Below are 72,089 nucleotides of genomic sequence, written 5' to 3' on the forward strand. Positions count from 1 at the left end.
AGGTCCCCATCCCATTCCTTTGCTTGGTGCCAGGGAATTCTCTCCCTCCACTCCCTCCAACCCCACCCCCTACTCACACTCCTCCCCACCTCCCACTCCCATCTCTTCCTCTCTTTCTTGGTCTGCTATTCTTTTTCTTGCCCTCTTTGAGAGTGGAGGTGGGGAGGGTGGGCACTCCCCACCTCCTGAGGGACACCACCCCTCAGATTCTGTATTGTTTTTAGAGAAGGCAGCAGTGGGGGTTTGCTCTCTTAGCTTTCTTCTCCCTCCAGAGAGGGACGATGCTTTGACTTTATAGGTGAAATCCAAAGATTAAAAGAGGCTGAGAGCTGAGGCATCCTGACCACCACCTACAACCTAGAGCTCCAGCGTGGGAACCATAGCAACAGAAATCACCAGATGGAGGGTCTGAAGGCTGGGTGATTCAAAGGGAAGGAGACTTGGAATGGGGTAGGGCTTGAAAGCCAACTTCAAGTTCTCTGGTGATGATGACAAAGATGACATAGGACATTCTCTAACTCTGCTGAGATGGGGTCCTAGAGAGGACTCCTGATTGCAAACACCAGGAGGCATTGTGTGGGGTCCTTGGGGACTAAGAAGGATTCTCCCCCAGATATGTTTATGGAGAGAGACTCTCCTTTGCTTTGTGCCACAGGCTCTGCTGGTCAGTCCTTGGCGAAGGTAGGTGAGGGAAGATGTGTCTCCACAGGGTCCTGCCAGCCTGCATGTCTGCCTGGGTTCTTCAGTGATGCTCCTTATCCTGCTCTCTTCCCCTGATGAGGTACTAGATCCCAGCTGCAAGGCCCCCTGAGGAAAATTTAATCTAAACCCCTTAGTGTGCAGATGGTGAGACAAGGCCAGTGAGGTGAGGTGACTTGCCCAAGGTCATACGGACCCAGGGAAAACTTCTAGATTTCCTGACCCTCAGGGTTCCCCTTTGTTTTCATGACCCTCTGCTCTCTCCCTCATCCCTGGGATTCCTGAGACCACATGTCTTGGTGCCCTCATAACAGATGGCCTTGGCAGAGTTCACCTCTGCCTGAGCACCCCAAGTTGAGGGGACAGATCTAATAACCTGGCCAAAGGGCTGTGCTTGGCCCGCAGTGTTCCTGGACACCAGCTGTTGTGGAGAAGACTTGCTGCAGCCCAAGAACTTAATCACCTGTGCCCTTGGCAGCCCCCCTACTCCCCAGGGGAGGGCAACCAAAAGGGGCTCTGCTGAGTGGAGGGAGAGAAGGCCCTGGAGCCAGGATGGTGCCCCAGAAGCAGATGGCATATTTGGCTACTGTCCTCCTCCTCTTTCTCTCTACAGCCAGGGTCTCTCTGCTTCCCACCTGTACCATTTCTGTCCTGCAACGAATGCAGATGCAACTGTTTCTTCATTCTGCCCACCTCCTGCTCTCCCTCTCCCTCCTCACTTTCTTGGACACACCCCCCTACTCTGTTGCCATGCCCTTTGACCTGCAATTGGTCCTCCCCAAGGGCACAGCCACCCTCACCTCACATGCAATGTCTTTCCCACAACTACCTCCCCACAAATCACTTCCAGACTGGCCTCAGGTCCTAAACCCTCCCCCAGCTTTGGCTCTATTTTCATTAACTTGCCTGCCCCATCTCTGGTTCCATGGATTTCAAGGAGGGCCCATGGGATGTGCATGTGTGACCTGTGTGAGGACTCTCTGACCATCATGCTGTTGTTCCAGGATGCACAGCACCCTAGAGCCCAGGAAGGGGGTGGGAGGTGTGGGAGCCCTTCAATCCAAACCCCTCATTAGGAGAAGCACAAGGCATGCTCATGGAATGGACGTGACAGTTGGTGGGGACACAAGTCTGGCCAGCTGACCCTGTTGTTACCCCTTTCGTGGGCAGGGAGTGGGGCAGGTGGAAATTTCAGGAACCCCCTGTTTTTTGGACAACAGGAATATATTCCCTGCAGAGGGCCTCTAGCCACATAACCCCATGACTTGAACACACACACACACACACCCTGCAGGCTACAAGCCAGGCCTTCCTACCTCTTTACTCATGCTGTTTCCCCTCCTGCCTACGTGCTTTCCCGCTTCTCCTACCTGGGAAATTCTGCTCTAGCCCTTAACATCCAGCTGCAATGATGGGAACCTTTCTGGTTTCTCTCTGGCAGAGGTAGAGGCCCTCTCCACCATGTACTTTGTACACAGCATTATTCAAACCCTGAAGACAAGCAATTATTAATTAATGGATTTTTCCCTTTACCAAGCTATGAATTCCATGTGGGCATGGGATATGTATTACCTATCCTTGGATTCCTATCTGGGAAGCTCCATGTAGTTGATATCTACAGAAAACTTGCTGAATTGAACTGAAGCAGGTGTTTAGGAGGCAGGGTGGGATTGGTGGGGGCAGCAACTGGCAGTTTTCATCGCAAAGATGATGTCAGCCGGGAGGATCACAGCCTACTTCTAGAACTTTCCACCTGAAGACAGATTCCAGGGTACACCCTTCTCACCCCTCTGTGAACATCTGCACAGCCTGTAAATCCCTTCAGATGAGGTGGCCCTGTGTTCTCACCCTTGATACAGCTCTGCCACTGTTTTTACACTGCATCTCCTCAGCTAGTCTACAGGCTTCACTTGGTCAGGAATGGTGTTTGTTTTACATCTATCTGTTTTTGGCTCAGCACTGTGCATTTGGGAGACTCTCAGCAATTAGGAATCTGTGGGCTGAAAGTCCTGGGCCTTTGGGCTTCAAATGTAGCTGTCAGATTTCTGGTCTGATGTTAGGAATAATTTTTTATGAGAATTGTGTTTTGGGGAAATTCACCATGAAAATGCTTTGGAATTATTTATGTAGAGTTTCTTAAGAAGAAGACCCCTCTGCTACCCCTCTTCTCAGAGCAAGGGGAAAGTGGAGGCAGGAGGATGGGGAGGCAAAATGACTTTAAGGTACTATTCTTGACCTGCTCACGCTGTCAAGTGCAAGCAGGACGTCTTTCATATTACTTTATTTCCTCTGCTGTGAAGCATGTTGGAATGAGAAAGTTGTGTCACAAAGTTAACGTGGTCTTCCAGAAGAATAGCTATATGAACAGAGTACACATATACTCCTACTTACACACCTGTATATGTAGATACCAACAGCACTGGGAGATACAGTTGTGTGTGGAGGAGAGGCTTCCTGAAGTCCAAGGGAAATCAGCACATTGTGTGTGTGTGTGTGTGGGGGGGATGGGGTTTGCTGTAGTCAGTTTAACTTAATGCTCTCTGGCTTACAGCTGCAGAGAGCGATGAGGGGAGCATACATTCTAGATGGTGTGATGGCATGATGGTGATTGTGTTGCTGCTGGAACAAACTAGTTTGGGTTTGCAGAAGCAGGGGGATGACCCCTCTCCACTGAACCATGGAGCTGTGTTCCCCCAGGGCTTCATCATGGCAGCTGAGGTTGAAAGGGGTGAATAAGGTGCAGAAGGGGGCTTATCCAGGCCAGAGCACCAGGTTGCTTACAGCCACAATACTATATTGACTTTAAGCAGGAGCCTTGGAGAAACCAGCTGCAGCGCAGAAGAATGAGGCAGTTTATGGGAGCATAGTGAAGGAGGCTAGGCTTGAATGGGCTCTGTTTTCTATAAATTAGAAAAAGAGAAAGACGAGAAAGAGTATAATGGGAACTTTTTGAAGTTAGGGGTCTAGCTTAGTAAAGTTTCTTAAAAATCTCTGGACCTTTTCTCAACCTATCTTGAGGGTGGGCAACTATGTACTACTCATTTCTAGAACATCCACCCCCACCCCACCAACATATACACTCGGGGACTGTAGAGGGGCAGCATCCCTTAGAGGCAGGTCAGGGGAAGATGAAGGTGAGTCAGCCTTTGGTGCCCAGGCTCCCTTGGAGGCCAGCCAGACTTCACCTGGGCCAGGCAGGGAGGGTGGGAAGGTTGGGGGAGGGATATCCATATAGGGAATAAATAACTGCAAGGGAAGTGGATAGTGTTTAGGACTTGTCTTGCATTAGAGCAAGGTCTAAAGGGTGGAGCCGCAGAATGGAATGTGAGTGCTAGAGGAGCCTTAGAGGGATTTACAGAGTATGGGAGCTGAGAGCAGAAGGCACCACAAGCTCATACAGTGAAGGGGAAGAGACCACATCCTCTGCTGGTCCCTAGGGTTCCCACCGGTGCTCATCCACGATGGAACGAGCCATCCGCCATTCCCACCTCAGGGCCGATGTAGCTCTGTGCCCTTTAGACCCCAGAGGAGAGAGAGAGAGACCATGCACATGGCTCCTGGCTCTTCAAGTTGGAACTCTTTGGCCTTGGAAAATCACCCCCAGGGAGATGAAGAGGAGGAGCCATCTGTGACCTGCACCAGCCACCAGGTGTCACTGATGTGTCTGTCTTAGAGAGGAGGCCAATTTGAACATGTGGAAGAGGCCTCTGGGAAATTTCCAGGTGCCCCACCCCTTCTTGCAGGTTTCTTAGAAACCTCTCTGTGGGTGGAAAGGGTTAGGCCATCCACGCTGATAGAGAACAGATGTCAGGGTGGGGATGGTGGCTCCGCACCCTCCATAGTGGACACTGTGTTCCCCAGACTCCAGGCCTTCTGTTCAGAGTGGCCAAGGGGGCTGCAGGACCCATTTGCAACCTCATTGGCCCATTCCAGGGCTCTGACTCCCACCCCTCCCCCACTGACCGATTCCTAGATCCTGAGCCATTCTTCTCCTGGACTATTCCTCCCTGCTTTCCCTCTTGGACTAGAGGGGCCCATTTAGGAGAGTGTGAGCTGTGTTCACCTGGAGAAAGAGGGCCTAAGCTTCTCCCTGTGAAGAGTAAACCAGATGTAGGTCCTTGTGGGAATGCTGACCCTCTTTCCTCCCCAGCCATGTCCTTGTACTTTTTTTTTGAGAACACAGGCTGGCAGAGAGCCAGTGCTATGTCTGGTGCCAGCAAACAGGTGGTGGAGCAGCAGTTTTGCAAGACGGATCATCTTTGGCCAGCCTGAGTTTTTTGGCCCTGTGAGGTCAGAGCTGCCCACGAAGGAGGAGTCTTGTGCAGGACTTTGTAAGCCTCACCCCTTGGCCACCCCTGCTCATTTTCTTGGTTCACCAGGACTGAGGTCCAGATGTCAGTCCAGGTCCAGACTCACCCAGGAGTGATGGGGGAAGGCGGGGAGAGAAGGGACTGTGAAATCTTTAGACAGACATCTGTGCTTCTGGGGCCAGAAGTTTGGGCATATAATGGGTGTCTTTGGGCTGGGTGGACCCAGCCAAGGCCTGGGAAGTCTCACCCTAGAAGCTGCAGGTGCAGCAATGTGTAGCTTGTCCTACTTCAGCAAGGTGAGATAAGAAATGCAAAGCTGGGAGAAAGACAGGGAGACAGAGAAAACAAACGGGGAGCTCAGGTGCCTGGGCCGCCAGCATTCCAGTGTGATCAGAGGAGGCCCAGGGCAGAACAAGACCTAGATGACCACGGACTGCAGCAGGCGGAAGCACATCATGAGGTCCAGAGGGATTGGTGGCTTCAGGTAGTTCCCATCCAGCCTCAGGTAGCGGAGGTGTGGCACATTCTCCAGATCCGAGGAGAAGTCATGGAAGGTGACCAGGTTGTTGGGGCAAATCTGGGTCCCATTGATCTCTATGGAGAAAGAAGGGGAGAGGTGAGCTGGAGAGGAGGGTGGGGTCAGGACAGAGGGGGTGGGTGCATGCACAGGTGAGGAAGGAGAAGGTGGACAACAGAGAATGAGGACTCTAGAGTTCTTGCTGAAACTGGCTGACTTTAGGAATGTGTGACTGTGGATGAGTCCACCCTTACCTCCAGGCCCAGTTTATTCATAGTAAAATTAAGCTGGACTTGATCTACAATTGTTTTTGGAAATTTACTCTGAGGAGTCATGGAGGAAGTAAGCTTTGAGCTAAACATTCAAAATTAGGTGGGATTAAAGCAGGGGGAGACATAAGAGGGAGGGGTTCTGATAAAGGAACTTATCTGAATAAAGTTGTGAAGGCCAAAAAGGTCATGGAAGAATCTGGGAGCAGTAAACAGCCCAGTGTGATGGACTAGGGAGAATGAACTGGAAACTTAAGTTGTGGCCAAAACTCATGGTCAGCTTTCAAATATCTCACTAAGGAATGGGGATTTGATCTTCAGTCTGAGGAATGGTATTGAGCAAGACTGTCGTTTTGAGAAGGATGACAGAATATATGAACTATAGCATCCTGGAGTGTAAAATTTGGAAGGGGTCTATGATGAGTTTTATACTTCAGAAAGGTGAATCTAGCCGTAGTGTGGAGAAAGAGTGGGGTGAGGCAAGAGTTGAAGCTGGCAGGTGGATGTGAGATTTTCCGATGTCACCTGGATGTGAAGCATGTGGATGGACAGAAGATGGTCACAGTAACTGAAAGAGGGATGACAGGAAGAGGAAAGGTGGTCTGGGGAGAGCACAAGGCCATCGGAACCTGCTGAGCCTGTTGATTCTGACGTTATTACTGATTCTAGGCTTTCAATGGAAAATGAAGTTTCATTTTCTCCTTCACCTCTTGTTAGACGACATCAGATATATCATCTTCTAAGTGAATTTTTATTCTCCCTAAGCCTTGCCTCATTTATCATCCTTAGGGCCATTTTTCTTTTCTCTTCACCATTGGAGTTGCAGAAAGAGCTCAATATGGATGGATATTCTTGCAGCTTTTGTCACTTTGGATTGTCATCTGACCACCCTGATGCTCAGTTCCTAGATCTGTGACATGGTGAGAATGGGTGTGATTTTTCTGACTTCGCCCTCAGGAATCTGACTGTCCCCTAGCAGCCCATTCTTCCACAACCAGAGAGAAATTTACCATATATTAGGCAGCCTGTCTGTCTATATTTTTGGCCTATAAAGCACCCTAAGTGGTAGTGTATTACTTCACTTTACTCCCTGCAGGGTAAAATTAGACAGTTTTCCCTTTTCCTGAATTTGTTTCTCGCCAGATTTTTAAAAGCCCTCTCTGACTCTGTGTAATTATCCCAGATGAGTGAACAAGCCTGTTCTCCTGACACTTGTTTCAAGATTGTAGAAACTCAACAATCTCCCTCATCCTTTGGCTGGGAAACTAAGGATTTCTATTGTCGTAGGGGAGCTTCCCTCTCTGTGTATACCTTTTAGAGATGCTTCAAAGCTTAGGGGCAGAGATGGGGGGATGCTACATCTCACAGCTTCCAGATTCTGCAGCAGACAGTCCCAGGACATTTCCGAGTGGCCATTTAAATGTCACTGTTCTGCTTCTAGGAGAATGTCCAGGACTATATTCCATGTCTACCCTACCTATAGATCTAGAGGGCAAAGAATCGGGGGCTGATGAGAAGAGAGAGAGAAAGAGAAGCAAGTATCTGCCAAGCATGGTATTCTGGGCCCTGTATCATGTTAAATGATTAAATCCTCATATCAACTTTATAAGAGGTATTTCACCATTCTCATTTTACAGATGAGGGAACTCCTTAGAGAGGTCAAATATCTGTTCAAGGTCATACAGATAAGCAAGTGGTAAGGCCAAGGTTTGAAGTCCAGTGCTAAACAGGGTGCTTTTTGCACACCTCTACCCTGAGGCTCCTGAGAAAGGGCTGAGCTGGTAAATCCCCAGACTCCCTCCCTGGGGCCTGGCCCTGCCTGCCCCACTCACTCTCAATGCTATTGTTGTTGAGGTATAGGTGCTCCAGCTTGTTGCTAATGGCAGGCACATTGCTGATCTTGTTGTGTGACAGGTGGAGCACAAGCAGGTTGGAGATGTTAAAGGAGTTCTTGGGGAGCCCCCTGTCGGACAGCTTGTTATAGTTAAGGCGAATGAAGGCAAGGTTGGGAAAGGACTTGAAGTATCCACTAGGGATTGACTCTATCCTGTTGCTGTCCAGGTAGAGCTGGTGAATGGCTGTGGGGACCTTGGGTGGCATCTTTCTCAGGGTGTTGTGGGCCAAGTTGAGCTGCATGAGGCTCTTGAGGCCCTTAAACGTGTCCGCCTTGAGGACTTCATCATTCAGCTTGTTGTGTTGGAGATCCAGGAGCAGTAGGTGCTGCAGCTTGCTGAAGACGCCGGGAGGGATCTTGGAGATCTTGTTCTGGCTCAGCCTCAGCTGCTCCAAGTTTGGGGGCAGGGCGGAGGGCACCTCTTCCAGCTGGTTCTTTTCCATGTAGAGGAATGCCAGGCTGGGCAGTTGCTCCAGCACCTTCTGGTCTACCTTGCGAATTCGGTTGTTGTCCAGGTTGACCCATCTCAGGCCTGAGGCATTCTTGAAGGACTCCACTGGGAGCTCAGTTATGAAGTTGTTCTGGAGATAGAGGTAATGGATGCGGGGTGGGATGATGGGGACCTTTCTAAGGTTGCGGCTATCACAGTAGAGGGCAGATGGGAAATCATAGGGGCAGTAGCATTCCCGGGGACAGTCAGGAAAGATAGATGGAGGGCCTGGTGGGAGGGGCGGAGGCAGGTCTGTAGGCTCTGATGGCTCATGGGGCTGAGGAAAGCTGGGAGTGGGCCTGGGCCTAGGCCTGGGTCTGGGCCTGGGTCTTGGTCGTCTTGTTGGCTGGCCTTGGGTCACTGAGGCCAAGATGAGGAGAAGTGGGAGAATCAAGAAGAGGGATGGCCTCATGATCCGGGTGATGTGCCTGCAGGGAGAGAATAGAGGCTAATTAGCCTTCTGGGCCTCAGTATTTAGAAGGCCATGTCTTTGTAGTTAAAGTTGGCCAGGATGGGCTCCAGGTGAGCTGTGGGAGGAACTGTGGAAGCATTTCCTTGTTTGCCTGCATCTAGCAGGTGAGAAAGTAATGAGGGCTTGAGGGCCTGGATTCCCCGCCCAGAGGCCTAGCCACTCAGTGTGTTTCTCCTGCTCTGGAGAGCATGAGCCATCCTGGCAGAAAGCGCAGTGGTCTGTGAATCAGGGGTCCTGTAGCTTGCTCTCTAGCCCTCAGTCTCCCCATTTTCAGTATGAGAAAATCATTGCTTTCCTTATAGGAAGGATGTTAGGTATATGAACCATAGAGTCCTGGGGTTAAAATCTGGAAGTGTCCTTAGAGAGCCCATAGCTCGAGGGTTCTGAAACTGTGCCCCCATTTCTATGGAACTTCCCTGAAGGGAGGAGACCAAGGGGATGGCCCTGGGGCACCCCCAACTCACTCCTGTGACAACCTGAGCAGCTCTGTGTTTTTTAGTCTGATACACACACACACACACATCAGCACACACACACACATACACACACAGGGGTTTAATCAAAGCATTTGTTTGAAAAATGAAGTTGCATTGCTAAAAACTGGTTTGAAATCCACCAATGAAGCCCAGACAGTACTGTTTATAAAGTTTCAGCCCTGAAGGGAAGAAATGGTTTGCCAAAGCCAGGAAGCCATTTATAGCAGACCCAGGACAAAAGCCCAGGTCTCCTGCCTTCCAGGGTGGGGTTCGTAAAGATCTTGGAAAGGAAGGAAGTGCTGCAGACCAGTGTGTGTCCCCCTGCTTGCCCTTCACCCACTGCAGTCAGCTCAGTGAACACTGATCTCTGCCAGCAGGAGACACACCAAGAATTTTCCTCTGGTGTGGAGGCTTCTGAGAAAGTAAACAGGGGAGGATGGAAAGCTGGAGGGAAACCACTTTCACTTCTTGTGAGCCAGTATAGCTGCTCACATATCCATCCACTGGAGTTGGTGGTGTTAAGATATCAAGGAGAACTTCCTGCTAGCCTCAGGGACATAGTGGAATAGGTTGCTCAAGGATGTTTGGAGGTTGCCCTTCCCATTGGCTGCGGTGACCCCTTAGATGGAGCTATGTGGTTTGAGTTGAATTAAGCTGGGGAAATATCAATAGACTCAGGGTTGCAGACACAAAGTGGCAGCTCTCACAGGCTTCCCCCCTTGCCTGGCTGGGAAGGGTCTGGGGAAGGGGTTTCACATACCATCCTCTCCCCCGGGTCCCCATCCTTATGACACCCTCTGTGATCTCCAGGTAGGGTCGTCATTCCCACGTTGTTTCCACTGGCCCTTCTTGTTGCTTCTTCATGACTGTGGTGTCTGCCTGTCCCCCTTTTGGGATCTAGGACACCCTGAGGATACAGACTTCTTGGGGTTTTCTGAGATAGACAGGGCTAGAGTGTGTCCCCAGCTATATCTAGACCCTGTGGTCACCACCTCCGTTGCAGGCTACTCACTCTCTTTCCTTTAAGCCCACATCAACTTAGACTCCTCCCTGCATGAGTGACTGACTCAGTGCTGGCTTCTTGCTGGCTTTGCTCAAAGGAAGACAACAGAAGCCCCTCACCAGCTGTTTAGTCCTGGGCCAGGTTCTCAGGAGAGATGAATATGAAAAGAAACAGGAGAGAAGGCAGAGCTCAACTGTGGAGGGTAGGTGGGAGTATCCCACACTTTTCACAAATACACCCTTAACTCCCAGCCTGTACACACACCCACACCCACACCCACCTCCTGTACCATACACATAAGCAAACTTATGTTCGCATGGGCTCTGTGTGCATGCGTAAGCCCTTATATATAGTACACTGAGTATGGGAAGGAAAGAGTGAAGAAGAGAGGAAGGGAGAGAGGGAGGCAGGCAGACAGACATACTAGGAGGAAGGAGGGAAGAGACTGCCTGTAGCCTCTGTTGCCTTTCTACCTCCTTCTAAATTGGTGTTTTCCCAGGCTGACCTCCCAAAAGGGGTCCAGGAAGGCCATTTTCCTCAGGCCTCTTGTCACAAAGGAACTTGCATTTAGATTCTTGGCTTTATCTACAGTTGAGGCTGTAATAGTCTCAGGGATACACTGAAAGGATGGAAAGGTTAAGTCATTCATTGTAAAACTACACTTGGAGTCTTGTGGCCAGAACAACACAACTTGATGAACTTAATTAATATTTTATAAGCCCTATAATTTTCTTGAAATTAACACCATCATTTTGTATATAAATTTTAAGGAGGTAGTTAAAGCATTAGTACACAAAAAACAAACATTTTTAAAAGCTCCAATTTTTGTGACCCTGAATTTTTTGTTTTGGCATTTATTTATTTTCTTATTACTTAGAAGCCTGAAACAAGCAAACCCTGCCCCAAAGAGGCACCCCAATACTGGCTAGGGCTCCCTATTTCCTGGCATTTTCTCTGTCACCAAAGCATCTGCCAGGTGCTGGGCCCTGAAGCAGGGAAAACTTGTCCAGAGCTTCCAGCAAAAGCCCACTCTGTGAGGCACAGTGACTCAGGCCTTTGTGTGGGAGTGTTTCTGCAGCCCTGGTCCTCATTGTCAGAAGTGATAAGGTCACAGGTCAGTCACAGCTCTACCTGGCCAGCCAGCTTCCCTCTCCTTCTTTCAGAAATGAACGGAGGGCTTCCTCATCCCCATCACCCTCCCACACCCTTCAGGGACTTCTCTGACCTGCTCACCAGTCCTGGTCCTTTTGCATACCAAACCTCTGGGGGCTGGCCAAGCTTCCCCAGAGCAGATGGGAGGCTTCCTAGAAAAGCTCCATGGGCCTGTTCCATGGAGAGGCTGGATTTGCTAACTCCCTTCTCTCAGCCTGTGGCTGAACCATTCTGTGTGTGTGCGTGTGCACGCCCACGCTTCTTTCTTGAGAAAATAGCATTCATTTCTAAGCCTTTTCTCCTTGGGCAACGCCTCTTCCTGATGGAGTGTGGCTGTCCAGGGGGAGGACCTGACAGCCAGGCCCTAGCAATGCACTGTAATGTCCTAATCCCTGAAACCAGAATCTATGTGACAGACTGGAAGTCCCCGAACTCCATTGGGAGTCATAGAACTCCTCCTCAAAAACCCAATGTCACACTTTTTTATGCTTGTGCTTTCCAGAACCTTCTATTCAATCATAAGCTCTCTGGGGTGAGTCATAAGTGGGTGTGATTTTTAAATTTCTTATGCTTTTGCAAGCACACTTCCCCACCTCCAAACTTTTTGCTGGCTGTGCTCACTGCTCAATCACTTAATGCTGGTTTACCACCGACAATCACTGACCTCCTGCAGCCTTGTTTGCTAAAGGCTGCTACTTCATGGGAAGAGTCCGTGGGCAATTGCTTTACCCAACTCAAACTTCAATCTCTCCCTTAAGAACATTTCCTAAGAGAGTTTGAAATTCAAGTTTCAGTTCCTATATCGGAGATCTGGGCTTGAACCCTAACTGTGCCCTTCCGCCCCAGGCCTCAGGCTCTTCCTCTGTGTGAGGATCAAATGAGATCATGCACGTAAAGGCATATCATAGCACGCAACCTCCCTACAAATGGCAGAGGTTAGCTTATTCATTGATGTGATTATAAGGGAACAGATTCTCTAGAGAAACTCTTATTTAACAGTGAGCTACCCCTCATCTCTATCTAGCTCATAAATTCATTCATTTAAAATTTCAATACCCAGGGTTGGTGCAATGTTTAGGTTCAGGGCAGGGCTGAGTTGAGGTCCACATGGGTTTGTGAAGTTACTGGGACAAAGTTTAAGGGTAATTGACTTTGTATGGAGAGTCAGGAATCGGGGTTGCCTGGGAGTGAGTTTGGGTATGTTTCCTCAGGTTAAAGGATTACTACGCACAACTTATTGGCATTCTTCTTTCTTGTCAGATTCCCTGTCTCATTGTTACCCCTAAACTCCCATGGCTTAATGCAGACAGTGACCCTGCTGTGGAAAATGGGGCTGCCTCTGCCCCAGAGCCACACCCATGGACATTGGCATGACCCTCTTTCTCTATTCTTGACTTTCTGTTCTAAACTCAGACTTCTGAAAATCATCCTGTCCCCTACATCTCTTCCTGAAGCCCAGAAGGGAGCTAGAAGGCAGGAGAATCAGGCAATCTCTGCCCAGTTGTTAGCCGAAGAACAAGGCAGACCCGCCTAGGCTGCCTGAGACCCTTTCAAGGTCTGTAAGTGGGACCTGTGTGGTCCTGGGATAATGAGAGGGCTGATATGGGGACATGATGAATTCAACACACCACTGATGCAGCTGTTGCTTTCCTTGGGGGTGAAATAGTATAAAGGTGGACCTGACTGGGAAGGACCAGGAGAGCTTCACGGTGCAAACTAGACAGGGGAGTAGGGTTCTCAGCCTGTCCACCACTACCTAGTGACATGAACCTGCTCTCAGCCTGTTTCCTTACCTGTAAAAGGGGGATAAAAAATGGTCCCTATTCCTGTATTCCTTACCCAGTTGTTGTCAGAAGCAAGTGCGATAAGTAACTTTAAAATGGGCTGTGGATCAAAACGTGCTAAAAATAAATGTAACACTATGATGGAGAGACCATCTGCCTCCCCAGCGTCTACCACAAGGAAAAGTGTAAACAGAGTGAAGTTTTTCTGGCCTCAGGCCACTAGTGTAGAAGAGCAAGTTTTCCATTAGTGGGGATGAGATGGCTCTCCTCCTTGCCTCACCATCTCCTTCTTCCTGCCTCCATCCCTAAAAGAATCTGTCTGATGCCCTAGGTGCTTATACATCCGGGTCCCAAACTCACAACTCTTTAGCTTCTTCACTGGATGCTCTTGGGCAAATCTTTTACCTTAAGTAAGCTTCAGCTCCCTCATCTGTAAAATGAATACATTAATACTTTCTTATATTGATTTGAGGGTTAAATGAGTAAATGTGTATAAAGCCAGTGCTCAGTGAGTCTTAAGCTATTGTTGACATTATTTCAGAGTAACAGGGTCCCTTTCCCTCCAGCTTGCCCAGAGGGTGGTTCAGCCCTCCACCCAATGGTGGGGATCCTTGCTCATGGGTTGCCCCTCTCCTTTCACACAGAGCAAATTCTTCTCACTTGTGTCCTGTGAGACCACACTTGGGTCCCAGAACCAACTAATTGGAGACCATAGACCCCCAGCCACCTGCAACTGCTCACTCTGTCCTCCAATTCATTACCTGCCACCCCCTACCCTGCCTTCATGCCTTTCTGCAGTAGGTGAGGAGGTGCTGGTGAGGGAAAGCACAGAACTGGCCATGAGTCCCATTGTGACCTATGACTGTCCTTCCCAACCTTCCATAACTGGCTTTTTTGCCCCTTCCAGCCTTAAAATGCTCCCCTCAGATGCCCAGTAAATGGGGCTGCCCACTGGGCAGAGCTCAGTGTTCAGCCCATCTTCTGTGTGAGGCCATCAGAACAGACAGCTATTGGGCAGGAGGAAAGGGATCTGGAAGAGATGGAGAGAGGCCCAGCACAGTGCCTCAGGGGGCTCAGGGCAGGCAGATTAGCAGGTAACAAAAAGCCTTAGAGGAACCGAGAGGAAACAAAAGCCTTTTGGAGCTATCTTGGGGGAACTTTCTTTTTAGGATGCTCCCCGGTGATATGGCTGCAGGTGCTTGCAAGGAGAATGGAGGGAGAGAACTCACAGGAGATCTTTCCTGTTCCCTCAGCATCAACTCCCATTTGGGACACTCTGGAGCTGTTCTATCAGACAATCCTTGTTCAGGAAACACACAGCCGTTCTGCCCAGCTAGCACTGCCAGGAGCTCCGGGCTCTTCAGTCCTAGCACTGAAGAGTCTCCCGCAGGCCACCGATTCAGGTTCTCAAGTCCTGGCTGACCTTCTGTATTAAAACCATGACAGAACCCTGGGTCTCTATTCAGTAGGTCTGGAGCAAGGGGTCCAGACTTCTATATTTTTAGTAAGCACCCCCATTCCCTTCTCCCCTGCCCCCAAGTGATTGTAAAGATCACCCATACCTGGGGGCCCTGGTCTAGCCCACCCCTGCCTGCTTTGGGACAGCACTCTCTCTTGTTGACATGGACAAGGGTTACCCTGTTTGGAAACAAGCCCCACTTAGTTACTGTTCCAGTTTTCCCCTCCCTGACTCATTAAGAGACTCCTTAATTTTTTCTCTGCCATGAGGACTCCTTGGCAACCTGGGATAATTTTGAAATGGCTTTAAAGAGAAATCTTTTCTGACTGCCTGCCGAAAAGCAAATGAATACCGCCTGAGCTGGAGAGTAGGACCTCCAAGGCTTGGAAGCTGGGTTCTTTCTTCTCTTTCTTTCCAAAGACAGTGGTTTGGACCAGTGAGACAGAAATTCAGAGCTACTGGGAAGATACTATGCAGGCTGGAAAGCAACTATTTCTCCCTCCTACCCAATTAAGTTCTAAAGAACGAAGAAGTCCTTCCAAGTCCTGCTCTTGTTCACGTCCTCCCTGCTCTGCCTAGACTAAGCACACGTGATTTTCTTTGGCTCTGCCATCTCAGTGGGAAGACGCACTTTCTCTTTGCTCTTATGGCTGGCGAGGCTTGTGAGAGGGTGAGAGACCAGACGCAGTGTGTGTGGGTGTCTAGCTCTGCATGTCACATGCAGTCAGAAAGTTCAGGTGAATGGGCAGAAGCTTTTGTGCATGTGTATATTTGTGCCTATGTTGTAGAATGAAAGCCTCTGTGTAACGTGTATGTGCCTGTGACGGTGAGTGACAACATGTGAAAAGTGCAGAGAAAGGGGTTCTTGATTCCAGTTTCTATGGAAATACCCAATCTGTCAAAGTGTACTACACTTTTACACTCTGTAAAACTCTGTACCACAACAAACATCTGTACCAAGAAAGTTAAACTTTTGCAGCCAACAAACACGCAGGTAGAGCATGATGAAGAGAAGGAAGAGAAATAGGGTGCAGAAGCAATGAGGAGGACTAATTCGAACTCATTTGAAAGGAGACAAAGGTGGAAGGTAAGAAGGAAGAGACAGAGACTAGGTCAACCACTTAGGTTGGACAGAGCAGGACGACACTTGCTGGAGGGAGGAGGCTTCCTGGTGCATCTCCCCACTGGGCTTACCTGCATACACCTGCCTCTGCTCTCAGCTCTGGGTTAGTCCCCGGCAAGGCTCCCTCCTCTTCCTCCCCCACCCTTCGGTGGAGCTGTGGCAGCAGAGAGCCAGCTAGAAGTTCTGATCTCCCAGTGGTGCTAGTGTGCTTGTGTTTGCTTGACTTTTCGTCTACCAGATCCTATTGGGGTGGGGAGGTTATGTTAGGGGGAGGTACAGGCAGATCGTAGGGAGGGACGAGAGGAGGGAGGGAGGGGAGAAGAGAGGGAGGGAGCTTGGGAAAGGAGGAATGACAACAATAAAGTCTTTATTTGGCAGCCAAAGCTCCCAAAGACTTCATCCACACATCATGCCCACTAACAAACTCATTTTTAATAACATTTCCTGCTGCGCTGCTGCTGCTGCTGCTGCTGCTGCTGCTGCTGCTTCTGGGTACAGATTGTTTGACCCATGTTTGGAAAACAAGCCAAAATAACAGGAACGGCATGAAAAGCAAACTCTGTGTGGGCCAGAGCTGAAGGGCTGGGTCCACACTAGCCTGTTTCATCCTTCCTCCTAATAACTGCCTTGCTTCCTATTGCTCCCCTGGTGTTAAAGTCCCAAACTAATGAGGGGCGTGGGACACTTTCCCTGACAATCATTTCCCATGTCATTTTCTCTAGGAGGTTGCTAAAGAAGTACAGCCTCCTGTACAGTGAGCTGGCATGGGAGATAGCTTTGGTTTGGCTGCCAGAAGGGTACTCTGAGGACCAGAGAGGGAAAAATCTGGCCTGGAGTCACACAGCAAATGGACAATGTTAGCCTCTTCTTTCAGCTTCTCCATCTGTATCATGTTCAGGAGAGATTTAGGGGTTGTATGGTCATCACCCAAAGACGTGGAGAAATCCAAGTGTACCTGTCCATATCATCCCAGAAGACCCATTCAAGTCAGACTATTACCTCAAACAATTCTTCTCAATCAAAAATGGCAACACACTTGCAGTGAACTGGGCCCATCAAAATTTCCTGCCACCCCAATCAGAAACTTCAATGATACATTTTTTCTCTCACCAGTTCCATGGAGAGCTGAAGAGCCCAGTGAGGAAGAGCCCTGCCACCCCTCCCAATCTGGGGTAGAGGAAAGAACATTAAAATCAGGGCCAGCAGCCCTGAATTCTGCCATTTACAAGCTATCTGATCTTGGGCAAGTTCACTTAATCACATGGAGCCTCAGTTTCCTTATCTATGAAGTGGGGATAATATTGTACCTAACTCTCAGGGCTGGAAGATGAAATCATATGTGTGAGAGCACTTTATAAACTGAGAAGATATTAGGGTTAGGAGATGAGTATGGTGAATAGTAATCAGCCTAAGAAACAGAGTAAAAAACCCCCAACAACTTGTACCTTCTTTTCCCACCATGCTTCTACCAAAAAGCATGAACCTTCCTCACCTACTGGTGAGGTCTTGCTAGACATCAGTGCAACACTCTCTAGAGTCACAGGTGCCTTGAATGTGCCAAGCCCCTCATGCATTTTATTTTTCATCCCAATGGGACATGTTCCCCTCTGCAGACTGAGGATATCGGCCCTAGATTTGCTTCTTGCTCTTGGGTGGGTGGGTGGTAAGAAAAGTGAGCAAGAAAGAGTGATGTGCAGGGAGGATGGGCAAAGGGTGAGGGTAGAAGGGGTTAGACAAGATGCAGGGGGTATGACTTGAATCCATTTTTATGGAGTTCATCCAAATCCCCAGGGTCCATGATCATGAGCGTTGATGATGGCCGACTCCAAGCCCTTCCCAAGCCACTGTGTCTCCCTTCCTCCCTCTCTCAACCTTCTCTGTCCCAGGTCATTCGGAAAGAATTGCCATGAAGGACAAAGAGAGCGGGGTGGGGTGGGGGGGCTATTAGGGAGTGTCTAGAGCATGCTAATTGGTGGCCTGTAGATCTAATATGCTTGAGGACCCAATATGTTTTTTGATAGCACATTAATAAAAAAACTTTTATTATGGAAAATTTAAAGCATAAACACATTTACTCAGAATAGTGTTAATAACCCCATGTACCCAATGCCCTTCTTCAACTATTACCAACTCATGGTCCATCTTGTTCCATCTGTGCCCCATACCCCCCTCCCACAAAGCATATGAAGCATTGATACTTTTAAAAATCGGATTTGAAGCTTTTTAGGAAGGAAAAGCATTGCCCAGTTCAACACAGTCACCATTCCTCCAAGCTATCTTTTTTTAAAAAATTTATTGTTATTCAATTACAGTTGTCTGCATTTTCTCCCCATCCCTCCACACTACCCCATCCAAACCCACCTCCCTCCCTCGCCTCCACCCTCCCCCTTGATTTTGTCCATGTGTCCTTTATAGTAGTTCCTGCCTCCAAGCTATCTTGTCATAGAATTGACTACCTACTCAGTTGCTGATCTGCCAGTCCTTGAAGACATTTGAGGTCACAACCACTGGTCTAAGGGTAACAACTGAGAAATGGAGTGAGTTGGGACAAATCAGGTTACTATAAGTGAGGTATTAGGTATTCTTAACCAATTTGCTTTTCTTATCACTGTGACAGGGGACAAAATTGCTTCAATGGTGGGAGACAGGGGCTGAGTTTTTGAGACTTGGCTTTTCCTGTTACAGGCTGTGTGACCTTGGAAATGTCCCTCTCCCTCTCTGGCCTTGGTTCATCATTTGAAAATGTGAGGTTATACTAAGTAAACTCTGAGTTCTTTTCTAGCAATAGTGTGAAGAGAGCCTGAGATTGGGCTTGCGGACACCTAGGGTTGAAATGTCCACTCTGCTACTCTCTAGCTACCTGGTGAGCAGGTCTTGATCACACCTGTGTCTAATGTAATAACCTTGCCCCATGTTCTGCACCCAGGACAACATGAGGCTCATTGGGAGCATTGTCTGCGAGAGCATTGACTCACTGGCTTCATTCACCCAGACCCTGCAACTCCTCCAGAAAGAGCTTCCCTTCCTTGGGGATACCAGTCATGTAGCTTCACCCCAAAGAGGTGCTTCTCTCATCCTGGTATGTCGAGGACAACATGAGGTGAAGTTTGGGAAAAGTGGTAGAAAGTCAAGCTCTCCAGGCTGCTGCTGTGGCCTACTACTAGAAGGGAGCTGGTGTGAAATGCGGGGGCAGAAAAGGGCAGGGAGAGGGGGGTCAAGGACTGTGCAGTGTGGTGGCTTGCAGCCTTATTTCCAGAGAGCCCGGACCTGCTCACACTTCCCACCCAGTCCCCTACCAGGAGCTCACTGCTTATTTGACCCTCACAGTAACTGTTGCTGGTTACAAGTGAGTGCCCGAAGCAAGAGAAGGTCACGATTGTGTATGATCCTTTCCGTAGAAATACAGCAGGACTTCTAGAAATACAGGCCACCCACCTCCCCACTGCCCTGTCTCTGAGACTGCCAGGAAGGAGCAGGGTGGCACTGAGGAGTTTTGCCTCAGACTGCCCTGTGGTCATCAGGTCCACAGGGGCTGGTCCTAGAATGGACCCTTGCCCTTCTCCAACTGAGGCTCACAGACTAGCATGGCTGGGCAGCTAGGCAAATGCATAACAGAGACAAGCTGTGGGAGTCCTGTGGTCTCTTATCCCACCGCCCAGCCTGGGGGTTCTGGGTTGCCTGGGGTGAGTGGGCTCCTGGTAGGTAGAGGCAGCACCCTGTCATCATGGTATAACCCACAGCACCCACCAGGTGGTTGGCACACCCTAAGTGCTCAGTAGGAGTCTGTTCTATCACATTCAAGAGGGTTGAACAAGGAGGCTCTCTTTCACTCTTTAAAAAAAGCTTAGTATTTTAAAAATATGAATAGGTAATACATTCTCTTGATTTAAAATCCAAAAGGTACAAAAGGTTGCACCTGGCAAAAGTCTCCTATCTCACTTGTGCCCTCATCCCCCAGTGTCCTCCAGGAGACAATCAGTGCACCAGCTTCTGCGTCTGCCAGACTTATTTATACAAGGGATGACTACAAGTAACTGTGTACTTTTATTTTTACTTGGTAGTATATCTTGACAGTTACTCCATTTTTGTGCACAAGGCTCTTTCTCTGCCCCTTACTTATTTGACCAGGCCCTCTTGTGGACATCTGGGCATGTTGCCCCCCACCCCCACTCCTGGACATGGAGTCTCACCAACTTGGGTCTGGTTCTGCTCTGCCTCCTTCGTATGCTTGCTGGTGGCCTTGGCTACCCATCTGCCCGCTCTGAGCCTCAGTTCTCTCATCTGCATGTGGCAGGTGTCTGTTGCAGCCTATCAACTCAGTAGTTAAATTATCCTATAATTTAACTTCTATACCAATTGAATTTCTGAATCTGAGCACTCATGTTACTGGCACAGTGGGAAACGACATCTCAGTTCTTTTCAGTGCCCCTCCCCACTGTTGAGCAGCAGCAGTGCCAGGGTCTGGGTCAGGGCGGAGGTGCATGTGGTTCCCTGTCAGAGTTCTCCCCAGGATGCTCAGGCCACGCCCTTCACCCTGAGAGGCCCCTCTCTCTGAGCAGCTCTGACAGTTTCTAAGACTGTGTGCAGAGGACAGAAACCTGCAGAGCTGTCATTTCGTCTCTGGAGACATGCTGGTGGCCTGGCACTCTGCTAGGGGCTCAGGCCCCTCAGCACCTCACATTCTCCCCTGACCTGGTCCCAGCCAGGGGCCATTTCTTCCTTGTCCCCTTATTTCTGGCCAAAATGCTGTACTCATACCCAGAAACCCTCAAGAACTCAGTCTTGTGGAAAACGAAGCCATAGAATTTACAGGCTTCTTTCATTTACTGCCTGCCTCATCTGTGGCTGGGAGTGACACTGGTCTGCCCCTGTCAACCTGAGGAAGTCAGGCGCAAAGACAGGGAAGGAAGAAACAGAATAGTCCTGCCAGCCACACAGTGAGCACCATGGAACTGGAGGACCTTGAAATCCCCTCTGTTCATTGTCCATGATTCTGTCTTGGGGTTGTCAACCAGTGGCCTATCTGAGCAGTCTTGCTACAGTGTCAGCCAATATGACTGGTCCACACCACCCTGGAGCTGCTGGGTCAGCACTGCTTCTGGAGTTCCTCAGGTGCTGGAGAAGCCAGGCTCACTTGAGTAGTGATGGCATCTGCCTTCCGAGGTGAGGTCCCCCCCAGGTACTGGGTGCCTTGTGCCCTCCAGTCACATTATCCTGGAACTCCACTTAATTTCTTATGTTGTAAAAATCACCTTTTGGAAGTCACAGCACCTGGATCTAATATCAAGGTTGCAGGTATAGTTCTAATAAGTTACTAATATCATCCTGCTCCTTGTTATAGACTATTCGGAAATGACCCTGCCTCACACAGGCAGTCATGCTACAGCCATGTGATGATAACATGTGGCCTTGAGAGCTCAGTTATGCCCTAGGTTGCAAGGTCAAGGAGGGAAGGAACAGGGCAGCCCTACCAGGGACTACCACCCTTGACCTTGGAGGTCCTTACATCCACATGTGCACCAAGCACCATCTTTTAACTGAATAACAGAAACTTTAATGGCTAAAGCTTGTTGAAGCTGACTACTTGCCAGTTATTCCTCTAAGCCCTCTACATGTACAACTCTTTAGTCCTCACACAACGCCATGAAGCAGGGACTGCTCAAGCACCTTTTGCACACGTGAGAGACTGAAGCAGACAGTTAAAGCACTCAAGGTCACCTATCTAGTGATGGCGGTGATAAGATTTAAATCCAGGTTCCTCACCTCCACTGATGTTGTTTGTGTATATCTGTGCTACTGTGATGAATAAAATGCAAATTCTTTATAATCCCCTCTAAATCCATGTAGCTTGGTGTCATGAAGTATTTTCTATTCTTGAAAGTTTAACTATTATCACATATTCATTTTTTTGACATTGAAAAGAAAATCCTCAAACTTAAAACTATTGACAACTGCTGATGTAGGCCTCAGATTCTCATTCCTAAAATAGTTACTCTCAATGCCTCCCTGACTTACCTGCTATGTGGACTCCTCCAGTTCTGTCAGTTCTATTTCCCTGATGGGTTGGCAGTGCACCTCCTTTTTCCCACAATGGCACTGAACTGCTGCTGGAGTTCCTCACCAGGTCTCCCTGCCTTGCACTTCCTCTGTCCTCTACCCACCATCTGACTCTTGGTAAGGCATGGATCTCACCAAGTCACATTTCAGCGGCTCCTGTCCCCATGACCATGGTTCTTAGTTCACACTGTTCTTCAGATTAAGTTGAGAGCTCTTAGAAATGCCTGTAGCCCCACCCTGATGGATGCTGATTGAAGGAGCTCTGTAGTTTTAAAGGTTGTCCCAGTGAGTGATTAGGATCCACACCCTTGGCTGAGATCATAAGAATGTGGCCCAAGCTCTGACCCTGCTTATGTCTCTAGCCCCATTTCTCAGGCTCTGAACCCCAAACATGTGACTGTCTCACTCAAACCAGAATACTCCAAGCTATTTCACATCTCCACATCTGTGCTTTCCGCTCCTTCTGTCTAGAAGGGTCTCCTTCCCCCAGGTGTTACATCTTCTAGGATGCTCTGCTAACAGAACATTTTTCTTCAGCTGCTGGGTAGTGATGACCATCTGTCCGTGTATGCCAGTGCGCCATGCCCCATAGTATATATAGCTAACCTAGGACCGGTGCTATTTCCCTGTTTTCCTCTGTTCTCCTACCTGCCTGGTCTTCCAGCTCCCCAAGGGCCTATGCCGAGTCTGATTCCTACTTGGAGTCTGGGGACCAGCACAGTTCTGCTATTCAGTATCCTATACTCTGGCCCCAGTGTAATTTGGCAGTGTGCCTCAAGCACTGGAATAGTTTCTTCTATTTTGTGTTGGCCTGAGTCATTGCAAAATCCTTGTGTGTGTGTGTTTTCCTGTAGCCCTCTCACTTTCTAATCTACTTTCCTTGACCCGCCAAATGCATTATCTCCCAAAACACAAGCCCAATCACGCAACCCCCTTGCTTAAATCTCTGCAGTGTCTTGTTATTTACAGAACAAAGTTCAAATGCCTTAGTATGACACTTCAGGGCCTGCAGTCTGACCTGGCTTTCCTGCCATTTTCATTTCCTTCCATAGTTCCCACAGAATCAAGAACTAGATTTATGAGATCATGTTTTCCTGGGTTTTCATGTCTCTAAGCTTTTGTCTGGTCTGGGTTCAGATATCCTTTTTTAAAAAATTTATTCTCCATTTGGGGAATTCCTATCCATCCTCCAAGGTCCAAATCAAATGTTGCCTCCTATGTGAAGCTCTCCTTGATTCCCATAGGCAGAGTTAGCTTCCCTATTCCCAGTTGTTACTGCTCGCACAGCACCATGCACTTGCTGCTTGTTTCTGTGTCTACCTCCTCCACATGATTGCAGCATGTCCAAGGCACAGACTCAGCTCCTAACGAAGGACCTGGCAGATAAGTAACAGCAGTCAGAGTAGCTAATACCTAGTAGAGCTCCCTGCTATGAATGGATATTATAGTGCATTAGCTCATTTCATCCTCATAACAACTCAAGAGCAGGCACTATATTATCATCCATATTTTACAGAGTATTGTACAGTCACTAAGTGTCATAGCCAGGATTCAAACCCAGGCAACCTTCCTCCAGGGTCTATGCTGTCTATGATATGGTAATCCACAGTGTGTGTGTGTGTGTGTGTGTGTGTGTGCAGTGGGGGAGTAATGAATAAAATATGATATAACTCAGTTCCTGCACTTACCACTCTTGGTGTCAAGCTGGGTTGGAAACCTGGTCTCCTGAGGCCTGGTCTATGGCCTTTACTGAAATAACAGAGCTGTCATCTCTTTCCTAGCAGGTGACACAGATGCTCACCCACTCCTTTCATTACTCCCACAAGCCTCTGTGTCTTTTCTTTCCATTTCTCCTTTATTCTGCTTTTCTTGCCCAGTCTGGGAAAATAGCTGGTTGGCCTGCAGCTCATGAGTGAGGCTATGCAGAACCCTCCTTCCTCTCATGCACAGCCCCCGCCTTACGCAGAGCCAGAGCACCCTGCTCAGAGCTGTGCCACGTGGCGTTCCCTGCCTCCTCCCAAGTCTGTGAGCCTTCTGAATATTCCCTATCAAAGGAAAGGACACAACCAGAGGCAAAGAGTGAAGCCCAGAATATTCTCAGCCCCCAGTCTTCTCTTTTCTCAGCCTGGTAGGCTCAGAGGAGCTACTACGGGTATCACAGCAATATGTGCATGAAGTCCCACCCTCCTGCAATTGGTGACACAGGGCAGTGTGCTGAAGCCCTGAGGCCAGGACAGGGTGAGACAGCATGCCCTTTTGTAACTGTCATGCCTGCCCCAGCCTCAGGATTTGTTCTATAGAGAGTAGGGCTACCCTCCATGGGGCCTGGAAATTGTGTCAAAGCACTCTTCCTCCAGGGAGTGGCCCACCTGAGCAGATCCCAGCAGCTAGTCTGCTCCTCCATGCACCCTGCCTTCTGTCACACTCACTTGCCTACAGTTTGTTCTTGGATCTCTTACATGCAGTCTTCATCTGGCCTGGCTCTTCTCACAGACCACCAAGTTGAATGTTCCTCAGACAAGGCTGTCTCCCCACCAGATTGGCATTTGCCAAGAGCCTGTGAGAACAGATTCTCCCAGTTAATGGTGGGAAGAGGAGCCATGCTTGGTGCATCCTTGTTTTCCACTCTCAGTCAGGGCCCAGGGAGGGTGGTGTGGGCCTTGGGGCCTATTCAAAGTGCTCCATGGAGCAAGCAAGCAGATTTGCTTTCTTCTGCTCTAAGAGCTGACTGAAAGTCTAAAATGGGCAATACACACACAGGACAACTGGGCACTAAGACCCATGACTGACCCCAAAGATACACAGTAAAGGATAAATACTTTTAATGGTTGTGGCTCATGAAATAGTATCATGCAAGGGTCCAGAGTATTGCTATGAAATGTTCTCGCCAAGAAACACTGCGTTACCTTTATAGTGTTTATGCCGGCCTTGGCATCCATTGACAGTGGATGTAGCCAAGGGTGTTCCAGGCTGAGGGCTGTGAACTGGAAACTAATGTACTGGGCACAAATGCTTCCCCTTCGATCCAGTCCCCTCCTGGCAGCCTAGAAGACCATCCTGGATGCCCTTTCTTGGGATACACTCCAGGGCTGTGACTAGGGTCTGTGCAGCAGGACCCCCAGGCTTCACACCAAGGTCTCCTGATGCCCCTCCCCCATGTGGCCTTGGAAGCTGCCCCCTGCTAATCTTGTGGCCTCAGGGCCTGCTGCCCCATCTTATAAGGCCAGTCTGAGGACATAGCAGGCCTTTCCGGCTGGAAAACAGTAGCGATGGAGCAGCCCATCTTGGCCTGTCCCAGGTGTGGGGAATTTTTAGGCCCCATTGAGCCAAGCCACAGAATGAAGGCAAAAAGGCAAAACATGTTTTGGAAGGTGGCTGGCAGCCCTGACTGTCTGCTCCGTGGGCCAGGGCTCAGTGAGAGGCTGTGCAGTTGGTAAGGTAGTATGGGGAGTGGGGGAAGGCAGCTGGGACAGTGGTGGCTCTGCTTTCTCTAAAGGCCCCCAGAAATGGTACATAAGTGGAAGCACATACTGTGTTCATAGATAAGAAGAATTAACATCATTAAAATGCCCATACTACCCAAAGCAATCTATAGATTCAGTGTAATTCCTATTAAGATTACAATGACGTATTTCACAGAACTAGAACAAATATATCAAAATTTTATGGAACCACAAAAGGCCCCACAGAGCAACCAAGATCCTGAGGAAGAAGAACAAAGGTGGAAGAATCATGCTACCTAATATTAAACTGCCCATACTATACTACAGTCTGCCCATACTACAAGGCCATAGTAATCAAAACGGCATGGCCCTGGCATAAAAACAGACACATGGATCAATGGAGCAGAATAGAGAGCCCCCAAATAAACCCACACCTTTATAGTCAATCAATATTTGGCAGAGGAAGCAAACTTATACAATGGGCTAAAGATAGTTTATTCATTAAATGGTGTTGGGAAATTGGACAGATACACGCAAAAAAATGAAACTTGACCAACTTATTACACCACCAATATATATGCAAGAATATATTCAAAATAGGCTAAAGACTTAAATGTTAGACCTGAAATCATAAAAGCCATAGAAGAAAACATAGGCAGCAAAGTCTCAGACATTGCTTGTAGTAATATTTTTTTTCAGATATATCTCATCAGGCAAGGCAAACAAAAGAAAAATAAATAAATGGGACTATATCAAACTAAAAAGTTTTTGCACAGCAAAGGAAAACATCAACAAAATAAAAAGGCAGCCCACAGAATGGGAGAACATATTCACCAATACATCTGATAAGGGGTTAACATCCAAACTTTATAAAGAACTTCCAAAACTCAACACCAAAAAACCAAACAACCCAAATAAAAAATGGGCAAAGGACCTAAACAGACATTTCTTCAGAGAAGACATATAGACATGAGATGGCCAATAGACATGAGAAGATGCTCAATGTCACTAGTAATCAGAGAAATGCAAATTGAAATCACAATGAGTTATCATTTCACACCTGTCAGAATGGCAATCATCAATAAATCAACAAATAAAAAGTGCTGGCAAGGATGTGGAGAAAGGGGAACTCTTTTGCCATGTTGGTGGGAATGCATATTGGTGCAGCCACTGTGGAAAGCAATATGGAGAAACTAAAAAAATTAAAAGTAGATCTGTCTTTTTACCCAGTGATTTCACTTCTGAGACTATAACTAAAGGAACCCAAAACACCAACCCAAAAGAACATGAACATGTCTATGTTCATAGCAGCATTATTTACAATTGTCAAGATATGGAAGCAGCCCAAGTATCCATCAGTAGATGAGTGGATAAAACAACTATGGGACATTTACACAATGGAATACTACTTAGCTGTAAAAAAGAAGGGAATTTTACTCTTTGAGACAGCATGGATAGACCTGGAGAACATTATGCTAAGTAAAATAATCCAGTCAGAGAAAGACAAATACCATATGATTTCACTCATTTGTGGAATCTAATAAACAAACTAAACTAATAAGCAAAATAGAGACAGACTCATAGATGGAGAGCAGACGACAGCTAAGGGGTGGGGATGGGAGGGGTGGAATGATTGAGAAAAAAAGAAAAAGGACTCATGGACGTGGACAACAGTGTGGTGACTGCTGGAGGGGTGGGGCATGGGTATAAGGGGACTAAATGATAATGGAAAAAATACAATGAAAAAAATTTAAGTATATCACAAATGAGGATAGTGCTGTGAAGGGGAGGTAAGGATACATAGTATGATCCTAATACATATTTACATGTATATGAGTGATGAATTAACTTCTATGCATCCCAGCCTAAAGGCTGCTGTGGTCTACACCAACTAAAACTATTCTTAATTATATAGCATCCGTCATTTGTTCTGCTTGTATTAGTCTTGTCCCAATAATAATAATAGTAATAATAACAATAATTTCTATACATTAAATTGCTATGATGTGCCAGGTAATATGTTAAAAGCCTTAATATATTGCTTCACTTAAATTTTTATCCCTACTTTGTTATTTTTTAAGTTATTTTTTATTTTAGAGAGAGGGGAAGAGAGGAAGAAAGATAGAGAGAGAAACATCAATGTGAATGAGAAACACCAATGTGTGTGAGAAACATTGATCAGCTGCCCTCCATACATGCCCTGACCTGGGGACAGAACCTGCAACCCAGGCATGTGCCCTGACCAGAAATCAAACCCATGACCTTTCAGTTTGAAGGAAGATGCGCAACCAACTTGAGCCATGCTGGCCAGGGCTATCCACACTTTAAATATAAGGAAACTGAGACTCAGACTAAAGAACTTATCAAAAGCCACATAGCTGACATGGACAGAAGATCTACGTCTTACACTTCTTTATCACCCCATGGACAGGGGCCCTCAAGGTCCCACACTAAAAGCTGGGGGACCAGTTAGTGAGGAAGGGAAGACCTGGAAGCTTAGCTCTGCCCCTAGGCCCCTACTGGAACCAGCAAGAGTGGGGCTGGCCCCCTTCCGCCCGTGGAGGGCTCTTGCTGGTACCTCCATACACACTTTCTATACCTGAAGCATTGCCGGAAGCACAGGAGAGACCACTCTGTTCTCCGGAACCCTGACTCTCTCTTCGCTTCTATGTCCCTCTACCTACATTCTCTTCCATTAATGTCTGCCCATAAGAGCACGAGGGACAAGCATTCTGGGTCCTTCCCTTCTCGTAAGACAAGACTGCCATCTTTAAGATGCATCTTTGGAGTTATCCCACAGTTTCTAGCTCCTCAATCTCTCCACCCCCATTTCCATTTAGCTCTTGGATTTATTCTGATAAAGAAGCAAACTGTTAAGATGCTTAACAATTATACAAGCTTACACTGCATTTATAAACAGGGGCTTTTACTCTCCCACCTGTAATCAGACTTGAGACTCACAATGGCTGGGACGACCAATAAACAGTGCTTAGTCTTTACTTTCTCTACCAAGGATTATTCACTAGGAGCAAGAGATTTGTTTTCTTACTTTTTAATTTACCTGTTTTTTGAGTCGTAATTTGCATAGAGTAGAATGTACCCACTTTAAATGTACAGTTTGATAAACTTTGAGAAATGTATATACTCATGTAACCACCACCCCAATTAGATGTACAATATTTTCATCACCCTGAAAAATTCCATGCCACACCCTGAGGATAAAGGTGAACTGAAATTGAACCAGCTTGGTGAAGATTTTGACAGAGTTCTTGTCACTGTCTGGTTCAGGGAACCTAAATAACTTGAACTTGATTTAAAGTGGTTCCTGATCGTTACTCCCTACAAGTACATGGCAAAAGCAAAATACAAAACAAAAACACTTACATGGAAGAAGGCACTCTCATCCCCTATGCCTAAATTATTTCACCAAATTATTTTTCAAGTATGATGAGAAGCAACCAAAAATAACTAAATATAGCAGGTCCTTGAATAACACCATTTTGTTCAACATTATTTCATTATAATGTTGTTGAGAAAATACAACTCAATTCCCAGGTAGGGTCACACTATCTGTGTGGAGTTTACACATTCTCTCAGCGTCTGTGTGGATTTTCTCTGGGAACTTTGGTTTCCCCCCACATTTCAAAGACATGCATGTGAGGTGGATTGGCATGCCTACATTGTCCCAGGCTGAGTGAATTTGGGAATGGGTGTGAGTGGCTCTGCAATGGAAAGGTATCTTGTCCAGGGTGGGGTCCCACCTTAAGCCCTGAGCTGCTGGGAGAGGCTCCAATCACCCACGACCCTAAACTGGAATAATCAAGTTGGAAAATAATTATCTCACTTGTTTTTATTCACCTTTCTTAAATGTATGGATATCTCATATTTATTTCACTGTTTAATATTAGAAGTGTTTTGGGCATTTATGTCAAAATTTGGTGATGTTTTTATGACTAGAAATATGCCCTAGGAACTTAACTCTTTTATATATCAATTAGCCTGTGGTGAAATTGGTTTGGTTATACATTGGTTCACTTAAAGTCACAGTTTCCAAGAACCTATTGATCATGTTGAGGACTTACTGTGTACCAGGGAACAGGTAACATAAGTAAGAAACTACAGCTACAACAGACAAGCAAAAACTGCAAATACTTCAGATTTTGTGTTTATCAAACACAGACTACAGAACACTTCGTATTGCTATGTTTAGAGAAATAAAAGATATGCTTGGAAATACTTGCAGTTAATAAGAAACTAAAACAATTGATTTACATTTGGAAAAAGACCAAATCAAACTTCTACATATAATAAATTTAATTAATAAAAATAAAAGCTCAAAAGATATACCTGGAAAGAATTAGTAAACTAGAAGATGGAAGAAATGATCCCAAACGTAGCACAAAGGAACAAAAGGATGAAAAATATTAAAGAAAGGTTAAGATCCACAGATGACAGAGTGAGAAGAACCAACATAAGTTTAATTGGCGTCCCAGAAACAGAGGAGGTAAAAATTGTGTCTGAGGCAATATGTAAACAGATAACAGCTGATAATGTCCCTGACTTGATAAAAAACAATAAATATCAAATACAAGAAAACAAAATGATCTCAAGAAGGATAAACAAATATCCACAGCCAGATACATCATTGTGAAACTTTATTAAATCCAAAACACAAAGAAAAATATTAAGGACAAATTAAATTTTTTTCAATATACTGAAAGAAAATAACTGCCCATGCCCACCTAAAATTTATTTCTCAGTGAAAATACACTTCAAAAATGAGAGTAAAACAGATACTTTAAGATGACAAAAAAACAAAGTAAAAAACAAACAAACAAAACAGGAGTTGCTACTAGTTGGTTTTCTCTGAAGGACAATCTGCTCTTCAGGCAGAAATAAAATGACCCCAGATGGAAGGTGTGAAAGGTGAGAAAGAACAAAGAGCAAATGAAGTCACAAATATATGGGTAAATAAAAAGAACATTGGCCCTGGCTGCTGTGGCTCAGTGGATTGAGTGCCAGCCTGTGAAGCAAAGGGTCGCTGATTCAATTCCCAGTCAGGGCACATGCCTGGGTTGGGCGCCCGGTCCCCAGAAGGGGGCAAACAAGAGGTAACCGCACTTTGATGTTTCTCCCTCTCTCTTTCTCCTTCCCTTCCCATCTAAAAATAAATTAATAAACTCTTTTAAAAAATAGTGACTATATGAAACAGTAATAATGTCTGTGAGGTTTAAAAAGATAATAGGTTTCTTCAAATCTCTGGTATTTCCCCCAAACCTAATCCCATCATATTCTTCCCCATCTAAATCAATGGCAACTCTGTTTTATCAATTGCCCAAACCTCAGAGTTCTCTTTGCTCTCTTTTTCTGACTTCTCACATCCAATCAATTAGCAAGTCCTGCTAGCTCTACCGAATGCTGTGCTGAAGCTAGCCTGTATTGGCTTGTAAGAGTCATCTGTAAAGTTTTTAGGAATTTTGAAGGCCAATTTGTATCCTGTTGTAACTGAAAATGACCATGTTAGGAATATTTACACCATGAATATGTGAATATGTGTTTGGGGCCACCCCACCCCAAGAACTGGTTGTTAAAAACCTTTACTAGTACATCACTGGGTTTACTTGGAACATATGTCCAAAATCTGATCACTTATTACCACCTTCATGACCAACGTCCTGGCCCCAGCCACCATCGTTTCCTCATCCAGATTATTTCAATCACCTCTTAAAGGGCCCTTCTGCTTCCTTCCTTACTTCTCAGTGTATTTGCCCCACAGTAGCAAGAATGATTCTGTTACTCCGATGGCTTCCAATCTCATTCAGAGTAAAACCAGAGGCTCTAGGTGCTTTGGCTTCCCCCTTCCAACTCTTCTTACTTCTGTGACCACTAATACTACTGCGCACCTCTCTTCCAACCACTCTCTGTTGCTCTCCCCCAATCCTCTCCCTGGGCCTCAGGGCCTGTGTACTTGCTATCCCTTCTTTCTGGACATTCATCCTGCATATATCAGTAGGATTCCCTCCCTCCATCTTCCCCTCTGGGTTTTCGTCACATGTCACCTGCACAGTGAAGCTCTCTAATCACCCTGTCTGAAACTGAAATTTTTGCTTTCGTTTTCTCCTTAGTACTTATTATTTACATACTAAAAATTTTACAAATTTATCTTTATGGCATGTCTCACCAATTAGAATATAAGCTTCCCGAGAGTGGGGTTTTGTCTGTTTTTGTTGAATTATACCTCATATGCTCTGGCTGGTGTGGCTCAGTGGATTGAATACCGACCTACAAACCAAAGAGACTCCAGTTCGATTCCCAGCTACAGCATATACCTGGGTTGTTGGCCAAGTCCCCAGTCATGGGTGCATGAGAGGCAGCTGCACATTGATGTTTCTCTCCCTTTCTTTCTCCCTCTCTTTCCCTCTCTCTGGTAATAAATAAATAAGATCTTTAAAAAATAAAAAAATATATATCCCAAAACTAAGTCTGACATATAGGCACTCAATAAACAATTCTTTGCTCATTCCTTTGAGCTGACTTATTCCTGTACGACCCACCCCAAGGGCATTTGAATGTTTTTATTCAATTGAGGAAGGCTAGTGCTTATCCCACATGGCATCTTGGAGGCAATGTGCTGGCCCAAGTCTGCACAGCCTGGAGTCGAGACCAGCCCAAGAATGTGTTTTGTTTAGCCTGCTAGACATTTTCAACTAAAATTGTCAACATTAAAAAATGAGAAATTTCCCATTTAAAAAATCCAGATTTCCAGCTTCTCTGGAAAAATCCAAAGATCTCGCAATCCTGAGGCTGCATTCCCACCTGGCACCAATCCACAGCACTGAGCCACGCCTGCACCCAGCCAGTCTCCACCCAGCTCCCACAGCCTCACTCACTCACTCACTCTCACATCCCAGACCTGCTGGTCTCCTGGCTTAGCTCTCTGTCTGCCCAGTGGTGAGGTTAGCAGCAAGACATTTGAACTAGAGGCAGAAGCTTGAGTTTCAGTTCCTTGTCTGTAAATGGAGATAAAACTACTTCGGAGGGAGGTTACGAGATCTAAGGAGACAACATCTGTGAAGGGACTGTGTGACTGGCAAAGCCCAGAACACCCTGAAGGGATGGGCATTCACATCACAGCCATTCATATAAACACCTCATATGAGGCAGCATTGCTGTTTCAGGCCAGCCCTAAAGGGTCCCACCAAATATTCTGTGCAGCCTCATTCTGCCTCTCAGATGAAATCTGGCTCCCATGCAGAGCTAGCTCCTCAGCCCATCTAAGGACCCCTGCCCAGCTCCCTTCCTGGCATAGCCTGGCTTACCAGGCTGTCTCAGTGGTGAAGACTGGGGGTCTGTGGTGTCCCTCTCTGACAAGGCTCTCCTGTACTGGGCTGTGGTCTGGGTGGCTGGGTCAGCCAAGCCTGGGCGGTTGTTGCCAAGGAAAAATCTGTCAGATCCTGTGCAGGCTGGGCTTTGGGGGAGCCAGATGAGGGATGTAGCTCCCACCCACCCACAGCGCCCACCAGCACTGCCACCAGAGTCCAGTGTGGTTCCTGTAGGGCACCCTGCCCAAGACCAGAAAGGTAGGACTGTAGCCCATGGTGGTTTTGGTGTGGGAAAGCTGACTGTTCTTGGAGGCTTCAAGAATGTGTAGGGAAGCCACAGGAATACCAGAGGAGGGAGTATGGAGTTCTAGGAAGGGTGCCAGAGTTTGTGGATTCCATATTCATGTCTGTGGGGCTCAGAGTCCTGGCTTGAGAAACCCTGTGCTCATTTATTAGCTGTGTTGCCTGAGGTAAGTCACTTAACTTCGCTGAGCCCAGTCTCTTCTGTGAAGTAGAGATAGATTTACCTATCTTCCAGTGTTGTGAGGATCATGAGAGGATAACATCAATTTAATTAGTGAGAACATCATATTATGAGCTCCTCCTGTGTGGCAGACACTGTTCTCAGCACTTTGCACATACTAACTCATCCACTCACCAGCGCTACACACCAGCACTACAGGGTAAGCTTATTATCCTCATTTTATGGATGAGAAAACTGAACCACAGAGAGGTTAAAGAACTTGTCTATGAATTTATGGTTAGTCAGCAGCAGAGCTGGGATTTGAACCTGGAAAATCAAGATCTAGTGTTCAGGACCCTTTAAGGTCTTGCTATATCACTTCTCTAGAAATCAGTGTTGGGACAACTCTAAAATCCCTGTAGGGAGGTTTGGATGTCTGAGGCTCACAGCTCCTTGGGGAAGTAGGACTAGCTGATGTGAAGGAAGAAGGCCCTGGGGCTGAACTGGGTGTGGATGCCCGAGAGTTACAGGAACCTCAGAAGAGATAGATGTGCATGTTTTGTGAAGGCTTCTTGAGGAGGTTGCCCCTGAGAAATCAGGCCTTGAAAAATGGGAAGAGAGTGAAGGCAGCAGTCACCAAGTACCATGGTTTTGGTGCAATTTGGGATCCTATTCACAGACCTTTCTGTACTGTTTTCTGATTCCTAATTGCCCCTTTAACAAACCTCTGGCTGGGAGTGGTCCTACCACACATTCTGGGTAAGAGATAGGATTCTGTATCCTTGAAGGCCTTGTTTAGATTAGGGGTAACTGAATGGGCACTGTGGCCTGCCTCCTATAAATAACATTATAGTTTAAATTCTTTTCCTGATCACTTTCCTCCTAAGAGAGCAAATGGCAGCTGGAGGCTAGAACTTGGGGCTAGTGGCCACTAGAAGGAGGCAGACAACAAGAATGTCATCTCCTTCCCACAGTGGTCCTCTATGGTTCTGTCCTGTGTACCCCTACCCCCTGCATACTTGAGAAGAGGTTTGCTCAGGCTGGACTGTCCTGGCACTACTTGAGTGGGTTTCTGGAAGCCAGGTCTGGTTCTGCCATCACCAAGAAGGTATTTTTTTCCAGAAAATAATTTGATCTGTTCCCGGATTTTTTCTTTCTCCTCTTCGTTGACATGATTAGAGCAGAGTGAGACACTTCTCACCCCTGTAAAAAGTCATGTTTATGAAATGAATCATATTCAGAATTATCAAAACCATTCAGTTCTCTAAAAAGTATGATTGACTCATTCATTGATTCATCAAATATTTCCTCATCTGTAAATGGGATTACTGATGTGTCTCAGGGGCCAGTGTGAGGTGCTGAGGGGATAGAGCCTGTAAAGCCCTGAGGCCTGTGCCTGGCACTCAGTGAGCTGCATCAGGCTTTGCTTGGCTTCTAGGCATTGGCACTGCTCTGAATGCTGTGGGAATTAGAGAGTTGACTGAGATGAGATCCCTGCCCCTTGAAGTGTTCATGGTCTGGTGCATCAAGTTTATGCTCACAAAGAAAGGCCCTATGATTTTGGTTCTCCATGCAGGCTGTGCCTCAGAATTTCCTGGGGGACTCCCTCCCTCATACTTTTGATTCACTGGGGAGAAGGCAGGCCTGGAACATCCTCATCTTATTAAAGGCTCACAGGGGATTCTCAGGCACACCCATGGGTACAAGAGACTGCCTACCAGATGATGGGGTGCCAAATGGAGGTAGAGCACTAGAAAGGGGCTCATCAGCTATGCCTGGGTCAGGCAGGGGAGACTTGCCGGAGAAGGTGCTGCCTGAAGGTTGTAGACAAAGAGGGTAGGAAACACCCTTCAGGTAGAAGGACCAGCATCCCTTACACCAGGAGTGTCAAACTCATTTTCACCAGGAGCCACATCAGCCTCTTGCCTTCAAAGGGCCGAATGTAATTTTAGGACTGTATAAATGTAACTACTCCTTACCAGTTAAGTGAGAGCTTGGCACTGCCACCAGGGAGAAACAAGGTGCCAGGCCAGATAAAACAAGATGGAGGGCCGGATTCAGCCTGCGGGCCTTATGTTTGCCAACTGTGCCTTACACTGATGGTGTTTTCCAGGAACTGGACCAGTCAGTCACTGCCCACGGAGCATAGCTTTGGGAGGTGTGGTGCTCAGGCATCAGGGAGGGAGTACCAGGAGATGAAGGCAGAGAAGTAGACAGGGGCTTGTTCTGTAAATCAGGGCTCATTTTACTCTTCAGTCAGGATCTGAAGGGGCTATCATCCCTTGTGTAGGAAGAACATATATACACACAAAATCTTGCATGAAATTTCAGGAGGTGCATAGACATTCTCCACCACCCCACACCCATCGACGGACTGAAATATGACACACCAACATATGGAACACAAAGGAAGCTCAGGGTTATGAGGGAAATTAATGAGCTCACTTTAAAACAAGTGGAATGTCTAGCAGGCAGCTGGCTGCATAGGTGGGGGGTTTAGGTGAGAAGTGAAGCTGGAGGCAGGGATTTGGGTTGCCTTTGGACTGGTGATAGTTAAAGGCATGGGGGTAGCTAGGAGGACCACAGCTGTCTGGATGAGGGGCCTGCTGCTCTGGTGGGCTTGGGGAGCCAGGGAGCACACATCACTGTCCCTAAAGAGCTGAAGTACTCAGGGACACTCCCCTTTCCCTGGAAGGGTTTCTGAGAAATGCCCTGTTCCAGCCCAGTTGGCACAGAGGGACTTGCTGGGGCTCCCGCTAGCATCCTACCCTCTGGTGAACTGAGGCTTACCCAGGGTCCTCCCACTCTCCCCACTTGCACCCTTTCATGTAGCTATATGAAAAACCCTGCTCAAGCATGCAGTTTAAAAGAAATTTAGCTTAGACTTATCAAAGGTTCTCCTTTTAAAGAATAAAATTATTTAGCCCTGGTTGGTGTGGCTCAGTGGATTGCGCACTGGCCTATGAACCAAAGGTAGCCGATTCAATTCCCAGTCAGGGCACATACCTGGGTTGCAGGCCAGGTCCCCAGTTGGGGATGTGTGAGAGGCAACCAATCGATGTTTCTCTCACACATTGATATTTCCTCTCCCTTTCTTTCTCCCTCCCTTCCTCTCTCTAAAAATAAATAAATAAAATCTTTTAAAAAACCCCATAAAATTATTCAAATTGGGGACTATGATAGAAAATACCCAACATGTGGTCACCACATGAAAAGGCTGTGAGTCTTCAGGCTGGGCAGGAGAACTTTAGAACTATTAACTCATGTCCCATTGTTGTCATCTCTTTGCCTGTCCTCTCCAGATACAGGCCTTTCTCTCTTTAGAGCCTCCAGGTGGGGTTATATCGTCAGAGCAAAAATCACTCTGCCTAGCTTTGCCCCATAGACTAGATTATAGAGATTAGATAAGAGATTTGGAGAGAGATGTAAGGCTTCCCTCCCCTGTCCAGAGTGATACTTTCTAAAATTCAGATGTACAGCATTGGAGGAGGATACAAGAGAGCATAGACATGGATGGGTTTGGGAGAAACCAGCCTTGCACCCCTTTCTTCACTCTGGCCAGGAGGAGGCCCAGAGAGGGGGAGAATACCAGGGAGATAAGAGGATCCAAGAGCAGAAGGTCTGGGCCTTATATACTGGGACAGCTCGGGGCAGCAACAATCCAGTGAAGAAATGCTGCATAGAAGGTCTAAGCGGGTAAAGGCCCGCTAGGGTCTCTTGTTTGATCCAGCGTGGGGCGGAACTCCAGAATCATCGCTGAGTGGCAGAGAAGTGACAGAGAGCCATCACCATGAAGGGACCATGGGGTGAGAACAAAGGGACCCACAGTTTGAGAGCCCCACCAACCAAGACCAGGTCGAGTGATGGAGGTCTCAGAGGAGGTTTCTGCAAACAGGTGATATTGAAAATCAGATCTGGGTCTACCCCATCCATTAGACCCCATTAAATGAAAAGTCAAAATAAAAATTAAAGAAAATTAAGAGACATACTTCGTGTACCATGAGTTTGTGAATAAAGATTCATAAAATTAAAACCATATTTATGTAGAGACTTAACAAGTTGACTTTTAAAAAAGTGGGGTTTTCTGAGAAAATATAAGACAGGTGGTCACTGTACTACCTATCTGAGTCTTTAAGTGCCTTTTAAAAGAAGAAAAAAATTATTCCAACCCCACTCCCCTAAAAAAAATCCACACACACACAAAAATAAAACAGGAGAAAGAGGGTCATTGTGGTACTAGCAGTCATTTTCCAAACACTTCACAGAAAAAAAAAAAGCTCTTGAATCTAGTCATTCATTCATCTCAGGCAAATAAAAAACTGGAAGAATTAGCAATGAAGAGTGAACAGGGACTGGGGATGGAAAATGTTTTGCAATTTTATAACTGTCGCCACCTCCACTGGTGTAATGGATCATGAACTTAGTGTGTTTTGGTGCCTGCTGGTAAGAGAGCACCTCCCCCACCCCGCCCCAGCTGCCTTGATGTCTGAAGCAGCCGCCTCACCCACTCCTCCCAACCAAGTCCTGGCAAGTTCTCTACCTGCCCCCTACCTCCGCCAGTTTGTGAGGTGAAGCCTGGGAGCCTTCTGCCTTCAGTGGCTTCCCACTGGGATTGGCTGCAAACAAGGACTTGAAAATATTCTGCTGGGGAGGAGGGAGGCCCCTAACTGCCTGCTCCCTGTCTGACATTTCAAGGAAGGAAAGGGCTCTTTGGCTGGCTGCAGGGGAGGGATTACTGTTACATATCAGGGAGCATGACCAGATCATATGAACGGAAAAACACTGGCTCATGTCTCCAAGGGAAATTGGGGATTGCTGGAAGCAGGGAGTGACTGGCTCAGTTAATGCCATCATTCAGTTATGCATTTTTTCAGGTGCCTTCTACTTTCAAATATGCCCACAGACATGGACACACATGGATATGTATTTTTGCTCTCCCCCTTCTTTCAATGTTGCCTCAGTCCTCCAAAGCCAGTTTTTCTTACCCTTCCTTGAAGAATTTTCTCCTACCCTGTGAAATAGGAGACTGAGGCTGGAAGGTCTGTCACTAGAGCAGAGAAATGGACAGAACAGAGGGATAACAACCTATCCCCAGTCCCAGGGTCTCTTTGTCAATTTTAGGAATACATCTGAACTTATTAGCCCACTCCCTCTAACCTTGCCGGTAGTGGGTTAAAGCTGTTCACTACCTCTCCCAATCTCCCCAGCTTCTTTTCTTCTATATAAATAAACAGGGAGGAAGTCAGCTGTGATTTATTCACAGCTAAGTAAGCAATGAGAATCTAAATAACAATGGCTAACATTTTTTCAGCACTTACTATATGCCAGGCCTTTGATGTGGTCTGTCTTATTTAATTCCTGAAATAGCCCTATGAGGCAGGAACAATTATTGGCTCCACTTTTTCAGAAAAGGATGACAAAGCTCACAGAGGTAAAGTGACTCACCTGAGGCTGTATAGTTGTTAAGAGGTATATCTAACTCCAGATCCCACAATCTCAGCTGCTGGACTCTACCATCTCCTAGACAGGAAGCAGAGATGCATGATACATGGAAAGCTGGGAAGTAAAAAATCTATTCTGAAACTAGAATGGTATCTTTGGGGAAAGGTTGAAAATTCCATTGTTGAAAATGGTGATGCTGTTCCTACGTTTGTCAAATACAGACATGGAGGTCATGGCCTAAAAACCTGTGTGGTAAAGGGAAGTTGGAGTAAATAAGTTGGAAGGTAAAGAATGCACCAACTTCCTCTAAACAAAGGTGGGAGCTTGGTCCATCCTCCCTAGTCCCAGCCCAACTCCTAGATTCTAGGCTCTCTAATTCCCAGACCTTCTTTTGAACCATACCCCCTACCCTTCCAACCCCAGGAGACTCTCACTGGTTTCCAGGAAAATGACAGGGTGGGATGGAGCCTGAGGTGACACCTCCATGGGAAGCTGCCAAGGCTGCCCTCTTTCGAGAAGCCAGTGGAAGGAATGATGCAGAGAGGAGGAGAGCCAAGCTATTTCCTGGGTGGAATGTTGGGCTGTACGTTCAGTACATCAGTAGACACTTGTCTAAAGCTTTGTTCCTGGAATCTTCCTGAAGAGTCTGAAGGAACTGAGGGGGGTTCAGTAACTCTATGGAGGTGGGCATTTTGGTGAACGATTGAGCAAGGGTAACTAGCTGCCTAGGAGACAGGATTAAAACAGAGGCTGGTAGCTAGGCTCCGAAAGAATATTTTGAGAGGACTCTGAGGAAGCAGCAAGGTTTCTTATTACAAACCTTCAAAGTTCCAGAATATTTTGTCACATTCCATTGGCCAACCCAGATCTCAAAAGGAGGAGTAGCAAAGATTTGTGGCCATCTTTAATCTACCACACATCCTCATTTCTCAGAAGGAATATGTGAGGCCCACTGTGGCACCTGACTGCTTTAGGTCATATAGTTGTTAGATACTATGTTAAATTTCTGTTGTTGCTATAGCAAACGACCACAAGTTTAGTGGCTTTCAACAACAAATTCATTCTCTTATAGTACTGGAGGTCCGAAGTCGGAAATGTATCTTACAGGTGAAAATAAAGGTTTCAACAGAACTGTGTTCCTTCCAGTCTCAGAGAAGAATCTGTTTTCTTGCCCTTTGCAGCTTGTAGAAGCTGCCTCCACACCTTGGCTGTGGCCTGTCGCCCAGCATGGGAGTGCACACACACTCACCAACTCCACTCTGTCATCACACCTCCTCTCTGACTCAGACCCTCTAGCTTCCCTCTCATAAAGACCCTTGTGATTAAATTGGTCTCACCTGGATAATCCAGAATGATCGCTCCATCTCAAGATCCTTAACTTGATCTCATCTGCAAGGTCCCTTTTGCTATGTAAAGTAACATAGTCACAGGTTGTGGAAATTAAGATGTGGACCTTGGGGGACCATTATTCTGTCTACTGCAGATACTGAGCCTGACCTAGAACAGAGGCTCCCAGGTCAGAAGGTGCCTTCTGTAATAGTATGAGAAGAGGGCTATATCAGTTATTTATTTTCTCAAAAATGTAGCAAAGCAACCAACTCCCAAGCTCAGGGCCTTAAAACCATTAAGTATTCATTTAGCTCACAAACCTGCAGGGTGCTGGGTGGTTTTCCTCATCTTCCCTGGCCTTGCTCACATCTCTGTGGGTCAGCTCTCTTCAGCTGGAGCAACTGAGGCAAACTGACTACTTTCTGCATGTCTCATACCCTCCAATGGGCTAGTCCAGGAGCCTCAGGAGAAATATGTAAATCGTTTTTAAAGCCTCTGCTAGACTCACAGCTGCTAACAACCTGTTGGTCAAGGCCAGTCATATGACTTGGACCAGAGTCAGTTTAGGGAAGACACTCTAAGAGTTCATGGCAAGGGGTGTGGATACAGGAGGGGCTGAAGAATTAAGACTGAATTTATTTTCCTCTTTATCTCAGGCTCGCTGTGATGTGGCTGTTTCAATTCCAGACACCAGTAAATATTAAGTTCATCATGAGCATTTGCTGTGAGTTCACAAGGGCCAGAGATGGGGCACTCTGTATTCTCCAAAGGTGGCCAAATCTATACATTTATCTCATCCCTGAGCTCTTCTTATAATGTGACCAGAACTCCTCCTGTTTAGAGGCTAGGTTTACGTTCCCCCAACCTTGACTCAGGAGGGGCTTGGAATGGCCCTGATCAAGATTACACAGCAGAAATGATACAATGTGACTTCCAAAGCTTAGGTCATAAAAAAGGATGCAGCCTGGCTCTCATCTGGGTTCCAAAATGTTCTCCTTTGGAACCCAACAACTATGTTGTGAGGAAGTCCAGGCCACATGGAGAGGTCTACTCGAAGAGGAACCAGGACCTACTCCCAACAGCCAGCACCAACTTGCAAGCTCTGTGAGCATGCAACCTTGGAAATGGAACCTCCAGTCCTAATCAAGCCTTCAGACACTCAGCCTTGGTTGACAGTTTTGCACAGCCTCATAAGAGCCAAGTCAGAACTTCCCAGGCAAGCCATTCCCAGGTTTCTGACCCATAGAAACAGTAAAAAATAATAGATGATTATTGCATTTTAAGTCACTAATATTTGACATGAGTTATTATGTAGCATTAGCAAGGTACTATAAACCTATTCATGAGATTTAGAATGGAATGAGAATAAACATAGTCTGGGACTTTTGTCTGGTAGGAGCCCACTTCCTGACTCATAGGAGATGTCTTCTTGCTGTGTTCTCATATGGCAGAAGGGGCAAGGGAGTTCTCTGCGGTCTTTTTTATAAGAGCATGAATCCCACTTATGAGAACTCCACTCTCATATCCTAATCACCTACTAAAGGCCCCACCTCCTAATACCATCACACTGGAGGTTAAAATTTTAACATATGAATTAAGGGGGGACACAAACATTCAGTCTACAGCAGTATAGAAAGTATTTAATGAAGTCAGGATATGAAAGGGTTGCAAAGAGGAAGGGTGGGTCAGAGTGAGTCATATTTTCCAAACTCCAAATTGAGGCAATTGACTAACGGTAGCCCATTGTAACTTGGATTTGGAACAAAATATTTAGATGAGGTCTGACCAGAACAGTCAGGTTGGTATGGTCACTTTGTCTGGAAATTGTTCTGCCCAGTGGGCTTGGCATGATTTGAAAGGGCTCTCTGCAGTGACAGCTGCTGTGATGGCGGAAAATGCTTACTGCAGGAGTGTCTCTAGCCCAGGTCTCTCCCCTGCCTAGGAAAGAGGGGCTTTACCCAGTGACCTTCTTCCCCTCCCCTCTCTCCAGGGGGTCTTCCCTTGCCAGACCGTGTAATTTGGCTTTTGTGTTACAGAATCAGGAGGAAAGAGGAGAGAATTCAAAGAAGGAGGTGTGTGTGGCTAGAGCTGGAAGAAGAGCTTACAAGGCAGGAATTTTGGAAAGGAGAGGTACAGGATTAGTGTTGGTATGCAGACAAATAAATGGGAGAGGAAAAACAGGATCTTGAGAAGTACTGTCTGATCTACTGCATCCTCCTAGTGTTTGAGTATGCATACAAATAACTTGAGTTTTGAACTGTTTTTCAGTTGTCAGACTGAGTTTATTTGATGGCGTTGCTCTGAGATTGGACCGGCTGGTGGGTGACGGCTCTCTAAGTGCTGCACTGTGATTTCATAGCAGAGAGGAATGGGCTGTGGTGAGTGGTTCTATTCATTGGAGACACCTGGTCAGTGGCTGGGAGGGGAAGAGGCTGGAAGCCTCTCCATTTGGTCATTTGTTCCAGGCGTGGCAGATTTTGGGCTGCCACAGGCCCAGCTGTGTCTAGATGTGTGCAAGGAATTAAAGGTTTTTAGATATCTGTTTGTGGCATCACTGACCACTCTAGTTGTGGCCCCTGAAGCAGCTCCTGGGATGGGTGGGTACTGGGGGGAGCTTGTCTCTCAAAACAGAGGGAGTTGGGCTACAGGGAGGTTTGCTGGGCCCTGAAGAGGAACTCAGAAATAAGGACAGAGAAAAATACTGTCATGAAAGTGAGGGTGTGTGCCTAAAGAGCTGCATTTTTGTTCCTCAGAATTAACACCAAGCCTCACAGCTTGTAATTGCTCCATAAACAATGTTAGAGACAGGGAAGGAAAGGAGAAGGAGGGAGTGTGGGAGGTTGTTTGGTTCTATTACCACCTTTTGAAAATAATTGGCTACCTAATTAAGACATGACACTGTTCTGATTGAAATCTAATTTCTTCTGGAGGCAGAGTTGGTATAGGGGATCCTGGTTTCAGTGCCAAGAGTCTAGAATTCCATGTTCACATCCTGTTTCTCCTCACCCAGCCACACCTCCTCTCTCAGGTGTACTGCTGAAGGAGTGATAGGAAACTCCTTTGGAATGGTAGGCCTAGTTTCAAATCCCTACTCCATCGCTTTAGTCATGGGACCACAAGCAAGTTACTTAAATTCCTTATAGAAGTTTGTTTCCTTGCTGCAATAAGGGTTAAATCAAAAAAGGGTCTAAAAGCCTCTGATAGTTCTGGGGCTGCTCAGCTCTCCTATCCCTGTCCCCTGTGTACCCCTCCCCCTGCATCTGAGCATTGCTTACATTTGATCTCTCCAAGCTCCTTTCCCCTTATCTCTGGCCCTGTTTCCTCCTGACATCTACCATGTTTGTTTACTGCATCTTGGCCCACCTCTTTTCCTGCAGCATCTCTCTTACTAGCTCTGCTCAGTCTCCTTGGTAGAACTGTGACAATCTCTCTGGGAGGTGTGGGGCCAGCATAGAGCCCAGAGATGAGCCAGGGGTAGGACTATCCACTCAGTGGCTTCTGGAAGGTTAACAACCATCTCCTTCCAGCAGCCACATACAGCCTGGTAGTAGGGGAAAAAAAAAAAAGTAGAAAACACATGCTTCTACAGTTCATGGCATTTCAGGGCTCTGTCTCAGCCCCAAGAACCCCATCCTCCCCCAGTCTTCTACCTCATCCCCACATTCTTGGTTCCAATGGCTTTTCAGCAACTATCACCACTACTCTGACCCCAAACTTTGCCCAGAGCAGAGGACCATCTCTAGAGACAGTGAGCTGCAGGCAGACGAAGCTTTGGTTTCTGTCTGCACCAGCACTCGCATCTACCTACCCCTGAAGGTAGAAGGATTATACAGTGTGTCCCAGCCCCTATGTGGCCATTTAGACTAATATCAGTGTAGCCAGTTTCTATCCTAAAGATTTTGCAGGGCTGTGCCCACCAGGAGGGGGTTGGTCTGTGCCTGATTTAGAGGACTACAGGAAGGGGGGCATGGGTAAAGTCAGCCAATTATGACGAGGAGTGCGCAGCACTGTCAGGCAAAAACCCTAGAAAGCTCAGGTGAGCAGCCTGAGGTCAGGGTAGAGATAGGGCTCTATAATAGGCATGCCCAAGTCTCACCCCCCACGCAAGGGCAAAAACCACACGTAGTGGGCGTGGAGGCTTCAGAAACTGCTCCATTGCTGGGACACAAACCCTCTGTCCACCGTGGGGCACCAGTGCACTGCAAGAAGGCCCAGAAGGAGCTGCCAGCGTGGCTGTGTCCAGGGTGAGGAGCTAGTGGCTTGGGAGGAGCCACTCCCAGATGCCCTGGCAATTCCCTGTCACATTCCAGAACGTAGAGGCCCAAGAACTCCAGCTTGGCCCACAGAATCAGGCTGGCATTCCACCCGGGTATTTCCTCCCCTCTCATGCCTCCCTCTCTGTGCTGTTTCTGCATCCTGGGGCCAAAGGTTCAGCTGGAGCTGCTAGCCCTCTAATCTTCAGAGGAGCTGTGCTGAATTTGGGGAGAAAAGGGAAAGGGGTGGGTGTCAGCTAGGAGAACTTCCTGCTTTGGTTTTCTTTTTTTAAAAAAAGTATATTTTATTAATTATGCTATTACAGTTTTCCCAATTTTTCCTCCTTTATCCCCCCTCTACCCTACAGCCCCCAACCCTCCAGCATCCCCCAACCCTTAGTTCATGTCCATGGGTTGTACATATAAGAGTTCTCTGTTTTCTATATCATTTTTTACCTCTCCTCGTCTATTTTATGCCTATCAATTATGCTTCTTCCCTGTACCTTCCCCCCTATTCCTCCATTCCCTCTCCCCACTGAAAACCCTCCATGTGATGTCCATTGCTCTGATTCTGTTCCTGTTCTAGTTGTTTGCTTAGTTTTTGTTTTCATTGTTTTTCTTTTATTTTTTTAGGTTCATTTGTTGATAGTTGTGAGTTTGTTGTCATTTTACTGTTCATAGTTTTTATCTCCCTTTTCTTTGATAAGTCCCTTTAACATTGCATATAATCATGGCTTGGTGATGATGAACTCCTTTAACTGGACCTTATTTGGGAAGCACTTTATCTGCCCTTCCAGTCTAAATGATAGCTTTGCTGGATAGAGTAATCTTGAATGTAGGTCCTTGCCTTTCAGGACTTTGAATACTTCTTTCCAGCTCTTTCTTGCCTGCAAGGTTTATTTTGAGAAATCAGCTTGTGGTCTTATGGGCACTCCTTTGTAGGTAACTGTCTCTTTTTCTCTTGCTTCTTTTAGGAATCTCACTTTGTCTTTAATCTTGGGTAACTTAATGATGATGTGCCTTGGTGTGTTCCTCTTTGGGTCCAACTTCTTTGGGACTCTCTGGGTTTCCTGGACTTCCTGGAAGTCTATTTCCTTCATCAGATTGGGGAAGTTTTCCTTCATTATTTGTTCTAATAAGTTTTCAATTTCTTGCTGTTGTGCTTCTGGCACCCCTATAATTCGGATATTGGAGTGTTTCAGGTTGTCCCAGAGGTTTGTAAGACCCTCTTCACTTTTTTGAATTCTTGTTTCTTCATTCTGTTCTGGTTGGATGTTTATTTCTTCCTTTTGTTCCAAATCATTGATTCGAGTCCTAGTTTCCTTCCTGTCACTGTTGGTTCCCTGAATATTTTGCTTTATTTCATTTTGGGTACCTTTCTTTTGTTCTTTCATTTTTTGACCAAGTTCAGTCAGTTCTGTGAGCATTTTGATTACCAGGGCTTTAAATTCTCCATCAGATAGGTTGGCTATATCCTCATCACTCAGCTCTCTTTCTGAGGTTTTGTTTTGTTCTTTCATTTTGGTCCTATTTCTTTGTTTGGGGCCCCAGTTAAGTTGTAAGGGGGCGGGACCTTAGGTATTCACCCAAGCAGGGCAAACCTCCTTGCTGTGCTGCAGCACTGCCTGTGGGGAAGGGGCCAGAGAGGGAACAATGCAGCTTGCCTGCTCATCTCTAAGGCATTTTCCAAAGAACTCTGGTGTGAGACTGGGAGTTTCTTCCACCTTGGCAACCATCGTAGTCCACAGCCATCTCTGAGTCTCAGTTTCCCCTTAAGTCAGCCCCTCCTGCTCAGCCTACCACCTTGCCCCAGCCAGCCCCACCCCCACAGTCCACCACCTCACCCGTGGTTTCTCTCCATGCAAGGCCTTACAGGTCTGGTTGTTCTCTTTGACTGTTTCTTTAATTCTGTGGTGTTCGGAGTTCCATGCAATTTGATTTTCTGGTACTTCTGGTTGTCTATTGATTTTAGATTGGTTGTTATCCTCCTTTTGGTTGTGTGAGGAAGTGAAGGGCTTCTACCTGTGCCTCCATCTTGACCAGAACTTCATTGATCTGGTTTCCTTTCTGAAGAATTTAATCTTTATTGTATTTTTCCCATTACCATTTAGTCCCCTTATAGCTTTCTCCCCCTCCAGCAGTCACCACGCTGTTGTCCATGTCCATGAGTCCTTTTTCCTTTTTGTTCAGTCCCTCCAACCCCCTAGCCTCCCCCTCCACAAGCTGATTTCCTGCTCTCCATCTATAAGTCTGTCCCCATTTTCCTTGTTAGTTCCATTTTTTCATTAGATTCTACGTATGAGTGAAATCATATGTTATTTGTCTTTGTCTTACTGGCTTATTTCACTTAGCATAATGTTCTCCAGGTCCATCCATACTGTTGCAAAGGGTAAAAGTTTCTTTTTTATCGCCAAGTAACATTCTATTGTGTAAATGTCCCATAGTTGTTTTATCCACTCACATACTGATGGACACTTTGGCTGCTTCCATATCTTAGCGATTGTAAATAATGCTGCAGTGAACATAGGGGTGCTTATGTTCTTTTGAATTAATGATTGGGTCCCTTAGGATATATTTCTGGAAGTGGGATCACTGGGTCAAAAGGCAGATCCATTTTTAATTTTTTGAGGTATCTCCATACAGCTTTCCACAGTGGTTGCACCAATATGCATCCCACCAACATGGCAAAAGTGTTTCCCTTTCTCCATATCCTTGCCAGCACTTTTTGGTGATTTATTGATGATAGCCATTCTGATATCTTATTGTGGTTTTAATTTGCATTTCTCTGATAATTAGTGACATTGATCATCTTTTCATATATCTATTGGCCATCTGTATGGCCAATACACTTTGGAGAAGTGTTCTTTTTGGAGAAGTGTCCGTTCAGGTCCTTTGCCCATTTTTTAATTGGGTTGTGTTTTTTGGTATTGAGTTTTAGAAGGTCTTTATGAACCTTGCAAAAACTTTTTAGTTTGATGTAGTTCCAGTTGTTTATTTTTTCTTTTGTTTCCTTTGCCTGGGGAGATATGTCCAATATAATATTGCTATGAGCAATGTCTGAGATTTTGCTGCCTATGTTTTCTTCTATGATTTTTATGGTTTCAGGTCTAACATTTAAGTCTTTGATTCATTTTGAATTTATTCTCCTGTGTGGTGTGAGAAGGTGGTCTAGTCTAATTTTTCTGCATATTACCTGTCCAATTTTCCCAGCACCATTTATTGAATAAACCATTTTTAGCCCATTGTGTGTGCTTGCTTCCTCTGTTACATTCTGATTGACTGTAAAGGTGTGCATTTATTTCTGGGCTCTCTATTCTGTCTCATTGATCTATATGTCTGTTTTTATGCCAGTACCATGCTGTTTTGATTCTTATGGCCTTAAAGTATAGTTTGATCTAAAGTAGTGTTACAGAACAGACCCCGGGTGTGTGTGTGAATGATATACTATTACCGAGTGGACCTGCCCTCATGCTCTGGAGGTCCCCCACCCTGTACTAGGTTCTCCTTGCCCACTGCCAGGGAAAGACATCTCTCAATGCCAGAGATTAGTGAAAAGGAAAGGGATTATTTATTTAAAGAGTTATACAAACTTAAGAGTAATGACTTAATGTCTTCATTGAGATCCCAAAGTCCTTTAGGATACCCACAAACTCACAGTCCTTCTTTCCCCCTCTGCCCAGTCTGGGGTACTGTATCTCAGAAAAAGAAATAGAAGTCCATGATTATTCTCTGCCTAAGCTGTGTGGTCCCCCAAAGACCCCTCATGGCTGCTGTGCCTGGGTTTAAATCCCAGTGCCAATCTTCCTTTGCCACACCATTTCTGACTCCTCCCATGATTGGCCACAGCTGCTAGCATTCCCATATTTTTCCAGCTTTACGGGGCTGCCGTAGTAAGTCTGGGCAGGTGTGGCCCTGTGGTGTAGAGCCAATCATCTCCAAGCTCTTACGCAGGTGCTGTAACCAGGGGGAGTTGCTTCCCAGTTACACCATGGGTTGAGGTCACTCCCATCCCCCTGGCTCAAAGCATGGCCACAGCTGTTTTGCATATCTATGAAACCAGTTAAAGGCTATAGATATGTTAAATGACCGTTCTAGAGGTTATCTGCAAGACTATTGCTATTCAAAACAACTGTCAATGGCCCTGCTCCATGCATTCCATCCCCCAGCTCAGACTTGTAGGGGTGAGGACATCCTATATATATATATTTCTAATATTTCCTGGACACTGAATTCTGGACCTCATTATAAATCCCTATTTGGGGCTTCCCCTTGGCTACACCCTGTTACAGTAGTGTGATTCTTCCACCTTTGTTCTTCTTTCACAGGATCTTGGTTGCTCTGTGGGGCCTTTTGTGGTTCCATATAAATTTTTGAAATATTTTTTCTAGTTCTGTGAAATATGTCATTGGAATCTTGATAGGAACTGCATTGAATCTATAGATTGCTTTAGACAATATGGGCATTTTAATGATGTTAATTCTTCCTATCCATGAACATGGTATGGGCTTCCATTTATTTGTATCTTCTATTTCCTTCTTTAGTATCTTATGATTTTCTGAGTACAGGTCGTTTATGTCCTTAGGTTTATTCCTAGGTATTTTATTCTTTTTTTAGCAATTGTGAAGTGATTGTTTTCTTAATTTTCCTTTCTGTTAGTTCATTATTGGCATATAAAAATGCAAGTGATTTCTGGATACTAATTTTGTATCCTGTTACTTTGCTGAATTCCTTGATCATCTCTAGTAGTTTTGTGATGGAATCTTTGGGGTTCTCTATCTACAGTATCATGTCATCTGCAAATAATGACAATTTTACTTCTTCTTTTCCAATTTGGATGTGTCTTGTTTCTTCTTGTTGTCTAATTGCTGTGCCTAGGAATTCTAGTACTATGATGAATAAGAGAGATGAAAGTGGACATCCCTGTCTTGTTCCCGATCTTAAGAGGAATGCTTGTAGCTTTTGCCCATTGAGTATGATGCTGGCAGTGGTTTTGTCATGCATGGCCTTTCTTATCTTTAGGTATGTTCTCTCTAACCAGACTTTGCTGAGAGTTTTTTTCATAAATGGGTGCTAGATTTTATCAAGTGCTTTTTCTGCATCTATTGACATTATCATGTGGGTTTTATCCTTCATTTTTTTGCCTGGTGAATCACATTTATTAATTTGCAAATGTTGTACCAACCTTGCATTCCTGGAATAAATCCCACTTGATCATGGTGTATGATCTTTTTGATGCATTGCTGTATTTGGTGAGCTAATATTTTGTTGAGGATTTTAGCATGTATGTTCCAATTATAAGCCAATATCAAGAATATTGGCTTATAATTTTCTTTCCTTGTAGTATCTTTATCTAGTTTTGGAATTAGGATAATCCTTGCCTCATAAAATGAAGGACAGGAGACTTCCTTCCTCTTGAATTTATGAAATAGTTTGGTAAGGAGAGGTATTTGTTCTTGGAATGTTTGGCAAAATTCATCTGTGAAGCCATCTGGTCCAGGGCTTTTTGGGGAGTTAATTTGATTACTGCTTCAGTTTCACTAGTTGTAATCTGTCTATTCAGATTCTCTGATTCCTCCTAATTTAGTTTTGGAAAATTGTATGTTTCTAGGCATTTATCCATTTCATCCAGGTTGTTGAGTTTGTTGGAATACAGTTGTTCATACTATTTTCTTACAATCCTTTGTGTTTCCTTGGTGTCACTTGTTATTTCTCCTGTCATTTCTGATTTTATTTATTTTGTTATTTCTCTTTTTTTCTTAATGAATCTGGTTAAAAGTTTGTCAATCTTGTTTATCTTTTCATAAACCAGCTCTTGGATTCATTGATCTTTTATATCATTTTTTAAGACTCTATTTCATTTATTTCTGCTGTGATCTTTTAATTTTTGCCTTCCACTCACTTTGGATTTTGTTTATTGTTCTTTTTCAAGGTCTTTTAAGTGTGAAGTTATATTGTTTGAGTTTTTTCTTTTTCTTTTCTTTTCTTTCTTTTTTTTTTTGAGATAGGCCTGTAATGCTATGAATTTTCCTCTAATGATTGCTTTCCCAGGGTCCCACAGGTTTTGGGTTGTTGTGTCCTCATTTACATTTGTTACAAGGTATCTTTTGATTTCTTCCTTGATCTTGTTGTTGACCCATTCATTGTTTAATAACATGTCATTTAGCTTCCATGTCTCTTGATGCTTTTCAGTGTTCTTGTGATTGATTTCTAGTTTCATAGCATTGTGGTCAGAGAAGATGCTTGATATGATTTTAATCTTCCTAAATTTATTGAGACTTGTTTCGTGTCCTAACATGTGGTCTATCTTAGAAAACGTTCCATACATACTCAAAGTATGTATATTCTGCTGTGTTGGGGTGAAATTCTCTGAAGATATAGATTAAATCCATTTGATCTAGTGTGTCATTTAAGGCCGCTCTCTCCTTGTTGATTTTCTGTCTAGAAGATCTATCCAATGAAGTCAATGGGTATTAAATCCCCAACTATGACTGTATTACTGTCATTCTCTCCTTTCATGTGCATCAAGATTTGCTTCACATATTTAGATGCTCCTATGTTGGATGTATAAATGTTTACTAGGGTTATATCATCTTGTTGGATTATTCCCTAATCATCATGTAGTGTCCTTCTTTGTCTCTTACTATAGCCTTGGTTTTAAAGTCTATTTTGTTGGATATAAATACTACTACCCCAGCTTTTTTTTCCCTTTTGCACAAAATATCTTTTTCCATCCCTTTACTTTTGGTCCGTGTGTATTTTTTTGACCTGAGATGGGTCTCTTGGAGGCACCAAGAGACAATATGGATATTGTTATCTTACCCATTCAGCTACTTTGTGTCTTTTGGTTGGAGCATTTAAGCCATTTACATTTAAAGTGATTATTGATAGATACGTATGTAGTGCTATTTTATTGTTAAACTGTTTTCCTCAATTTTTCCCCTTTCTCCTCCTCCTCTTCTTGTTCTCCCCTCTTCTTTTCCTTCTCCTCCTCCTCTTTCTCCTTTTTCTTTCTTCATCTTCTCCTTCTTCCTAAAACAAGCCCTTTAACATTTGTTGTGGTGCTGGTTTGGTGTTAACAAACTTCTTTAGTTTTTTCTTGTCTGGGAAGCTCCTTATTTCTCCTTGGATTTTAAGTGATAGCCTTCCTGGGCAAAGTGGCCTTGGTTGTAGGTCCTTGCTTTTCATCACCTTGACTACTTTTTAAAAAATTTTTATTGTTATTCAATTACAGTTGTATGCCTTTTCTCTCCATCCCTCCACCCCACCCCAGCTGAACCCACCTCCCTCCCCCACCTCCACCCTCCCCCTTGGTTTTGTCCATGTGTCCTTTATAGTAGTTCCTGAAAACCCTTCTCCCCACTATCCCTTCCCTCCTCCCCTCTGGCTATTATTAGATTGTTCTTAACTTCAATATCTCTGGTTATATTTTGTTTGCTTTTTTCTTCTGTTGATTATGTTCCAGTTAAAAGTGAGATCATATGGTATTTGTCCCTCACCACCTGGCTTATTTCACTTAGCATAATGCTCTTCAGTTCTTTCCATGTCCTTGCCAAACAAGGCTTGCGCAGCAGAGAGAAAGAAGGCACTTATACTCCATTATTTTTTCAAATGAGTTTTCAATGTCTCGCTCTTCTTCTTCTCCTTCTGGCACCCCTATGATTCACATGCTGGAACATTTAAAGTTGTCCCAGAGGCTCATAAGCCTCTCTTCATTTTTTTGAGTTCTGGTTTCTTCATTCTGTTCTGGTTGAATGTTTATTTCTTTCTTCTGCTCCAAATTGTTGATTTGAGTCCCAGTTTCCTTCCCTTCATCGTTGGTGTCCTATGCAGCTTTCTTTTTTCTTTTTGTATCTTTTAACTTTTTAAAATTGTTGTTCAAGTAAAGTTGTCTGCATTTTCCCTCCATCACTACCCTCCATCCCAGCCATCCCCACTTCCCACCCTTGATTTGGTTTTGTCCTTGTGTCCTTTATAGATGTTTCCAAAAACCCTTCCCCCCCCTATTATCCCTTCCCACCTGCCCCCTGGTTATTGTCAGTTTGTTCTTAATTTCTATGTTTCTGGTTATATTTTGCTTGCTTGTTTGTTTTGTTGAATAGGTTCCACTTATAGGTGAGATCATATGGCATTTGTCTTTCACTGCCTGGCTTATTTCATTTATCATAATGCTCTCCAGTTCCATCCATGCTATTGCAAAGGGTAGGAGCTCCTTCTTTCTTTCTGCTGTGTAGTATTCCATTGTGTAAATGTACCATAGTTTTTTGACTTTATTTCACTTTGCATAGCCTTCACTTTTTCCTCTGTTTTGTGACCATACTCAAACATTTCTGTGAGCGTCCTGATTGCCAGTGTTTTGAACTCTGCATCTTATAGGTTGGCTATGTCTTCATTGCTTAGTTCTGTTTATGGAGTTTTGATCTATTCTTTCATTTGGGCCATATTTCTTTGTCTCAGCATACCTATTACAGTGTAAGGGGTGGAGTCTTAAGTATTCACCAGGGCAGGGCAACCCATGACACTGCATTGTGGTGCTGCATATAAGGGAGGGGTCCGAGAGGGAACAGTGCCACTTGCTTGCCTCTTGGTTGGCTTTCAGTCACTTCTCCCACTACCCACAAGCAAATTGGGCCCATCTGGTGCTGATTCCCAGATGGGTGTGTTTGTGTATGTTCTAGGACCCTGTGGGTCTCTCCAATGAACTCTCCTGTGAGGCTGGGAGTTTCTCCCACCACTGAAACCCCCACAGGTTTTTATAGCCAGAGGTTTTGAGGCTCTTTTTTTTCCCCCCATGTTAGAACCCTGGGTTGCACAGTCTGTCTTGCTCCACAGTTTTTCCTCCTGGTTTATCTGCATGAAAATGTGGGACCACAGAGTCTTCTAGCTACCTCTTTTCCATGTGTTCTCTCTGCCCCAGCTGCTCATCTCCACCCCTCCTACCAATCTAGATGAATGTTTCTTCTTTAACTGCTTGGTTGTTGGACTTCCCTAGAGTTCAATTTTCTAGTAGTTCTGGTTATTTTGTGTTTTTAAATTTGTTGTTGTTCTTCTTTTGGTTGTGTGAGGAGGTAAAGTGTATCTACGTATGCCTCCATCTTGCCCAGAAGACTCCATTTTAATTTTTTAATTCAATAATTTATTTATATTTAGTAATAAAACTGATTATTGTATTCTAGGGTATTATTTTGCATATAGATATCGTTATTGCTTTCTAGAGTTATACTTTTAATGCATAAACATAAGTAAAAGAATTAAAAACATTTATATAGATACAGAATTAGTACTACCCATGTATAATGCACATACTTATTTTTCCCTAAAAAAATTGGGCAAAAACGTGTGCATTATACATGGCAAAATATAGTACTTGCAATCCTGGAAACAAGCCTGTTGCTTTCTTGCCTCCAGGCTTGTAAAACATTCTCATCCCTCTGCCAAGAAGGCCCCCCACCTTCACTTCTACATTATTGGCTCTTTTCTTCTAGGGTCTTCCCTTCCACAATAAGGGTAGTCACCCCTCTTTAGTGTGGCCACATCACTTTCTGTTTGCTTCATGTGCACACTTATCACTGTTGTCTGACCATGTTCAAGCCATGCTAGATTCCCCCAGAGACTGCCAACAGTAAGAGACAAATGATCACCACTTCCACAACGTGGGCCCAAGGTCAGAGGTAGCCAGCATCCATGGGACCAAAGAACAGCTATCAAAACCAAAATAATGAGGTCCCAAATGCCTGTGATCTCAGCTCATGCAGACTTTGGTAAGCATCCAAGCTTTTCTATGAGGCGTCAGTGATCTCTGATCACACTAGGCAAGCATGCTCTGTGGATATGGCTTTCTCATTAATCTGGAAGCTGCTTGGAGCTGGAGATAAGTCTCATTCTCCTTTGTATTGCCAATTAAGCACCTGTCTGGGCACATGATAGGCTTAATAAAGAATTGTTTATGTATTTGGTTAGTTAAGTGACCACAACCAGTTAGAGAAGGTGTCACCATAACTTTCAGTTTCTATTCTCCATCTTGAATGGGCTGCAGGCAGGTATCTCCACACCTAGAGTGAATGCCCAGAATAGAACACAATACCAAAAGGAGAAATAAGGTTATTAAGAATAAAATACAGAAAGTGAGAAGCAGGTTCTCAACTAACATGGTTGAGAATTGAAAAAGGCTTTAGTGAGCACGTAGGCCAAGCTCCCACCTTAAAGGGGAAACTGAGACTAGGACTTGGAAATTGTCCAAGGTCACAAGGCACTCTTCCATATCAGATCCAGAAGTTTGGACTTGGCCTCTGAAGTTCAGCATACTCTTCCTTGACCACGACTAAGCCTCCTCCTACTGCCTTTTCCCAAGCAGAGACTATTGTGTCAGACCTGGGTTCAAATCCTGATTGCGCTACTTAATTGTTCTGCTCTGTATGGCTCTTGAGTCAGCCCCTTGTGAAAGAGAGACCCAGCACCTGCACAGGCCAGCATGTGAATTCAGAGCGAGACAATATTGACACAGTGTCCACACTGTGCCTGATCCAGTGGCCCTCAGGAAATGTCAGCTCTGTCCCTTTACTCCAGTTCTTGGGAATCATTCTTGCCTCTCTGTGCTTTCCTTGGCTCTTAGAAAATCATAAATTCAGCACAGAAGGACCTCCGGAGGTTCCCAGGCTCACTTCCATGCATTTATTCAGGGTTCATCCTGCCTCTTCCCTCAAACACCCTATCCTCCCTTACCTTCTAAGGAAGGCATCTCATGTGTAACTCATGCCAGTGGGCACAGGTAGGGTGTCCATTCTTCCTCAGATCTAACCCAACACTTCTTGATGAAATTTTAGGATGAAGTCATTTTCTCTATTTTGTCTTTTAGGAGGAAACAAAAATCTCCTCCCCTCTCTCTTTCATTTTCTCTTGTATGTGTTTATTTTTTCGGTGCCCTAACTTCTTTTTTCCTTCTTCTCACTTCTTGAGCCATCTCCACCCTCTGTCTCCATCTTCCTGTCTTTCACCTTAGGTGGCAGCTACATGATGTCTCCTGTACACATCCCACTCCTATACCATCCCCTGGGACCCAAACAGCTGAGCCAGTCTCTGGCAGAGCACTTATCTCTGCCCACCATACATAGCTCCTGAGGTAGGCTACAGGTGGCAGGCGGGGCAGAGCAGCCCAAACAATTGAAGTGAGCCTTAAGCTGGGTCCTGCTGGCTCTCATCGAGCTGTCTATTCAGGGCCACCCTCCCAGCTCCTCTGGCACAATGCCACAGACCCCATGGGCCTTTGCATTCCACAGAATGGGGGCCACTAGCTCTCCTTGCACCAGATCCCTCTCTCTTGGCTGCACTGGCCCCTTTGCCAGCAAAATTCCAGAGCAGGCCAAGGCAACCTGCCTGCAAAACAAAGCCTGTGCTGAGCCACTGCAGGGTATGCCCAAGGGTTTCAGTTTGATCCCAGTGCTCCTAGCATGGACCAAACCTCATAATTAGAGGGGGAATTTGGGTTTTTGTTTTAAGAGTGGCCTGTCTTTTCCTATGTTGGCTGCCTCCCTGCTCCCTTTGCCTTACTCGCCCCTCTCTCCTTCCTGGAGTTGAGGAAGGTCAGGAACAGAGCACAGGCAAGCAAGGCTGGAAGGGAAGCAATGGGTTAATTTAGTGGACACTTCAACTTTTAGTCTGATTAGAAGATCTCATTGATATTCCAGTCCTGCCAGCCTGGGGAACTGCATGACCTTGTGTTCAGGGAGCACGTTCCAATTTTGTCAGCACCTTCATTTCCACTAACCACTAACCTATTTTATCCCCCTAGCAGCCACGACTAGGGCGTAAGCTGAGAGACTGGCCCCAGAGGTCAACGAGGGCAACTGTGTCCAGGCTCTACTCCCTCTACCATGCTGGCTGACTAGGCTTCTGGAGTCGGCTCTTTACCTCTAGGCCTCCCCCTTGGTGAGGGTCTTCTGTGGATATAAGGTAGAGATTCTGAGAAGCTTCCACACACTGGCCTCCCACTGAGGTGCTTGAGAGCTTGGACTCTGGTTCAACATCTGGCTGTGCCCCTCTAGTGACTGTGGAGTCTTGGGTGAGTTACTTAGCCTTTCTGGGCCTCTGTTCCTTATCATAAGACAGGGTAATACTAGCACCCACCTCATAGAGCTGTTATGAGGGCTAACAGATTGTTATTTAGAAAGTACTTACAGCAGGGCCTAGGACACAGTAAGTACTGTGTTAGTTAGTTCCACTTCTGACAGACAGGATCACACATTCCAGTGTTGTCTCAGGTTTGGACAGCTTGCTGCTCTGTGAACCTCTTCTCCAGGCCCTACATTTGCTTAACAAATATTTATTGAACACTTACCATGTGCCTCTGTGTTTGACCTTGGGTTTGCTATGTAAACTACACAAAATGGCCCCTGTGTTAAAGGAATTTTCAGTAAGTGCACAAATAAATACATAATTTCAAATTGTGCAGTGTCCTATGCAGGAGGCAAAGAACAGGAGAAAAGGACACACCCATTTGGGAGTGTAAGCATGTGAGCCCTATAAGAGGAAATGACACGGACCCAGACCTGAAGGATGAGAAGGAACAGCTAAAGGAGTTGGGGGATGGGGAAGAACATTCTGGGCATGAGGAACAGCATGTGTGAGGGCCTTGTGCCAGAAGGGGCCTGACATGTAGCAGAAACTGAAGTAAGATGGGTAGAACCAGTGAATGGGGCTGTGAGAGAAAGGGCTGGAGAGTGAAGTAGGACCAGAGTTAGGAGTCGGGGCCCCCCACAGGGTATGGCATATGGAAGAGCTTCATTCAGTAAAATGGCATGGTTCCATTTTGGTTGTCAGAGCCCATAATGACTGTGGTGTGTAGCACAGCTTGGCAGTGAAGGGGTGAAGAAGGGAATGCATAGTCAGGAGGGTTGATGGTGCTGGTGCCTTGGATTGGGGGAATATCTGTGGATGGAGAGAACCAGGTTGAGTTGGGATGTGTTTGGGAAAGTAGGAATCAGATATGGCATCAGTGGGAAAGCTTTTAGGACTTCTAGGGGTTTAAACTTAGTGTGACCAGAGGGAGTGTTAGTGTGTAGATGTGGGGGAATGGATTTGAGGGTGGTATCAAGAATGCCTCCCCGCATTGAGGCTGGAGTGCATGGTAGATTAAGATGGACAATGTGACATTCCCAAACATTCCTTTCTTCCAGTTTTGGAACACCCTCTTTTGAATGTGTGCCATTTTGCCTCTAATGAAGACTTGGAGTGCTGGTCTTAGAATGGCTGTGGCCTCCCTGTCCCTCGTACCTTCATGCTTCTATCCTGGAGCATTCAGGGTCCGGGTGCACAGTAATCCTGGCTCTAGCAGTTACTAGCTAGGAGATTTTGGGTAAATTACTTAAATTTCTCTGTGCCTCATTTCCCCTTCTGCAAAATGGGATAACATGGTAGTACTGACACCATAAATTATTTTGAGGATAGTGTGAGACCTTGTTGAGCACACTGTAAACATTTCCACTTTTAGGGTGAATATTCATTGCTGCCAGCTCCTTGAGTCACATTAAGCTTACCACCCCCTAAAAACGCTAATAGCTTTCCGACACATGGAAGTTCTAAGCCCTGCCTCCAACATTCTGTGCTTATATGCTTGGAATTTTAAACTGAAGATCAGGGCCTGACAGTCATCCTTGTTAAATCTTGTTTTGTTAGACTCAGCACATGGCACCTGCCTATCAGTTTCCTTTTTATTTTGATGAGGAGGAGGTCATATGATGCATGCTAAGTTCATTTTTGTGGCCACAGCGGCACCCGTGGAGGGTACTTTAGCCATCCCCTTGCCTCCTGGGGTGCGGCACCTTGCCTTGGGAGGTGGAGGCAGGGGCAGTTTTGGGCTTAGGTAAAGTTGGGGATACAGCCAGACAGTGCCTTGGCCTGAGGTTGATCTAGGACAATCATCCTAGGTCCCTTCTCCCAAGTCCACTACTGCCTTTGAGTTTTGTGACAGGGTGCCAGAGGGACCTGTTAAGTCACTGGGTGGGTTGGACAGGGACACAGGCCTAGGGCTCAGGCCATGGTTCAGTTCTCTCTCCAAAGGCCCCAATTTCCAAACCATTCTGTCACATTCTCTGACCTCAGACCAGAGAAGAATGTGGACCAGAAGGAAAGACATGTCCAGCTCTGTAGAGCCCTCTTTCCTCTCTTACTTCCATGGAGAGGTGCGTGTGTACTCATGTGCCTCTGAGTTTAGGCTCCCTGCCCTCACTCACATCTACTGTTCCCATACTATAGAACAACATCTTTCCTATTGATTGGGGAGGATTTGTGCTCTGCCCCACTCATGCTTCTCTTTTGAACCTTTTTAAATTCTCTGTCCCCACCTTGAAGTTGCTCTTCTCACAGCAGAAATCAGTGGCTTTGGTGTTCATGCTTAACTGCATGCATCATTGAGTCTTCTTCCTGTGGGAGTCTCTCTTCCCTAATGTCCTTAGGTCAAGTAGGTCTCCCTTTAGCCTGAGAGGTCTCAGGGCAGGGCTGCATATCCTGGAAATCCCTCTCCTTCTTCTCCTGCTCTCCAAGCACCTCTGGGGCTCTGTTCATGGAGGGAGCTGAACCTGAAGGGAACCCTGGCCCTTAGCTAAGGCCTGCAAAGAGTGCCAGACCTAGAAGCCCAGTAAAGCAATGGCCTGTTGATTCCATACTCCTCTCATACTCCAGGAGAGTGGGAAGTTGAGGGACACATCTGGATGCATGCTAAGTTCACGTTAAGTGTGGTGGCCCTCCAGGACAGGCTCAACAACATGCCTTTGGTACAACTGGAAGACTTAACCAGATTCCAGAACTGATGGGTTTCTTGATGCAGTACCTGCCTCCAGCTTCCCTTTCCCATTAATGCACTCCTTGTTCACCATTTGTGCCATGAGATATTTTTCCATGTAGTAGGTTCTAGGGAAAATTGAATTTCCCTAACAAGCAGGATTTGCAAGCCACCTTGCCTGGGTGGGATCTTCTCTACCTCTGAGTTCACTTGGCCTTCTCTGCCAGTGCACTTATGTTTCTCCACCTAACATTCCCATTGCATATTTTTCTCAGCAACTTCACGATGCAAGAGATGAGTCTTCCTCTCCCTGGGAACACCCACAGGCCTTAGGAGATGCTCGGTGAAGATATTCACACAGGCTTCTTTGCTCCCAGATCTACCAGGATGGCAGCACAATAGGATTATTTTGTGAGGGTCCTGCCATGGGCCTCTCCACTCATTGCCTGGCCCCTGAGTATGTCCGTAATCTTCTGTTCAGGCCTGGACTCCTTCAGGGCAGTGAGGTATGGGGGACAATTATACTATCCCCCTCTTCCAAGGAGCAGTATTGGAGCTGATATTGCCTGGCCCCTGAGGGTCTTCCCCCTCTATACTGAAAGACTGCTGCCTAAGGGGAAGGGCAGGTTCAGAGGCTTCCTTAGAACCCCTCAACCCACTATTGACTCATGGAGCTGGTGAGATCACCTAGTTCAGTCTCCTGCCATAGGCAGGAAAATTCTACAGCTTCTAGAGCAGACAGAGAAGACTTGGGGTATCTTTTCAGCTAAGACAGGTGAAAACCAGTCTATAAGAGGGACCTAGGGTAAAGACTCGTTGAGTCTGTTCTGAGGCTTGGTAACATGCTGCCTGCTGTCATCAGGGGGATGGTCAGATGCAGATCTGGGATCTAGGGTATGTCTCCTTGAAGGCACTTCCCTTACTGTTGGATTGGGGGCTAGAAGTTCCACATGCTCATCTCCCCATTAATCTGTGAGTTTTCTCAAGATTGGGCACATCTCACTTCTATTAGTTTCTACCACCTAACAGGATACCTGGCACAAAAAAATTTACATGATAAATATTTCTGGGAGGAAGGGAGCTAGGGAGAGAGGAAGGAAGCAGAGTTGACCAGTGCTCTGACAGCATATTGGACATTCCATTACAACATTTAATCAACTGGGAGAGGGATCTCTGCCCTGTTCTCTTCAGCAGCAGATGGAGTTACCTGAAGGAAAGGGTCAGGGCTTGTTCCTCAGACTGGCTAAGAGGTTCTCTGGGTTTCTCAGTTCAAATGGCCACAGAGCAGGGTACTTGAGATGAAGGTTTAGAAGAGATTGCTCCCTCCAGGGATGAGGAGGGAGGTGGGATGGGGTGGAAAAAGGTGCATTTGAGGAGGACTAGCAGGTTCATAGGACATACGAGGTGCTTTTCGGCCAGCAGGAACATGCCATTTGGACAAGCTTGTTTTTCATGAAGGAAATGAGGTAGCTCCTGGGACTAGAAGTCAGAAGTGGACCGGGCAACGGGATGGAAAATGCACTGCTAAGGGACTCAGGGTAGAATGGGACCTCAGTGCTCTCCTGAGCCAGTGCTCAGAATCTCTAGGCTATAACATGTCCTTGAAGATATTCATGTGGACCTGAGAGATATTTCCTATTTTTCCAAAGAATGAATGGAAATTTTATCCTATGTTAAGACTAACTAGGCTTAATTAAAAAGTTGTTTTTCTTAGCTTTTGGCTGGAGTTATTTTTACACAGTATTCTTGTGGGAATATGAATCTTTTGATAAATGTAGTTTGGTAGACAAAAATCTTTCAAAAGATATGGCCTCCTCCTTTTTGATGGTTATTAGTTGGGAATCAGCTCAAATCCTTCATTCTGTAGACTGGGGCCCAGAGATGTTAGATGGCTGGTTAATGATAGGCCGAGGGCTAGGACCAGGTCAACTAACCCCAGTCAGCTTTTTCTGTTACACAATGTATCTTGATGATCTCTTCTGTCTTTACTTCTTCTTCCCAAAGACAGGCTCCTCTGAGTCTGCTCACCCAAGACCTCTGCTCTCCTGTTGTACTTCTACAGGAGCCTGATGGCCACATATTCTCTGGGGTGCCCTACTGAACCCCAGAATTTACTGCCATCAATATGTCCACAACTGCCAGGGTGCCCCAGGGATATACATGAGCCAGATTCACGTTTAATTATGAGTAACAAAAACCTGACAGACAGTGGGTTGACTAAAAAAGTTCTTTCCTCCCTCCCTTCCTTCCTTTCTTTTTCTTCCTTCCTACCTCTGAATGCAACAAGAAGTGTGCGGATAGACAGTATAGGACAGGTGCAGCTACTCAAGGAGGTTATTAAGGCACCAGGAACTTTCTACCTTCCTGCTCCATTATCCTCAGTGTGTTGTCTTTCCCCTCATGATTATGAGATAACAGCATCTCCATTATCAAAGCCAATGTCCAGGCAAGAAGAAGAAAGAGAGAAAATAAAAAGGAGGGAAGAGAAAATTTCATTACTAGATAGGCTTTGCCCCTATTATTCAGGAAGAAAGGGCCTCCTCTGGGATTTTTGCTACTCCTGTTGACTAGAACTCATTCTGTGGGCACAACCAGCTGCAAAAGATGCTAGAAATTTAAGCATTTTTCTTTCCAGACTCTCTAACAGAGGGAGATAATATAGAAGGGGATTGGCATGGGGCAAAGTAAGACAATAGATATGCACAATTCTCTCTGCATGTTTACTCATCCTCTCTTTCTGCTTTTCTATTACAATGGAATGCAACTTGTGAGGCCAGTCTTTCCACATGGTGGAAAGGCAAGGCAAGGTAGAGCATGGCTCTCATGCCCTACCACCTTTGACCTCCATTTCCTGTATCTCCAGTCTTTTTTGCTCTCCTGGATTTTATATATTCTTTATGCATCCTCAAATCATTCCCATTTGAGAAAAAAATTAAACATATCTGGGAGTGGTGATTTAGGGAACTTGGTAGAAAAATGTTGAGATATTAAGTGTCGGGAGCCAACCAACAGCTGACCCTTGACACAGTCGGGACGGATGAGATGCATCTGCACAGCAGAGGCAACTGTGGCTGGATTTCCTGTATATCTCTTCTTGCATGCATGTCTTTGCTATTACTAGGTGTTGGGATTTTTGAACACTTGTATTTCGGGTCCACTGATCTGCAGAATTCCAATGGAATTGTACAGAATGCCTTCTTGGCCATAGAACAAAAGTTCCTTATAACCCCTCCACAGCCTACTTCTCCTACCTATTGGAAAATTAATATTAGACAATGGGCAGGCCAGCTGCCTGAAAAATGGAGAAAAATTTTACTAGATATCCCCCATAGTACAATCCCCCATACATTGGACAGGAGTAATAATTGATGGAACTAGATGGGTAAAAGAGCAAGAAAATAGGTGAACTATTATGATTTAAGCACGAGGGAACAAATACAAAGATTATCCCTTGCAAAGTACATAAAGAAAGAACCTAGACAGGAAGATAGATGGCTGAGTTAGAAAGCCTAACCACATAGGCCCTTTAATAGTTCACATATAACCACTGACTAGTGTAGTGTATCTTTTTGACCTATGCCAAATTCTGAAAACTTTGTTAGACATCAAATGATCAATAGACATTTGAAACTTTGTACATGTAGTTATTTGTAGTTATCTGATTAATAGCCCTCCTAGTCAAAATAAACCTTTGTTTAGTATGAACAAATCTGTAGAACTTCCTGTACATTTTCTTGGTATTTCTTTATAGACCTTTTCTGCTTGAGAAATCATGCCATGCACTTGTTCCTTTGATGCCATGTAACAAATCCCTATAAAAATAAAGCTTGATTAAACTCTTAGAGTTCAGTCAGACCCACAAGGGCTGGCCGTTCTCCGGCATCAAACTTGGTGTCTGACCCCTCATTCTTTGCCTGCATTGCCCATCCTTCGGGGACCCTGAGACCCACCAAGGCTGGACCCCAGCAATTAAGTTGTGTTGGTCAGTTCTTGCTGACCTTCAGTGAGTTGCTATAGAGACAATCATCAATCATGCTGGTCTACATGACAGCAAGAAGGAAACAGTTTACAACTTCATTGAAGGATCTTTTCTGCCCATAGACAAAGGTCCAGGAGCTCTGAGAGTCAGAGATTCATGGCCCATGCAGGCTGCAAATATGAGTGCAGACAGGCTACTTAATCTTTCAGACTTTGATTTTTCTCCTTAAAATGGGGACAACAACATACCTGCTTCAAAGAATAATCATGAGGATATAATGAAATCATATACAGAGGAATGGTTTGTTATAAAAAATGAGAGTTGGAGCTTGGGGGAATAGGAAAACCCAGTTTCTAAATTTAAGTGCCAGATGAATTGTGACCAAAATCTAGCCCCATACTGTGTGTTTCCTGCTCTCTGAGCCCAAAATGTTCTTTTTCTTTCCTTAACTTTATTTTTGTATTATGTTCCTTTCTGTACAACCCAAAGTACCTGTTCTAATAAACTCATCCATTCCCATGGCTTCTAATGATTCTCAAGTCCATATCTATAGCTCAGACCTTTCTCCCAAGCTTCAGAATGATATATCTACTTGCTCATGTGATATTAATACTTTAATATATGCAGACACCTCAAACTCAGAATGTCTGCAGTTGGACTCTTCATCTTCCCTACCCCTGTGTTTCTTCCTCATATCTTCATATTCGTCATAGCAGATGACATCATAATCCATTGGCTGCCCAAGCTCAGAATCCAGGAATCAGTTTTTTTCTCCTTCTCTTTCATTCTCCACATCTTGTCACTAAGTTCTGTAACTTCCATCTCTCAAATGTCTCTGTCTCTAATATTACCATCTTAGCTGAGGCTACCTTCTCTTGCCTCAGTGACCATCATTGTTTTTCTCCTACTTGACACTCATTTCTGTTTTTACCTGGTTATCAGAATCCCACTTTTGCTTCACGCAGCAATGTCTCTAGCTCCAGGTAGTGAATTACAATAAATAATACTGATATTCAATTTTGCAATCTTGCTTCTGGTTAGAGGGGCAGTGTGATTCAGTTTTGACCAATGAGGTATAAAGAGACATCTGTGATGGGCTTCTAAGAAAAGGGAGATATGGCAGCTAGCCCTGTCCCTTCCCCCTTCTCTCTGCCTTGAATAAGATTATTGTGACTGGAGGTGAGGCAGCTATAAGGGAAAAAGCAAGAGAATAAAACCCAAAACATGGACAATGGTGGAGTGGAAGGATAGAACAAGCCTGGGTCTTTAATGATATCATGGAGTTGCCTAACCTGAAGATGACTTATTTCCTTATTTCCTGTCAGTAAACTATAAATGTCATCATAAGTTTAAACTATTTTGGATATTCTCTTACTTGAAGCTGAAAGCATTCCTAACTAATAAAACCAAATTGGTCTCTCTGGCTTTGCTCTCTTTCTTTCCTTTAATTTATTTCTTGCACAATATTCAAAGTAATCTTTTACAGACAAGATTCTGATCTTGACATTTCTTCGCCTAAAGGCTTTCGAGGACTTCCCATCTTTTAACTTAGTATTACTTGCGTGACCAATGTTACCATGTTGGAATAAAAATAAGTACCTGCCTCTTTTATTGGGTTGGCCAAAAATTTCTGTTTAGTTTTTTCCATAAAATAAAGGGCAAATTTTTCATTTTCCCCAATAACTTTATTGATTTAGATATTTTGAGCATGTTGGCTATCTCCCACTATTTACCTCTAGTGGGTAGAGGCAGGGGTGCTGCTAAACATCTTCCAATGCATAAGACAGACCCACAGCAAATAATTATTTGGCCAAAATGTCAATAGTACCAAGAAACTTTGCAAACCACTTTTGACACATTCGATCAGTCACAGCACTTTCTCCATATACTGCACAAATCTTTTTTTGCATTTCAGTTGCATTTTTACCTTTCTTGAAATAATAAAGCATAATATGCCAAAAATGTTGCCTATCTTATTCCATCTTAATATTAAAATGGCTGCACAAAAATTCACTAATTATGATAAGTTTTTTAAAATGCACACTGATATGACAGCTGTCACAATACAATTTAACAAAATTATTTTGAATGAAGTTAAAGACAACTAAGCACTACCAGAGCTACTGTACAGAAAAAACTAAATGAACTTTTTGGCCAACCCAATACTGTTCACACTGACTACTTGAGCTCCAATCTGTGTCCTTTTAGGGCCTAGGGACCACAGTGGGGCTCAGTTCGAAAGAGTCAATCTGCATACAAATGCCAAGAGGAGGGAGAACTTGAGAATATGCCAGGCTACTATCAGGTACTTTCCTTGGCCACCATTGACTATTGCATGGTGTGTCATTTGTAGTCTGGTCACATTTGACTGGTTTATCCCTATCTGATGCTACATGATGTCCTTGTTGATCCATGTCCCTGCATCAGCCATGGTGGTGAGTCTTTAAAGGAGGAGAACCCCTGCACTCCAGTGACCCTTGGTTATAGTTACATCTCCGAAAGTTACATCTCTGTTGGCTTGCACTTGTACTCTTTCTATACTATATGTCCCATGCCAGGGTAACTGGATGCAGAGGAGTTCCCAGAATCAGACAGGTGTTGGTCAGAATCAGCTTTCATGCTAAAGATCTTTAACCTCATAGAATTGAACTCCAGGCTCTGCTTTCTTAGAGTTTCCCCTATCTCTGTACTCTACTATATCAGGAAGAAGTGTGTTGTGGGAATCTCTTAATATGTGTGAGCCCAGCCTCATTTCATTCCACTCTCCTCTGTGGTTCTTAGCATCAGTAGTGCCAGACTTGTTGGTGTTTCCCATAAGCATCAAAACTGCTTCTTGCTTTTAGGTTTAAGTATGTTCATTCCTCTGCCAGAACCTATTCCCATGCTTTTTTGCTAAGCTAACTCTTATTCTTCTCTTAGTTCTCAGCCTGGGTGTCACCTCCTTAGAGAGGTTTACCTGACTCAGCTTCCTTTCCAGTGTACTCACATATTTGTTAAAGCCTACAATTTCCAATACCAAGTAAAGTCGGCCTGTTTTCTTCATTGCTTAGCATAGTACTAAAGATTAGGTGAACAAATGAATGAATGGTAGTTTGGTTTGGTCCCCAATGACACTCCCTCTTCTTTAAATGATAAACTTCTACTCATCCTAGCCTATCTTCCTCACACCTCCACTATCAAACTGATTAAATTGCCCTTCCTCTGTGTTCCAGTAGCAAATTTTTATTCTCCATCACAGGCTTAATCTAATCATGATTACATGTTTACCTATCTGCCACTCCATTTACAATTTGAGCTTCTTGAGTTCTGTGGCTTTGTTTTATTCATCTTTGTATCCCAAATAGACTGTTTGGTAAATAGCAGGCTCTTAATAATGTTGACTTTATAAATTAATAAGTCCATAATGAGATGAGCCCTGGAAACCTTAAAAGTGGAGAGTGGGGTCAAGGCACCAATTTTAAATTTAGCTTACTGACCTGAGCATGGCAGCGACGAGTTCATTCTCTGTCTAACCTATCTGGGGAAGTGAATAGAGTTCTTTGTTTATATGTCTAAGTATATATTTGCATATTTGTTTAACTGAAAAAATATAAATTATCTTTATAGAGGAAGGTGGGAGAGGCAGATGGCTTCTGTTTTAGTAGTTTAATAAGAAAGTCACTGTGCCTATTTTGAGTTTCCATTGAGATTTTGGCAATGCAAAGGGGGTTCAGGAGCCAAGTTTGGGGACAGAGGTTGAAGAGGGCTAAATTGCTCTGCATAAGAAAATGAGATAATGGTGGCAGCGGGAGAAACTCCCAGCCTCACAGGAGAGTTTGTTGGAGAGACCCGCAGGGTCCTAGATGTACACAAACACACACACCTGGGAATCAGCACCAGAAGAGCCCAGTTTGCTTGTGGATAGTGGGGGAAGTGACTGAAAGCCAACTGAGAGCTGAGCAAGTGGCATTGCTCCCTCTCTGGTCCCTCACGCACATACAGTGTCACAACACAGAGATGTGGGTTGCCCTGCCCTGGAAAATACTTAAGGCTCTGCTCTTTACAATGTAACAGGTTTCTCAAGACAAAGAAATGTGGCCCAAATGAAAGAACAGACCAAAACTCCATAAATAGAACTAAGTGATGAAGAGACAACCAGCCTACAAGATGCAGAGTTCAAAACACTGGCAATCAGGATGCTCACAGAAATGGGTGAGGATGGTCACAAAAAAGAGGAAGAAGTGAAGTCTATACAAAGTGAAATAAAGAAAAATGTGCAGGGAACTAACAGTGAACTCAAATCAATGATTTAGAGTAGAAGGAAGAAATAAACATTGAATGGGAACAGAATGGAGAAACAAGAATTCAAAAAAATGAGAGAGGCTTAGGAACCTCCAGGACAACTTTAAATGTTCCAACATCTGAATCTTAGGGGTGCAAGAAGGAGAAGAGGAAGAGCAAGAAGGACACAACTTATCTGAAAAAATAATGAAGGAGAAATCCCCCAATCTGGCAGAGGAAATAGACTTCTGAGAAGTCCAGGAAGCTCAGAGAGTCCCAAAGAAGTTGGACCCAAGGAGGTACATACCAAGGCACATCATAATTACATTAGCCAAGATTAAAGACAAGGAGATAATATTAAAAGCAGCAAGAGGAAAGGAAAGAGTTACCTACAAAGGAGTTCCCATAAGACTATCAGCTGATTTCTCAAAAGAAACTTGCAGGCAAGAAGGGGCTGGCAAGAAGTATTCCAAGTCATGAAAGGCAAGGACCTACATCCAAGATTACTCTATCCAGCAAAGCTATTGTTTAGAATGGTAGGGCAGATAAAGTTTACCTTATCTGCTTCCCAGATAAGGTAAAGTTAAAGGAGTTCATCATCACCAAGCCCTTATTATAGGAAATGTTAAAGAGAGTTATGGAAGAAAAAGAAGATGATCAAAAATATGAATAGTAAAATGACAACAAACTCACAACTATCAAAACCTGAAACTAAAACAAAACAAAAACAAAAACAAAGTACGGAAACAACTAGAACAGGAACAGAATCACAGAAATGGAGATCACATGGAGGTTTATCAGTGGGGATAGAGAGAGGGAGAATGGGGGAAAAGGTACAGGGAATAAGAAGCATAAATGGTAGGTACAAAAAGATAGGGGGTGGTTAAGATTGGTATGGGAAATGGAGAAGCCGAAGAACTTTTATGGGCCTTATAGCTTTAGATGTGGGATGGTGTAGACCTCTTATTTGGGATCTCATGGCGGAATAATGTTGACCCAGCTGAAAGCAAAATCAGAGAGGAAGCTCGCAAAACAGATTTGCAAAGTTGTATTGGATCATTTTGAAAAACGATATTCGAAAGAACTTGGAGATGCCTGGAATACAGTAAGGGAGGCTCTTTGTAGAACCAATGCCTGAATATTTAGGCAAGTTGGGAGTTTCAGCCAAGATGGGGGCACAGGTAGAAACCCTTCACTTCCTCACACAACCAAAAGGAGGATAACAACCAATCTAAAATCAATAGACAACCAGAAGTGCCAGGAAATCAAATTGCATGGAACTCCGAACACCACAGAATTAAAGAAACAGTCAGAGAGAACAACCAGACCTGTAAGGCCATGCATGGAGAGAAACCACGGGTAAGGTGGTGGACTGTGGGGGCGGGGCTGGCTGGGGCAAGGTGGTAGGCTGAGCAGGAGGGGCTGACTTAAGGGGAAACTGAGACTCAGAGATGGCTGTGGACTACGATGGTTGCCGAGGTGGAAGAAACTCCCAGTCTCACACCAGAGTTCTTTGGAAAACGCCTTAGAGATGAGCAGGCAAGCTGCATTGTTCCCTCTCTGGCCCCTTCCCCACAGGCAGTGCTGCAGCACAGCAAGGAGGTTTGCCCTGCTTGGGTGAATACCTAAGGTCCCGCCCCCTTACAACTTAACTGGGGCCCCAAACAAAGAAATAGGGCCAAAATGAAAGAACAAAACAAAACCTCAGAAAGAGAGCTAACTGATGAGGATATAGCCAACCTATCTGATGGAGAATTTAAAGCCCTGGTAATCAAAATGCTCACAGAACTGACTGAACTTGGTCAAAAAATGAAAGAACAAAAAAAAGTACCCAAAATGAAATAAAGCAAAATATTCAGGGAACCAACAGTGACAGGACGGAAACTAGGACTCGAATCAATGATTTGGAACAAAAGGAAGAAATAAACATCCAACCAGAACAGAATGAAGAAACAAGAATTCAAAAAAGTGAAGAGGGTCTTACAAACCTCTGGGACAACCTGAAACACTCCAATATCCGAATTATAGGGGTGCCAGAAGGAGAAGCACAACAGCAAGAAATTGAAAACTTATTAGAACAAATAATGAAGGAAAACTTCCCCAATCTGATGAAGGAAATAGACTTCCAGGAAGTCCAGGAAACCCAGAGAGTCCCAAAGAAGTTGGACCCAAAGAGGAACACACCAAGGCACATCATCATTAAGTTACCCAAGATTAAAGACAAAGTGAGATTCCTAAAAGAAGCAAGAGAAAAAGAGACAGTTACCTACAAAGGAGTGCCCATAAGACCACAAGCTGATTTCTCAAAATAAACCTTGCAGGCAAGAAAGAGCTGGAAAGAAGTATTCAAAGTCCTGAAAGGCAAGGACCTACATCCAAGATTACTCTATCCAGCAAAGCTATCATTTAGACTGGAAGGGCAGATAAAGTGCTTCCCAGATAAGGTCCAGTTAAAGGAGTTCATCATCACCAAGCCATGATTATATGCAATGTTAAAGGGACTTATCCAAGAAAAAGAAAATGATCAAAACTATGAACAGTAAAATGACAACAAACTCACAACTATCAACAAATGAACCTAAAAAAAATAAAAGAAAGAAAAACAATGAAAACAAAAACTAAGCAAACAACTAGAACAGGAACAGAATCAGAGCAATGGAGGGCATCACATGGAGGGTTTTCAGTGGGGAGGGGGAGTGGAGGAATAGGGGGGAAAAGGTACAGGGAAGAAGTAGCATAATTGGTAGGCATTAAATAAAGGGGGAGAGGTAAAAAATGGTATAGGAAACAGAATTCAAAGAACTTATATGTACAACCCATGGACATGTGCTAAGGTGGGGGGGATGCTGGAGGGTTGGGGGCTGTAGGGTGGAGGGGGGGTAAAGGGGAAAATTAGGAAAACTGCAATAGCATAATCAATAATATATACTTAAAAAAAGAACTTTTATGTACGACCCATTGACATGAACTAAGGGGCAGGAATGCTGATGGGATGGGGTGGTGCAGGGCAGAGTGGAATAAAGGAGAGAAAAAAATGGGGCAACTGTAGTAGTATAATCAATAAAATATACTTTTAAAAAATGAGATGAATTTGGATTTTTCCCTGTGAAGAAGACAACAGAGAAAAGGGGGAAGGGGAGTTGCTGAATAACACAGAGTCTGGATTTGGAGTTGTGAAAGTGACCAGTGGATTTTTAAAAATAAGAACAGAAATGTCTGTTGTATAAATTGTTTGCATTGCTATGCTATAACTCTCTTCATTTCTTTAAACCTTCCCAATTTTGCCACATCACAAAGACTTGTGAGTAATTTTGCTACATTCTCCACTTGCATGATGGTAGTGTGGGGTAGGATGGTCACAAGGAGCAACTAGAGAACCCTGGATTGAATGATTCATCAAAGGTAGGTGTGCCCTCTGGAAGTGTGCAGCAAACTTGAGATGGGCACTAGACTTTGCAACACCCAGGGTGTTATGATGTTTCAAGTACATTGGTCTTGATCTTCAGGGTGAGCATGACTCGTTCTGGTCTTGATGAACACTTCTGGGTGTGTTTCAGTGTCAGTATGTGGTTTTTTATTACCTTATTAAAATGCTGAGTTTATTTCACATGCATATTTTTGTCTCCCCACCATTCCATTTGACCACCCCTACTACTATGTCCTGTCATAACATTCCATACATACTTAAAACCAAGCAAAGTATAGAGTAAAAAACAAGAAGTGTGAGCTTTCTTTGTATAGTTGATGGTTGTGTTTGCGACTACACTTGAATTTATGTATGGGTATGCTTGCATGTTGTATCTTGGATGGAGATGCTCCTAAATGTTCATGTCATCACACTTTTCTTCTGCACTCAATCTTCACATAGGCACCCTGAGCCCCTCCCACTCCCTGAGGAGTAGAGGCCTTCCCAGGGTCAAACCAGCTCTCTCCCTCTGCACCCAGCCAAGTATTATGCACTCCCGTACCCATTTTCCATTCTCTTGCCCCTACCCCATTTCCCTGACTTTCTCTTCCAGCCCCAAGCACAGTCAAGGCCCTTAACCAAGAAAAGGAAAACAAAAATCAGGTCACCAGATGTGTTCCATTCCATCCTCACCCTCCCCACCTCTCCTCACCACATGCCAATAAATTGAGTATATATACAGCAAGCACCTGGCATCCCCCCAAACCCAGTTGTCCCCTGCACAGTGACAGATCCATGTGGTGGAGACCGGGGGTGCCCACCCAAGCCTGCTACACAGCCCACTCCCACCCATGTCTAACACTGTGGCACAGCTCATTTGCTCTGTCTAGACAGCTCAAGCAGACCCCAGTGTGATTTTTCCCCATCTGAATAAAGGGTGATACATCTGTGCTGACAGGTCTCCTCCTCCCTCGTTGCTTGTCTGGGTGCAGGAGATGGAGGTCTCTTAGGCAGGGTGACACACTGGCAGCCCTGCCTCAGTTTGTGCATGGGGCTCCCTTGAGCTGGCCTCCACCTAAAGCCCTAAGTAAGTGTCTGGATTTATGGAATGAACCAGGCATCTGGGATTCTCATTGGAGACTGTTTACTTGTCGATTTGCATGGCATGTTAACAGCCCACAGCAGTCTACTTCCTGCCAGGAACTTTCAGGAACAATTTCCCCAAGCCAGCGTGGCCCAGCCTGGGCATGAGCTCTCTCCCTCTCTCCCTCCTCCCTCCCACCCCACATCAGCCACGTGAATGTGACTCAAGCAGGCTCTCTGAGCCCCTTCCAAGAGCAGCCAGAGGACAGCCCGAATAAAGTTGGATGGGTTACTTTAGGGGCAGGGAAAAGTCCAGAGTCCCCTAGAATCCCATGGGTCTCTATATCTTCCTCCCAAGTAGTCTTACCCCCAAACTGGATGAGGCAGTGGGTGCCTTGCTATTCCTGAGAAAGTTTACCCTTTCCAACCTGGTTCTCTTCTTCCTCCAATAGCATGTACTACAGCCAGGGACCACCGTGGGAGGGCTCTTGGCTTTACCTGGGAATAGTATATAAATAATGCAAACCTAAAGCAAAATACTCCTGTATATTATCTTGTTTTATCCTCATAATTACCCATGAGACAGTTATTTCTCCCATTTCAAAGAAGAAATTGAGGATAAAAAGATTCA

At 45.2% G+C, this 72,089-nt stretch overlaps 1 protein-coding gene across 1 annotated transcript; it reads right to left on the bottom strand.

Moving 5' to 3' along the window:
- Window positions 1-4,989: 4,989 nt before the first annotated feature.
- Window positions 4,990-15,872, bottom strand: PRELP (proline and arginine rich end leucine rich repeat protein). Its single transcript, XM_024571383.4, has 3 exons — window positions 15,720-15,872; window positions 7,628-8,607; window positions 4,990-5,603 (listed from the first exon to the last, which is right to left on the bottom strand). The coding sequence occupies exons 2-3, from the start codon at window positions 8,589-8,591 to the stop codon at window positions 5,428-5,430; spliced, it is 1,140 nt and encodes a 379-aa protein (XP_024427151.1). The 5' UTR covers window positions 8,592-8,607; window positions 15,720-15,872; the 3' UTR covers window positions 4,990-5,427.
- Window positions 15,873-72,089: the final 56,217 nt, after the last annotated feature.

This window comes from Desmodus rotundus, chromosome 12 (genome assembly GCF_022682495.2).
Source record: "Desmodus rotundus isolate HL8 chromosome 12, HLdesRot8A.1, whole genome shotgun sequence".
NCBI lineage: Eukaryota > Metazoa > Chordata > Mammalia > Chiroptera > Phyllostomidae > Desmodus > Desmodus rotundus.

What these genes read in the sequence shown, in the direction of transcription:
- PRELP (XM_024571383.4), bottom strand. Translation starts at nt 8,591, where the DNA reads ATGAGGCCATCCCTCTTCTTGATTCTCCCACTTCTCCTCATCTTGGCC. An exon ending in CAACAACAATAGCATTGAGA is followed by an intron (nt 5,604 to 7,627) that starts GTGAGTGGGGCA and finishes CTTTCTCCATAG; the next exon opens with AGATCAATGGGACCCAGATT.